Source organism: Labeo rohita, chromosome 9 (assembly GCF_022985175.1).
Source record: "Labeo rohita strain BAU-BD-2019 chromosome 9, IGBB_LRoh.1.0, whole genome shotgun sequence".
Taxonomy (NCBI): Eukaryota; Metazoa; Chordata; class Actinopteri; order Cypriniformes; family Cyprinidae; genus Labeo; species Labeo rohita.
Genome location: NC_066877.1, coordinates 36,850,379 through 36,902,637, shown reverse-complemented (window position 1 = coordinate 36,902,637; position 52,259 = coordinate 36,850,379). Strand labels below are relative to the sequence as shown.

The 52,259-nt window shown below is 35.0% G+C and overlaps 1 protein-coding gene across 2 annotated transcripts; it reads right to left on the bottom strand.

Moving 5' to 3' along the window:
- Positions 1 to 20,266: 20,266 nt before the first annotated feature.
- Positions 20,267 to 48,564, bottom strand: LOC127171335 (NACHT, LRR and PYD domains-containing protein 3). 2 transcript variants are annotated; one of them, XM_051119914.1, is made up of 14 exons: positions 44,581 to 44,852; positions 39,235 to 39,361; positions 39,029 to 39,142; positions 38,799 to 38,912; positions 38,604 to 38,696; positions 38,221 to 38,334; positions 37,991 to 38,104; positions 36,958 to 37,071; positions 35,061 to 36,869; positions 28,947 to 29,120; positions 26,168 to 26,338; positions 24,992 to 25,165; positions 21,942 to 22,120; positions 20,267 to 21,593 (listed from the first exon to the last, which is right to left on the bottom strand). In XM_051119914.1, exons 1-14 carry the CDS (start codon positions 44,642 to 44,644, stop codon positions 21,538 to 21,540), a joined length of 3,417 nt encoding a protein of 1,138 aa, XP_050975871.1. In that variant the 5' UTR covers positions 44,645 to 44,852; the 3' UTR covers positions 20,267 to 21,537. The 2 variants fall into 2 exon arrangements, with proteins under 2 accessions (XP_050975871.1, XP_050975872.1); XM_051119915.1 differs by lacking the exons at positions 38,604 to 38,696; positions 38,799 to 38,912; positions 39,029 to 39,142; positions 39,235 to 39,361; positions 44,581 to 44,852 and adding an exon at positions 48,466 to 48,564 and having other exon boundaries at positions 20,270 to 21,593.
- Between the last annotated feature and the right edge of the window lie 3,695 nt (positions 48,565 to 52,259).

Genomic DNA, 52,259 nt, shown 5'->3' with positions numbered 1-52,259 from the left:
TAAATGCTTGTATTTATCAGTGAAATGTTAGTCATATTTCTTATTTTTATTTATAAATGTTTATTTTATGTATTTTTTCCTAAATATTCCTTTATTTAACAATGAAATATTACAATTTCTTATTTTTATTTAGGAATGTTATTTTTAATTTTATGTATTTATTTCTAAATATTCTTTTATTTGTAATATGAAATATTACAATAGTCATTTTTGTCTTTTTTATTATGATTTTATAGCTTAAGTAATAATAAACAATTATTATTATTAGTAGTATTTTTCTTAAATGCTCTTATTTATCAGTGAAATGTTAGTAATATTTCCTTTTTATTTAGAAATGTTTATATTTTATGCATTTTTTTCTAAATATTCCTTATTTAACAATGAAATATTACAATAGCAATTTTTCTTTTTTATTATGATATATTATAGCTTAAGTAATAATAAAATCTTAAATGCTCATATTTATCAGTGGAATATTATAATAATAATATTTATTATTTTGTTTTTATTATTTTATTGTTCATATTTAATAATAATAAGGATAATCATTAAATATATTATTATTATTATTACTATTATTATTAATAATGTATTATATATTATATATATATATATATATTATCAATTTTTGTGTTTGTTTGTAGGGGTGCACAATTTGGCCACAATTTTGTGATTATTTACTAATATGGAGAAAGCCTTAATATGGATAATAGACTCGTATTTCAGTTTAAAAAATATTAATGATGGATTTGTTTCAGCTTTTGTCTTCTCAAGATGTGAACTGATGGACTGGAGTGCTGTGGATTACTTGTGGATTATTGTGATGTTTTTATCAGTTGTTTGGACTCTCATTCTGATGGCACCCATTCACATCCATTGATGAGACAGCGATGGAATGACAGATTACTCCAAATCTGATGAACAAACAAACTCATCCTAATCTTGGATGGTCTGAGGGTGAACACATTCACAGTAAATTTTCATTTTTAGCTTAACTAATCCTTTAATATTTGAAATTGTTTCAAAGTAAAGCCTACACCATTGTTTCTGAATATAAGGAGACCGTTGGGTTTGTGAATCTCTGAATACTGATAAAGTCCAACCTGGAAACCCAGAATCAAACAACCCATTTGCTCTTAATCTCATTTCTACTCTTTGACCAAGCAATTTAAGTGGTATTTGGGGCGCAGTCGTGTTTGAAGTGCTCCGGGCCATAATCATCAGTTTGAAGTTTATATTGCACTTCATTGTTTAACCAGATGATCAACGAACATGGAAAAAATCAGACAGTTAAACTGGAATGATGGCCTATTCTCTGGTGGATTTACGTTCTCTAACATGAAGAATATCCTAATCCGACCACAGACAGACATGTCTGCAGATTGCTGAAATATTCATGAATGCGTTCACAAACAAGTCAATCAGCTGTCTGCTGTTTTATAAAGAAGCACAAGATCGAGTCACGTCAGACGGCAGACGCTGTTCGACATGTCTGTGAGTGGAAATATGAAGACAATGGCGATAAAGAACCCCTGAACACTAAAAAAATATATATATTTAGGCCTGAAAAATGTTATGTATTTGATTTCTATATAACATTTCCATCCATTTAGATTACACAGTTTTAACATACACTAATAAAACTTAAAGTGATATTTGTCAGAATGAAATCAATCAGATATTTGCACACACACACACACACACACACACAAAACATTTTTTTATCAAATATTTGCATCTTTTTGATGTGATTTAAATAATCACATTTTCAAAATGCATTTATGATCACAAAATCAGCACAAATTAGTTTATTGTGGATGTTTCAGTTAAAAAGTATGAACATGGTTGAAACACGTCTAGCTGTGAAACAAGCAATTATCAGTAAGAAAATATATAAGATTTTAAACAGAAAAAAACCCTGTTTTATTAATGTGTGACTGACAAATTTGCATCACATTAAGTTTATTAGTTTATGTTAACACTACAATCTAAACGCATTTATATAGGCGCTTCAGGTCAGCGGTCTTACAGAGAAAGAGAGCGTGGTAAGATGGAAGCTGCGAATCATTTGTTTTAGGACAGAAATGTTAAATGACTGACAGCTTTTTCCAGTGATGCAAAATACTCAACTGTTTTTTTGTTTGTTTTGTTTTGTTTTTTTTAAATACGGTCATTTTGAAATATGGCCTGTTGCTGATAAATATAATTAAGAGATTGCACATTGGTTAACAAGAAAAATTTTAAATGGCACTTCATGCCTAAAAGGTTGCCGACCCCTGATGTAGAGACATATAAAGTCACAAGTATGAGATAGGCCTATACTCAAAATTATGAGATATATAGTCGTAATTGCAAGATATAAAGTAATAATTATGAGATATAGTCATAATTAAGAGATATTAAGTCAAAATTAAAATATATAGCCATAACTACAAGATATAAAGTTATAGTTATGAGATAATAGCCATAATTATAAGATATAAAGTCACAAGTAAGATATATAGTCAACATTTTGAGATATGAAGTCATAATTATGAGATATACTCAAAATTATGACATGTATAGTCATAATTGCAAGATATAAAGTCATAATTATGAGATACAAAGTCACAATTAAGAGATATAAAGTCAAAATTGTTGAGATATATATAGTCAGAATTGAGATTAAAAGTCATAATTATGAGATAATAGTCATAAGATATAAAGTCAGAATTTCAGGATATAAAGTCACAAGTAAGAAATATAGTCAACATTTCAAGATATGAAGTCAGAATTATGAGATATAGTAAAAATTACAAGATTTAAAAGTTGTAGTTATGAGATAACAGTCACAATTATAAGATATACAGTCAGAATTTGAAGATATAAAGTCACAAGTAAGAAATAGTCACAATTTCAAGATATGAAGTCAGACTTATGAGATATACTCAAAATTATGAGATGTATAGTCATTATTGCAAGATATAAAGTCATAATTATGAGATACAAAGTCACAATTAAGAGGTATAAAGTCAAAAGTCTTGAGATCTATAGTCAGAATTATGAGATATAAAGTTGTAGTTATGAGATAAGTCATAAGATATAAAGTCATAATTTCAAGATATAAAGTCATAATTATGAGATACAAAGTCACAATTAAGAGATATAAAGTCAAAATTATTGAGATATATCGTCAGAATTATGAGATATAAAGTCATGATTATGAGATATAAATTCATAATTATGAGATATAGTCATAATTACAAGATATAAAGTTGTAGTTATGAGATAATAGCCACAATTGTAAGATATAAAGTCACAAGTAAGAAATAGTCAAAATTTCAAGATATGAAGTCAGAATTATGAGATATAGTAAAAATTATGAGATATACAGTCATAATTCCAAAATACAAAGTCACAATTAAGAGGTATAAAGTCAAAATTGTTGAGATATATAGTCATAATCATGAGATATAGTCATAATTACAAGATTTAAAGTTGTAATTATGAGATAACAGTCACGATTATAAGATATTAAGTCAGAATTTCAAGATATAAAGTCAAAAGTAAGAAATAGTCATTATTGCAAGATATAAAGTCATAATTATGAGTTCACAATTAAGAGGTATAAAGTCAAAATTGTTGAGATGCATAGTCATAATTATGAGATATAAAGTCATAATTTCAAGATATTAAGTCAGAATTATGAGGAATAGTAAAAATACAGTCCTAACACAGTCATAATTCCAAGATATAAAGTCATAATTATGAGATATATATATATAGTAATAATTCTGAGATACAAAGTCACAACTAAGAGATATAAAGTCATAATGATATAGATATGACGTTAGAATCATCCCACGTTGTTGCTGTAAAACCAAGGGTGGTCGGCCTTTTCAGCTGCAGCTCCTAAACTTTGGAATTGTTTTTTTTTATTAAGGTTAGTTTAAGGGTTTGATGTTAAATTGCCGATCACATGATGCATGTTTTCCTTTTATGCTCTGATTTGTTGTACAGCACTTTGGCGCAACTCTTGCTTTTAAACGTGCTATAGAAATAAATTTTGAATTGACTAGAATTATGAGACAAAGTCAGAATTATAAACTCGTAATTGCATGAAAGTCAGAATTGGTAGATAAAAAGTTGCAATTACCTTTGTTAGAATTGCAGAAAACTCAGAATTCAGAGAAAAAGAGTCGGAGTTGTGAGATAAAGAGTAACAATTACCTTTTTTGTCCTGTGTTGGAAACGTGCTTTCATATATTTGTGAGATGAATGTGGCTTTAAACGGGTTCACTCTTGTCTTTTATGCATTAATTCTTGTCGCCTTGTTTCCGTTTATTAAAACAGGCCTTTATGCCGACAGAAACACGGTCATAAAAACACTCACAGCCATCATTTTCTTATTCTCCGTGCCTTCACCTCCTTTAAAATTCATTTGCTCTGTTCTTCAAATAAGTTCTAATGACTGGCTTGAAATATTCCACGCATGCATTAGTGTCAGAGATTGCTATTATTATAATCATGCAAATGAGAACATATTCAGATCCATTTCGGAGATGTCAGGCTGCTAGTTTCCTCACATTTAATTAGATTTCAGAGTTAACGTGAGCGGCCCGGAGAGGTTACGATAGCAGTCAATTAACAGCTCTGCTTTTCAGACGTTCGTTGAGAAAAGTTGCTAAAAATATTACCAGCTCACAACTGATAAGATGTGTTTGCTGAGCGACCGACAGATTGCAGAATGTTATACAGACAATACAGCCTGTACTTTTACACATTCACTCAACTCCTTCTTGTCAAACAGAGTAACACTATAGATTTACAGTCTGGTTTTTGTGGAAAACTTGAGAACTTGCTTGTCTGAATTTTGTTTATTGTTGAATTTTATTGTAGTTTAGTTGCACACCCCATAAAGCAGATAATACAGCATTTTTTGGCAAGCTTGAACATCAGCTATGCATGAAATGTGTAAAAACTAAACTGAGTCATTCATTTTTATCTTAGCTAACTTGAAAGGTCAAAAACATTTAAAGATGGAAAAAAGGGGGAAAAATTATTTAGTGAATTTACTAAATAAGTAAGTGGTTGCAAATTGCAATTTATTTTAGCTACATTTAAATAAACAAATTTAGTTGACTAACTTTTAACATTTTTTTAAATGCAGCTAAAATAAATTGTTTGCAACCACTTACCTTATTTATTTTAGTAAATTCAATGAATCACTTTTGAAATCTAATTTTTCTAATTAAAAAAAAAATATAATTTTGTAATGATAGCCTATATCAACAGGGAGGAAGTGTTATTATGGATTATAGGATTGTATTTTAGATGGAAGAAACATTTGAAAAAAATAAAATTAATAATAATAATAATAATTAATTATTATTATTAATAATAATAAAAAATAAAAACGACTTAGATTTTAATGTAATAACAATGATATTTTTTCTTAAATAATCTTTATTTAACAGTGAAATATAACTGTAGAATTACTTATTTTGCTTTTAATTGAGAAATGTTTGTATTTCATGCCATAATTAATAATAATAATAATAATAATAATGATTATTTGTTTCTTAAATATTACTAAATACTATATTATTATTATTATTATTATTATTATTATTATTATTATTATTATTATTATTATTATAAAATGCTATTAACAGTGAAATATAACAATAGTAATATTTCTTATTTTGTTTTCAGTTAGAATTAATAATAATAACAATAATGGCAATAATAATAATAATAATAATATAATAGTATTTAGCAATATTTAAGAAACAAATAATCATTAATATTATTCTTACTGCTAGTAGTAGTAGTAGTAGTAAATTATTATTATTATTATTATTATTAATATTATTATTATTATTATTAAACCAATCATATTATTATTACTGTTATTATATTGATTTAATTATATATTAATTTAATAATAATTATATTACTACTTCCAGCACTACTACTACTACTATTAATAATAATAATAATAATAATAATTAACATTATTATTATTTATTATTATTATTATTATTATTATTAAATTCTATTAACAGTGAAATATAACAATAGTAATATTTCTTATTTTGTTTTTAGTTATAATTAACAATAATGGCAATAATAATAATAATAATAATAATAATAATAATAAATAATAATATAAATATATGACTTATATTAATAATAATAATAATTATAATAATAATTATTATTAGTAGTATTATTATTAAACCAATATTATTATTGCTGTTATTATTATATTGATTCAATTACATAATAATATTATTAATTTAATAATAATAATAATAATAATAATAATAATAACAACAATAATAATAAACTATTAGTAGTAGTAGTAGTAGTAGTAGTAGTATTAATAAACATTGATTATATTAATTTATTACACATTGCTGTGTTTGTTTGTAGGGCTCCACAATTTGGTATATACAAATTTATTGTATATTAGTGGTATACTGATTATATACAGTATCAATATGGAGGAAGCGTTATTATAGATTATGGACTCATATTAAAAATGTCTTATTGATGGATTTGTTTCAGCTTTTGTCTTCTCAAGATGTGAACTGATGGACTGGAGTGGTGTGGATTACTTGTGGATTATTGTGACGTTTTTATCAGCAGTTTGGACTCTCATTCTGACGGCACCCATTCACATCCATTGGGGAGACAGTGATGCGATGACACATTTCTGATGAAGAAACAAACTCATCTGCATCTGGGATGGCCTGAGGGGGAGCACATTTTCAGTTTATTAACCATTCCTTTAAACTCACAAATTGCAAAATTGTCCTCATCAGTGCACATCAGTGAAACATATTCATGTTGTAAAGCTACAGAGTCCTAAACGTTCTTGAGAACAGGAAGGAGCGTCTCATCTGTCAGCACTCTCCGAGCGAAACTCTCAGGTCAGAATACTAAAGTTCAAATTGTTGGTTTATATCAAATCAATCTGAGTGCCAGACGTTTGATTAACACTCCAAACATGCTGCTTTATTTTTGTCTCAGATTGATTAGAGCTCTTTACGGGAGAGGAACAGACGCTTAAACCCACATCACTCAGTTTTCAGACTCGTATGATTGATTAAATGCAACGATAGCTCAGACTAGAGGAAGGTTGATAAATCTCTCCTGTACGTGAAAAATATGCTGAAAATGTACAAACGGTCATGAGCAATATTCAACACATCAATCACAGCTCACCTGCATACAGGTTTTTCATACGAAAAAAAGCTGATATCTCGTAAAGCACTTCATTATCCTGAATTTAAGAGGTTTATTTCTCCAAGAAGTTGTTAAAATTACAAAAAAAACCTATGCTATGTAGCTTTTATTACATAAAATACTACAATTTAAATAAGTCTGTCATTGCACTGTGTTTAAGAGTGAATTGCAGCACTGTGTTCAATAAATTTCTCTCATTTTTAGAGACATGTTTAGAGCGTTTCATTGGTACTCCTCCAAAATAAAAGCTTCTTACATAATTTACATTAGTATTGTAAATTATAGTGTAAAATAAAAATTAATATCATAATATATATATATTTTTTTTTACTAGTTTTTTTTTGCAGTACAATTGTAATTTACAACAATAAAATACACTACATTTATGTCTTCATTTTTTTTTTAATAATTTGTTCAAATAAGTAATTACTAATATTTTTTATTTATAATTTTTTTTGTTAATATTATTAGTAGTATTATTTCATTGAAATATTTTTTAAAGAGAGAGAGAGAGTACAGTGAATATCCAAATATGTCTTTAAATTATTGAAATATTAACTTCAAATATTTAACTTCAAATATCTCATGAGAACTTAAATATTTTATGTCAATGGTATTCGGCTGATGAAAAAGTTTGGAAATTTCCAACATTTTTGTGCACAGAGGTTTGCAGCATTCATTCATTCCACCAAAATAAAAGTTTAAGGATCTGAAATGTTTGAACAATTATGTGTTTTCATTATTATTTATTATTACTATTACTATTAGTAGTAGTAGTAGTTCAGACATAAAAAAAAAAAAAAAATTAAGTTTGGAAATTTGCATAATTTTTTTTGTTTCTTTGTTTATCTATTTATCTATCTATTTATTCATTCATTCATTCATTAATTTATTTAAAATACAAATAATTTAAAAACATTTGCATTTTTTTTTTTTATATATATTTTATCTGTTTACTTGCATGTCATATAACCATTAACCAGCATCAGAGGACCATGAATATGCGAATGTGTACTTAAAGTATTGAAATATTAACTTAAAATCTCATGGAAGTGTCAAGAAAATATTTTTTTACGTCAAAGGGGCTCACACATTAAATAATAATAATAATAATAATTTTTGTTTTTAAATCTGCATAATTTCCAACATGAATTTTACAGCATTTCACCAGTGTTCTGCCAAATGTTCAAAGATCTAAAGAGTTTAAAAGTCTGTATTATTATTATTAATTAGTATTATTTCATTTAAAAATTTTACATGAAAACAATAAAAAAACAAACAAACACCTGCTTAAAAAATATTATATATTTTATTTGTTTACTTGCATGTCATGTGACCATTAACCCATGTCAAAGAACCAAGAATATATAAATGTGTCATTAAATTATTGAAATATAAACTTAAAATCTCATGGAAGCTTCAAGAAAATATTTTACAGCAAACGAGTTCAGCTGACAAAAACGTTTGGAAATTTGAATAATTTTTAACATTCAGAATTTTACAGAATTTCACCAGTATTTCACCAAAATAAAAGCTTAAGAATTTGAAATGTTCAAAAGTTTGAGGCTTTGAATGTTTAAACGTGAAAAATTTAAGACTTAAATATTACTATTGTAACCTGTCATGTAAAATAAAATGATTAAAATTATCTTTTTTGTTTTTACCTTGCAATAAAAATTGGAAGAGCAATATACATCTGTCTTCATTTTTTTATAATTAGTTAAAACTAATTATTATTATTATTATTATTAAAGCTTTTTTTTTTATGTGAACAATTTCAAATTTTTATTGGGAATCCCTATGTAATGTTCACTCACAAAATGCACAAAGAAACACGTCAAGACAAATTGGTAAGTTTGGAATTGCAGGAAATGTTGATAAATTACACCTTTGAAAGGTTGCAGTAATGTTTTCAAGTCACAAAATTACAAAAATGTACAAATGAATGATGCAGCAGCCCTTCGTGTCTTTAAAGTGGAGCTGGACGTCAGACTCGGACACACGTTCGTCCCTGAGCTTTGAGCGAGTTCTCTAAGGAAAGTGTCAGCCGACTCAGCAAGAATCCAGAGAGAACGATTTATTGATTCCACAATTCCCAGCTGCCCTGCTTTCACGCTTTAACCACTGAATGGAGAAAAGGTAAAAGGCCCATCACATGTGGAGAGAACCGTTAAAGCGGCAGACACTCGTCAAATCAGCAATAAACTACATCTGCATTTCAACCTCAGCCACAAAAGAACACTAGTCACGTTTAAGCGAGTTTTAGTCCCTAGTTCTGTGTAATTAAATGCAGCACAGTTGCTTTACTATATTATGAAACTCAACAGTCGTGTTTTATGTCACTGCATTAAAGAATCAACATCTAATAATTGCAGTGTAAAGCCAGCTATATTTAAAGATTTAACAAAAGTAAACAAAGACTTTTTTTAAACTCTCTAGGACCAAGTAAAGAAAAGTTAAGGAATAAACTGAATGGAACCCAATATGTTGGTAACCACAGTTTCTGGTCACTATTGACTTCCATAAAATACAATGGAAGTCAATGGGGACCAACTGTTTGCTCAACCACATTCTTCAAAATATCTTCTTTTTGTGTTCAACAGAATAAAGAAATTCATAGGTTTGGAACAACTTGACAGAATGATGACAGAAATGTTCATTTTTGCGTGAACTATCCCCTTTAAAAACAAAAGTGGAGAAACATAATAAATATCATGCGATATAAAGCTGCCGCAAACACTGCAATGAGTAAAAATGGTCTGTTTGGTTGAATGTTTGCATCATCTGTGGCTTTCAGCAAATCAAGCCTGCCTGTAATAAATTCTGAGCATGTTTTACAGGACATCTTCTTGCACGAATTAGTAGAGATTCAGCATCCTCTGCTGGCCAAAGAAAAGCACTGAATGCTGAAATGATTCACTGTCAAACTCTTGTTAATGTCCCGGCAAAATTACCAGCATCACAGTGGAAGCACAAACGCGACTGAGGCTTGAAATATAAAAGCAAAAGGATCAAAAACATTCTGACAGTTTGATCTACTGTAGTCAATATTCTGCTGAGAACAAAGTCATTTTTTCTCACCAACTGTGATTCATTCTGAAGTTTGTCTAGAAAAGAATGAATTATACAATGAATGTCCATTAACTTGTGTTTTATAATCAACATAAAGACAGAAGGCTAAATTTATTTGATTAAAAACAGAGAAGCATTGTGAAATATTATTACAATTTAAAATAATGGTTTTCTATTTTAACATTATTTAAAATATAATTTATCCCTGTGATGAAAGCTGAATTTTTAGCATTATTACTCCAGTTTTCAGTGTCATTTGGTCCTTCAGAAATCATTCTAATATGTTTTTTTTTTTTGTTTCTGTCATTGTTGAAAACAGTTGTGCTGCTTAATTTTTTTTATTTATTTGGAACCTGTAAAACATTTTTTAGTATACTTTGATGAATAAAAAGTTACAGAGTTTAACGACTGATGAAAATTCAGCTTTAATCATAGGCATAAATTACATTTTAAATTACACTGCCGGTCAAAAGTTTGGGATCAGTAAGATTTTAATGTATTTTAAATAAGTTTCTAATGCTCATCAAGGCTGCGTTCATTTGATCAATAATAATAATAATAAATATAGAAAAAAAAAAGTCAAATATTATTATGATGGAAAACAATGTTCTTCTATTATTATATACATTAAAAATCAAATTTATTTCTGTAATCAAAGCTGAATTTTCAGCATCATTACTCCAGTCTTCAGTGTCACATGATCCTTCAGAAATCATTCTAATATGCTGATTTATTATCAGTGCTGGAAACAGCTGTGTTGCTCAATATTTTTTGGAACCTGTGATACTTTTTTTATTCTTTTAATGAATAAAAATGTAAAAATAACAGCATTTATTTAAAATAAAAATATTTTCTAACAATATACACTACTGTTTAAAAGTTTGGGGTCAGTACATTTTTATACTTTCTTTTTTTTTTAAATAAATATTTTTATTCACCAAGGATGTATTAAATTAATAAAAAGTCATAACATAGATTTACATTGTTAGAAAAGATTTATATTTTGAATAATTGCTGTTCTTTTTAACTTGTTATTCATCAAAAAATCCTGAAAAAAAAAGAATCACAGGTTCCAAAAAAATATTAAGTAGCACAACTGTTATAATTGATAATTCTAATAATAAATCAGCATATCAGAATGATTTCTGAAGGATCATGTGACACTTAAGACTGGAGTAACAGCTGATGAAAATTCAGCTTTGCATCACAGGAATAAATTATATTTTAAAGTATATTAATAAAAAAAAAACACTATTTATTATATTAAAACTTTGCAGTATTACTGTTTTTTTCCCGTATTTTTAATCAAATAAATGCAGTCTTGATGAGCATAAGAGACTTCTTTAAAAAACATCCCAAACCTTTGAGTGGTAGTGTGCATTAAAAAAGAAAACCATTATTTTAAATTGCAATAAATTCTCAATATTACGTTATTGTTGGCTTATTTATTTATTTTTTAATCAAATAAATGCAGCCTTGTTGAACATAAGAAACACTGAATTCAACATTTTTTTAAGGAAAAAGACAGAAATAGTATCTTCTTGTAAAACATGCTCCAATATTCAAATAATAAATAAACATTTAATGCACGCAGTATAACTTGTCACATGGCGTGACGAACTTTCCATGTATGTGAGATTATGATGATAATGATATAATGAAGACTACAGCCTACAGAATTTTAACAATTAAAAAGGTAAAATACAATAAAATAATTTTCACTGATGGCAGAACAGCAAACACCAGTAAAAGTCAAAGCAGAAAGTCTACACAGAAGTTGCGTTTTGCTTCTGAATGAATCAAAGTTTGAACAAATTGATTGAGTTATTGATTCAATGACTCATAAATGTGTTTTGGTCAAAATGAATCAATGTTTTTAGAACAAATGGGTTTAGTGAATGATTCAGTGAATCAAATATAAGGACAGTCACGTGTTTCCTTTCTAAATGATTTGTTTGAGAACGAATTGCTTTTAAAGACAGCTACCTATGCCACCTGCTGGTAGGATGATATAACTTACAGAAAGAGTCACTAAAATAACACTAATTTACTGTTTTATGCATATCATGCATTAATATAAATGTGCTAATATATATACTAATACTCTAATGACTAGTTAGACATGCAGTTGCAAAGTTACTAAAGTGGAATATCAAAATAAAGTGTTACCAAATAACGTTTTTTATTTTGAAATACTTAATATATAAATATAATTTATTCCTGTGATGCAAAGCTGAATTTTCATCAGCTGTTACTCCAGTCTTCAGTGTCACATGATCCTTCAGAAATCATTCTAATATGCTGATTTATTATTAGAATTATCAATGTTGGAATCAGTTGTGCTGACAAATATTTTGTTTGGAACCTGTGATTCTTTTTTTTCAGGATTCTTTGATGAATAACAAGTTAAAAAGAACAGCATTTATTCAAAATATAAATCTTTTCTAACAATGTAAATCTATGCTATCACTTTTTATTAATTTAACACATCCTTGGTGAATAAAATATTAATTTCTTTCAAAAAAATAAAAAGAAAAAAAGAAAGAATAAAAATGTACAGACCCTAAATTTCTGAACAGTAGCGTTTATTGTTGTTAGAAAACCTTTTTTATTTAAAACAAATGCTGTTGTTTTTAACCTTTTATTCAAAGAATCAAAGAATCCTGAAAAAATGAATCACAGGTTCCAAAAAAATATTAAGTAGCTCAAATGTTTCCAACATCGATAATTCTAATAATAAATCAGCATATTAGAATGATTTCTAAAGGATCATGTGACACTTAAGACTGGAGTAACAGCTGATGAAAATTCAGCTTTGCATCACAGGAATAAATTATATTTTACAGTATATTAAACTAAAAACCATTATTTTATATTGTAATAACATTTTGCAATATCACGTTTTTTTATGTATTTTTGATCAAATGAACACAGCCTTGATGAGCAGAAGAAACGTCAATAAATCAGCAAGACAATATAAAGAAGGATTTAGTGACCTATTAAAATAATAGTTCTGTTATTTAAAAGATAGTTTAAATAACAATAAGTAAACAATAGATCATTATTTACTCAACCAATGTAAATAAATCATAATAAATGTAGTAGCTCAGACATTCAGACTAACATCATTGTTTGTGTTTGATACAATGGAGTATTATAAGACAAAAGGGTGTGTAAATTATGACAAAAAGTTCATTTTGGAGTGAATTATTTCTTTAAAGCTCATGAACAGATGGCAAGAGATGGCAACGCCTCGGAGACCTTTGTGTTCAACCATCTTCTTTGATAAATACAGCACATCTGCGCCTGTTCTGTGTGCCATAATGCAGAAAAGTCTCTATTTGTGCCAGACGTGAACTTAAGAAGACTCTGACTTTGAAACTTCCTGTATGAAAATAGAAGAAACTGTCGTGTCAATCATGAAACCAATTCATTATGAACAGAAACCTTGTGAACAAACACAGTCTGCAGTATTTCTTCACCGTTTACTGTACATCATAATTATGACTCCCTGGTGTCAAGCGTGAACAAAACCAGCGACTCCTGCCTTCGTAAACATCACTAATAAGGCTCCACATTTCATTGGCTGCTGTTTAAAACACCCACTCTGCAGGAAATCGTCTACATACAACAGATTAAACTAATTCTGGCACAGAGTTCTTTCCATCTTGTGTATTATTTATTAAAATCATGAAAGGATAGACATGAGCTTTAACAAGACTATAAAAATGTCACACAGTGAACATTCATCACAGGTTTTCTTGGCGTTCTCCTTGTCCTAATGTTTCAGGGCACACGGCGGGGAAAACCGATTCATGGACTCGCTTCATTAAGCCAGCAACACTTTAGTATCAGAACTCCTTAAAACCTCAAACCATAAAATATCATGGTTTAAAAACACACAGGACTGGAGTAAATGAGGCCCAGTGTGATTTTTACATGTTCAGTCTCAGACCACCCAAGAATAACAAGTGACTCTCAAGGATTCAGAGACCAATAAAGAAACAAGAACGACCATTCCGGCGTCTCCTGAACTTAAAACTATGGATATTAATGTAATATTAGACCTGACAATCTTTGTAGGGAACAGCGGGGCAAGTTGTCACAATATTATCCTCATGTAAATATGTTTGCAAGCCAATTTCTGTACAGGTACAAACCATAATACTGCAAAAACTACATCAACATACCGAAACATTTCCACTGTTATTTAGCTGATAAAAAAGACAGCTCGTTTACACACTTTAACACTAACAGGGGCATGTTGTCACACTGGAGTCAACTAAAGCAGTGCAATATAAGCAGAAGGCCGAAGGGTAATGAATAAATGATACCAAATTACAAATTAAAAATTAAACAGAAATTAAGTTTGAAGGACAAAATGAAACAAATGGAACAAACCAAAACAGTTTACTCTACTGCTAAAGAAAACAAGCAAATAAATATGAATTTTTTTAAATTAAAAATATTTTTCTGTAAGACATACTCCAATCAACTTAGAAAATTTTAGAGTGTTGTGTAACTGGAATTACTCAAAATACTCAAAATACTCAAAATCCTATAGTTACCGAGATCATGTGACCACTCACCTGTGTGACAACTAGCCCCGGTCTGTTTTAAGCAGTGAAAGCATCACAGTACGAGTCTCGAATGTTTTAAAGTGCAATTGAGAAATAAAATCAGATTGGCCAGCTGTCAAGTGCCCAAATACTCTAAAATACTCTAAAATACTCTAAAACCATAAAACCACACTTAGGCTGGATTAAGCAGACAACAGCAGTGTATTTAACTCAATATTTAGGCCTACCTTCAAACAGTGAACGTGTTAAACGCTGCGAATGGACTTCTGGGAACACTTGGAGTGACTCGATCGAATCGGCGTATCGTTTTTATTGAATCGGTTCATTGTTGGTAGAGTTTCAATAAAATGAATCAGACTCAAGAAAGCTCTACAAAGCATTCTATGCGTCACTAACTCCTCTTGAACACTAGAGGTCAGTGTTTGCATGTCTAATACACCACAGCCACTAAAACACGAACACGAGTGATTCAGACTGAGGAATTTCATTTGTCTGCCAACACACTGAATAGCCTAAATATTTTAAAGTAGCCTAATTTGAATTTGCTACAAATACCACAGTTTGCAGAATGTATGGACTACAGTAGTAATAAACATTATATATATTTTTGTTTGTTTTGCATATGTTCAAGCTTACACAAATAAACGAGTTTAAGAAACACAGACACACACACAAAATGTTTATTTACTAATTACGTGAGAAACATTTGTGTCAATATTAATATAATGAGACTTTTGATTGCGTTTGCATATTGACAAAAATGAGCATATATGTGACCCTGGACCACAAAACCAGTCATAAGGGAAACATTTTTGAATTGACGTGTATGCATAATTTGAAAGCTTTCCACTGGTTTGTTAGAATATGACACTATTTGGCTGAGATACGACTATTTGAAAATCTGGAATCTGAGAAAATAAAATGTTGAGAAAATCATCTTTAAAGTTGTCCAAATGAAGTTCTTAGCAATGCATATTACTAATCAGAAGTTAAGTTTTGATATATTTACAGTAGGAAATTTACAAAATATATTCATGGAACATGATCTTTACTTAATATCCTTATGATTTTGGGCATAAAAGAAAAATCTATTTTTCTTAAACTTAAAAATCTAAGTTTGACCCATACAATGTGTTGGCGATTGCTACAAATATACCTTTGTGGGTGTTAAGTGTGTTTTTTTGTGGGTCACATATTGTTAATATTTCTTCTGAAACTATAGAGGAGACACACCTGAGATAATGAGGACTTTTCAGAAGAAAAATCCCAGAAACAAAAGATTTCAGCTTAAGTCTGATCTTCATGAAAAAAGAAAAAGCATTTGAGATATTGAAGTGATTTTTGTGTGAGCATCATGTTTTGTGTTCTGTAACCAGTATATCAAACAAATTAAGTGTTAATTACTCAAACATTGTAAGTTTCCCTAGTAAAAAAGGTATAGATTTAAAATACATTTATTTTATACTAAGTATAATTCAAGTCTATTATCATATTTACTGACATATCACTTAATGCTTGCTGATATAGAAATTGCAATTAAACATTATTTGGAGTACTACTTGTGCACAATGCACATTTCTTAATATTAATATGCTTGGGATCAATCACACATTGGATTGAGACCGCGCAACTTGACTGAACTGACCAATTGTATATGTTTATAATTACATATATTTTTAATGTCTGAATTAAAAGTCATTTGCATCTTTTATCTGTCCTGATATTATTTTAAGAGGTGTGATACTATATATAAATCCTTATGAAAAGAGATAGTTGACCCAAAAAGGACAATTCTGTCATTAAGCCTAAAATCTGTTTTAATGTCACTATTGATGAGGATTGTATGGTCTTTAAATATATTTATATTTATATAAGTATACTTGCAATAGTTCCACTTTAGCACAATCAGATATACTTAAGTATATCTTTAGTTGGACTTCAGCACTATTTGTGAACAATTAAAGTGCATTAAGTACAAAACTAGTTGTTCCAGTTTAGCAGACTTTAAGTATATCAGTTTAGTATACTAAAAGTACCATTGCAAAGCATTTTTATTAAGTACATAATATGTAAATGTATTTAGTATACTTTGCATGAAATAAATGTATTTTAAATGCATTTTAGTATATTTATTTTCACTAGGGTAATCATGCTAGTTTTGTATTTAAAATTGTATATGGTAGGATCAAGAGTCTTAAAATGCTGAAAAAATAATAATATCGGCTCCTGCACCAACTTGTTTTACATCAGGAAGCAGAATCCCTCTGAAGTTCCTCTAGACAAAATATAGTCTGGGTGGAGCTTATCAGATTTCTCTGGAGAGAGACTACTGGAATATTGCTATATTGAATTATCTGCAGGAGCCTGAGAAGGTGGTCAATAACACGGGCTACTTCTTGACCTTGTGAAGCAGTTAATGTCACACCACTGAAACGCTGAGATGTTTGTCCAGTGCTGAGGCTCAGCTGGTGATCCTGGAGTGACACCATCACGACTTTATCTAATTACAGCAACTATGAAAACTATGAGCTTCTTTTTTACCTGAGCTACAATGGCAGACATATTCAAGGGGTTTTGTCAAGAATTTAAGATGTGTCCGTGCAGAAACTGGCTATATTTGCAAACTACTCTTTTGACTTGTTAAATGCTGCCATTTTAAATAGAAAATAGCATAATTTACTTTACATGATTTACACAATTCATAAGTGAATGTAATGAGGCAAGAAACATTAATAAATCATGCTGTGCATACAGTGCCCTCCACTAATATTGGCACCCTTGGTAAATATGAGCAAAGACGGCTATGAAAATAATTCTGCTTTGTTTATCTTTATGATCTTACATTCAAAAAAATCACAAAATGCTAACCTTTCATTGAAGTAAAACAATTAAAAGTGGGGGGAAACTTACGTTATGAAATAAATGTTTTTCTCATATGCATGTTGGGCACAATTATTGGCACCCTTAGAAATCATAATGAGTAAAATATCTCTGAAGTATATTCCCATTCATATTTGCATTTATTTAGCACACTAGAATGACTAGGAGTATGATATTGTCCAGCAATAACTTCCCGTTCCACAGGATTATAAATATGAGGAGCACAAAGGCCAAATTTCCTTAATCATCCATCACAAGGAATAAAACCAAATAATATAGTTCTGATGTGCAGAACAAGATTGTTGAGCTTCACAAAATAGAAAATGGCTGTAAGAAAAGAGCTAAAGGACTGAAAATCCCAATTTCCATCATTAAGACAATAATTAAGAATTCAAATTAAACTAAAGATGTTACAAATCTGCCTGGAAAAGGACGTGTGTCTATATCGTCCTAATGCATGGTGAGGAGGAGAGTTTAAGTGTCCAAAGATTCTCCAAGGATCACAGTAGGAGAATTGCAGAGGTTAGTTGAGTCTTGGGGCCAAAAATTCAAACAGCCCCTACGTCACCACATGTTGTTCAGGAGGGTTTTAAGAAAAATCCTCCTTGCTCATCTACAAACAAACTCCAGCATATTCAGTTGTCAGACACAACTTGAATTTCAAATGGGAATGGCTCCTGTGGTCAGATGAAACTAAAAAAAAGAGCTTTCTGGCAGCAAACACTCAAGATAGGTTTGGTACAAAAAGTACCCCATGCCCACGGTTAAATATACTGCTGGATCTTTAATGTTGTGGTCTTATTTTTCTGCCAGAGGTCCTGGACATCTTGTTCAGATACATGGCATCATGGATTCTAGCAAATACCAACAGATAAAAAATGTAAACCTGAATGCATCTGTTAGAAGTTCTATAATGAGCTGTAGTTGGATCTTTCATCAGGACAGTGATCCAAACCAAACATCAAAATCAACACAAAAATGTGTCACTGAGCATAAAATGAAGCTTCTGCCATGGCCGTCATTGCCTGACCTGAACCCTATAGAAAATGCGTGAGGTGAACTGAAGAGAAGAAGCACCAGCATGGAGCTGGGAAACTAAAGGATCTGAAGAGTTTCTGTATGAAGGAATGGTCTCTGATCTCTTGTCAGGTGTTTTCCAAACTCTTCAGGCATTAAAGAAGAAAACACAGAGCTGTTATCTTGAATAAAGGACATTGCAATAATTGGGTGCCAATAATTGTGGTCAACATGAACTACAGAAAAACATTTATTTCATAAAGAGATTTTCCCCCTGCTTTCCATGGTTTTACTTAAATGATAGGTTAGAATATTGTGCATTTTTGAATGAAAGATTAAAAGGATAAACAATGCAGATTTATTCTTACAGTCACCTTTGCTCATATTTACCAAGGGTGCCAATATTAGTGGAGGGCACTGTATATATTTATACAAATATTAAAAAATTATAAAAATAATATATAAACAAAGTTTTGAACATAATTTTAAAATAAATTAAACATAAGTGTGAATTTGTGCATATATGAAAATAAAATTTGCAATAGTTTAATAATTTCAAATAAATGCACTGTGAACAAAAGTGTTTTTCATGGATTTTACAAGAAAACAATACAAAATGTCACACTTAATTCCAACTATTTTTTGCATTTCTTTGTAATTAATTGTGACATTTACTATTAGTTTTGGAGAGAAAATGCTTTCTACACTATCTTTTTTCAGTATGTGTTTTAAATAAATAAATAAATAAAAAAAATAATAATAATAATAATAATAAATATATATATATATATAATTCAAAGCGCTACATGTCGATTCTTTGTAATTAGCCCTGTTTGTAAATTTTAGCTTTTTGGGAGAAAATTGTTTCTACACCATTTTTTCAGTGTGCAATACAAGATGTTCTAACTCTTTTACTATTTTTCTTTATTCTCTTAAAACCCTTTTAAATCCTGGACCTTCAATTCACATTCACTTTGTCAAAGTTCACAACTTTCACTTATTGTCTGTAATTTACAGATGTTCATTTTTATTTGACTACACCACTAATGGTAAAACATTTTTATGTGTATATATATATATATATATAAACAATCACAAATTGATCAAAGTTGGCATTGCTTCATGACTGTGACGATTTCAATAAATAAACCTACCCTAAAAATCGTAAGTGGCCTTATCTGTATCAGTCTTCTCTAGAAGAGCTCTTGATTGTCACATCCAGTTATTTAAATTGCCTTCTAGAGTCCAGGATCTGGAATGGAACAATATCCTTTGGCTTCGCTTCTCTGGCTCCAGCACGACTCATTTATTTTAATGCGGAGCGGGACGGCGCGTTGGCACCTTTCCACCGTGAAGGCAGTCCAGAGGAGCCAGACTCCCGAAGCCGTACGATGAATCAGTCCATTACAGTTCAATAAAAGTGCACAAATGCTTCTTTCTGCTCCACTTGGCTGCGATAGCACTTGGAGGGCCGGTGACGGGGGGTAAGCGCTGAGCTTGAGACAATATAGTGAAATAATGAAAAGTCTTACTTCCAGTTACAGCATAAGAGCTTTATTATAAGAGCTTTCATCCTTTAAAAGTTCCAGAGGGAAACTGTAAATGTCCTGACTCCTTTAGTCACACTATAGTCCAGAAATCACAAACAGGGATCTGTGCAGATTTTCAGAGCATGTTGAGTCAATAAATGTTTTCAGAGTCATTCATAGCCTCAGAAATCTTACTTATCTTTATTTTTTCCCATTGTCACTAGTATTGCTTTCGTCAACGAAAATTATGACTAAATATCGTTGTCAACGAACCTTTATCACGTGACGAGACACAACGAAAATGTTGGTCGTGTGACAATGACTATAATTAAATGTATAATGTAATATTGTTGACGAATAAAAACGAGACTAAATGTGATTTACAGAATAAAAACTATGCTAAAATGTCTCTTCATTTTCGTTGACCAAAACGAGACGAAACGAAATGTTATGTTATTTCGTTTTGTTTAGTCGCATTATTATTATTATTCTGCAGTATTTCTAAAGTGGGCTGCATCAGGTCCCACTGTGCAGACGCAGGCGACGTCACTTCCGACTAAAACCAGACAAAAATAGTCATGGATAATTATGACTAAAATAAGACTAAAATGCTCAGACTTTTAGTTGACTAAAACTTGACTAGACTAAAAAGAATATGAACATGACTAAAACTAATAAAAACTAAAATGACAGCTTCATACAAAGACTAGACTGAAACTAAAATTAAAACAGTCTGCCAAAAACAACACTAATTGTCACATTTTATATGGTTATGTAGTGTACGCTTGTTATGTCTGCCTTTTGTTAACTGTCATTTTTTATTTGCTGTCTGTTTGTAAATATGTATGGTTTCAAGAGGCTAAACAAAAAAATAAGAACACCACATCAGTAATGATGTTGTACAAACTGTTTAAACATCAAACAAATAAGGTAAACTATCAGTAAAGTTGTGAAATACATCATCTTCATCTTTAAAACAAAGTTCAGGTGCTGCCTTAAATGTATATATAAAGTAGAATCAAACTGGTTGAGGTCATTTTGTGTCATTACTAATTTTCAAAATAATGTTATTATTTTATATTATTGAATAAATGATTCTGCACTCACTCAATTTGATGGGCGATTACCTATAAAACAAGACAACACACACGACAGTGTGATACTGTGTGTCTCTGTGTCTTCAGTCTCTGTTGATTGTGTGACTGTGACGTCTCTGTAGCGGCTCCTTATTCACCATCAGCTGATCCTGAGGAAACTGGACTGACGTCTGAATACTGAGAGTCTACAATAAAACACACAGACAGTCACATATGAGTATTAACATTACTGCTGTCACATCAGCAGATCCATTTCAGAATAAACACAGTATATTGATATTACAGCCAGAGATATGAATGAACAACTGATCATAGATTAATAACAGAAAATGATTAACAACTCTCTCAACAACTCTCTACACACAGAGACACTGGAAGAGATATATTTATAGATCATCACAGAATTAAACACAGTTTAAAGTACAGAGACTAAAGTGGAACTGAATTATTATCTTATATTCTCGATTACACACATATGAGGCCTGTTACTAAACTTTGGCCATTTTAAAAGTTTTAAATAATAATATACTCACAATAGCATAATCTCTCCAGTTTATAATATGGATCATTCCTCAGATCGGAGAGTAACTTTACTCCTGATTTTCCTAGTTTATTCCCAGACAGACTCAGTTCTGTCAGGTGTGAGGGGTTTGATCTCAGAGCTGAAGCCAGAGCAGCACAACCTTTATCTGTGACGCAGCAATAACTCAACCTGTAGAGAACAATGACACAGTCCAAATTGTATTTCGCTGTTCACTCTGGTCTCAGAGCAGGAAAGGAGATAAACTGTAATGACAAGCACTGCCACAAGCTGCTGACGACAGACTAAGATTTATGCATGTTAATGCTCAATGGTGCTGTTTGAAACTGTAATGTGCTTCAGGACTGAACAGACACACAGAGCTGAATGTGAGTGTCACAGCCATTAGCTGATGTGCCTTTGACAGCCACCAGACAGCACTCTTTTCGGATCTGGGCCCATATTCTTAAAGCTTCTAAGAATCCTCTCAGAAAGCTCTTAATTACTTACATAGGCGTCTTAGCTTAAGAGTGATCCAGGACGAATCTAAGAGCAACTATGAGTGAGGAAAAGACAAAAACCGCAGCAGCCATTAGAAGCACCAGTTCCCATAGAAACCTGAGGCTGGACCGGCCCATGCACATGCGCAGCCATAAGCGCGTTATGGCTGCGTATGCGCACTGACTGATCTAGCTTGAAAAATAAGCTATTTAAACACTATGTGAGGATAAGAAACAACATTCATGGGGCAGTTCATTTCAGGGCCTCTTTATTTGAATGTGGCAAAACAATATTGCACGCTACAACAGTTCTATGAATAGGCCCAAATCTCTGACAGAGACCCCTCCCCTATCAGCCAATCACTGTGTGCATAGTTAGTAATCATGCTAACATCATCCGTAGCAACAAGGTCAACTCCTCCCTTAGTCTTAACTAAAGACTTCTCTTTATTCCTTAGTAGAAGTTTGTCTCAGCAGCTTTGTGAATAGGTTTTAAGAGAGAACTCTTAGCTAAAAACTATTGCTATTTAGAAGAACTTTTAGTGGTAAGATAAAATGAATATGGGCCCTGATGAGACAAACTTCTTCTAAGGAGTAGAGAAAAGTCTTAAGCTAAGACTAAGGGCGGGGTTGCCATGGATGATGTCAGCATGCCTCCTAACGATGCACACATTGATTGGCTGATAGGGGAGGAGTCTCTGTCAGAGATTTGTTCACAGAAATATTGTAAAGCGTGGTATTATGCTGTCACATTTAAATAAAGATTTTAAAATGCAGGCTAAGTGTCTCTAATTAAACAAGCATATGTTCAGCTAATTGTCAGCCAGTACATGTGTGCTTCTCATAAACAATTAGCTGATATGCATACAGCCTTTTTACTAACAGAATAGAATAATCATTACTAGTTTTAGTTTTAGTGCTAAAACGCTTTGTGAAATGCTCTTAGAGCAAACATTTAGGACTGACACGCCCATTATTTTTAAGATTTTCTCCTAAATCAGCAAGTTATGAGCTACTTTTCGCCTTACGATTTTTTGTGAATACGGGCCCAGATTTTGTTTCTGATTTGAAATATATAATTTAGTCAGGACTTGGTCTTGTATGAGCTGCCTGGAGGCATTGCAAATATGGCTGCAGAGTGAACAGACTTTCCTTAAAAGAGACTTTGCTATGACACAGTCTTTTAAAGACTGTGATTGGTTGGTTGTCCAAAAAGGAAATAAAAGTCCTGTTTAACTGTACACACATACACACACACACACACACACAATATATATATATATATATATATATATATATAAATATATATAAATATATATAAATATATATATATATATAGTCAGAAATCTTGGTGTTTGACTCCTCTTTCTCTTTTCAGTCTCATATTAACATCACCCCTATTCTAACCGATCTGCATTGGCTACCAGTGGTCTACTGTATTAAGTTTAAAATTCTCCTGCTTACTTTTAAAGCTTTGCATGGTCTGGCTTCTTACTATCTACACAATCTGTGTTGTTGCCCCTAAATTATGGAACTCGCTTCCCAGATGACTCTGTCTTGCCAATAAGCTGTTTGAATTTAAATCACGGCTCAGAACTCTTAAGTTGACCTCTGTTTATTCTTCTTATGTTGTCTTATCTGCATATTACTCTTTGGATGTCTGATGTTCTCATTACTTATTGTTTGATGTTATTTATTATATATTATATATTATATATATTATATTCATGTTTTTATGTTTATTGTATAGTGTTTGTGAGCTCTGGAAAAGCGCTATATAAATAAAACTATTATATAAATAAAACTCAATTATTGTTATTGTTATTATGCTATTAATGTTGTACTTAATGTATTGTATTTGATAGGAAAAGAATAGTGGCACAATACTGTCCTGAAAGTGTTTGTAATAGTTTGTGTGATCACTTCGCTTATGTTATGTTAAATGTAGTTATTGTGGTGATATGATCTGGCACTATGGCATTTCTGTGCTATGTTGGAGATGTTAGCATGTCTCTATGATCAGTCACAAGCATGATCTCTGCACAGTTCTTCTCCCTCTTTATATTTTGTAATTTTTCTCCACTGCTAAAGAAACTCTTAAGCCTCTTCAAAGTCCTTGTCTGTACTCCTAACAATTTTGGACCTTAAGACCTCTTTTAAGGTTTAAGATTCTTTCTGAATTGCTTTTTCTCTTTACTAGGATCTTTTCTTTAATTTAAAGAAAGATTTCAGAAAGATTTAAAGAAAGATTTCAGAAAAAGTGGAAAATAAGGGGTCAATAAACTTTTACACAGAGATGGACAGGTGAAGGAGTATTAATCAAACTAGCAGAAGCAACTAAAGCTCCAGTGAATGTTTGGTTGGACAAAAACAGGAGCAGCAGCTCATATGAAGTGATGGAGATGAATGAAGTGAACATCATCTTCAGTCATCAGAGTTATTTGTGATGAGATTTAGTGTGTTTACTGAACATGTATTTTACAAGCTTAAGTTTTAGAATTGACATTAAAGGACACATCTTACAAAGGACAAAGACATAAGACTACCAGAGAGATGATCTTACCGCAGTTTCTCCAGTTTACAGTGAGGATCCTCCAGTACAGCACAGAGAAGCTTCACACTCAAGTCTCCTATTTTATTCAAAGACAGATTCAGTTGTCTCAAGTGTGAGGGGTTTGATTTCAGAGCTGAAGCCAGAGCAGCACAACTTTCATCACTGACGCCACAATCCCTCAACCTGTAGAGAACAATGACACACTCTTCACTCTCTCAGATCAGATCAGTTTAGTAATGAATCCATTAGTAAAGAGAAAGTACAAATCAATGTGTGATGATCATACATAGGTGATCAAAAACATAATCATAAATCATTTAACATCTCATTCAAGAAAGATGTTTATGTGTGTGTGTGTGTGTGTGTGTGTGTGTGTGTGTGTGTGTGTGTGCTTCTTCATCACCCAAGGATAGCAAAGTCTGAGAACACCTATGCAGTGAGATATCATTTATACTTAGTGTAAATTGTGGCAGATAGTACTTACACATCAATGTATCGCAGTGCTTTACAAAACAGTACATAATAACATATTCTTTGTATATGATTTTATTCATTATAAAGAGATGCTGCCTTATAGCGTCCTTCTTGTGTCTATTCCTAAAGCCACCCCTACACCTACTTCTAATCATACTGAAGCTAATTTTAATTATAGGCCTGTTAAATACCTGTTAGACACTTTATTTCAATGTCTATTTTCTTAATTTTTCTTTAATATTATGAAAACTGAGCTAAGATGCAATCGTAAAAAAATTAGAAGAAATGCACATTTGTACTCGGGTTGGTTATTTCAAAAGCCCACTGTCCTTACTCTCCCACTTATCTGACTGTTTTTTTAGTAATTTTGTCTGCTAACAGTCAAGCCTTTGCTAAGAAGACGGCTATTAGCACTTACTATAAACAGACAATCTATTTAAAGGTTTTGCTAATGCAAAAACAGGTTTAACATGAACACACAAGTCCACACATGTACAAGAAAAAGTCACACAATGTTTTACTTTCTGTATCTCTGTATCTTGATTGACAGTTGTCTCATAGAAGTAGTAAGTAGTAAGTATTCCATGCACTAACGATACCTAATTTTTACATTTTTGTCATGACAAAATGTTGACTTGTCACAACAAAATGTTTTCTGGTGATTTGATTACATTTCACAAATCCTTTACAATGTGTCATACATAATCTTACCACAGTATCTCCAGTTTACAGTGAGAATGTTGTAGTACATCAGAGAGCAGATACACTGAATTTCCTAGCTCATTCTCAGACAGATCCAAATGTCTCAGGTGTGAGGGGTTCAATCTCAGAGCTGAAGCCAAAGCAGCACAACCTTCATTTGTGATGGCACAATCACTCAACCTGTAGAGAACAATGACAGACTCTTCACTCTCTTAGATCAGATCTCAGAAAAGCTGTGAAAAGCTTCAAACCTTAGCGCTTTGACTTTTGCTGCTCATTTTGCAATATTCCTGTTGCAAAACACACTTGTGTGCTTGTATCCACAGATTTGTGAGAGCAGAACTGAGGGTGGGGCTGGGGTGGGAATATAGCCATTTTTTTGGGCGATGCCTGACCAGTAAAATTATATGGCTTCTTTGTGTGATGACGTTACACAACAGTTTGCCTTTTTGGTAGGAAAGCCAGCTTTGGGAAAGAAATGGTACAGCAAAAGACTGCAGAAGTTACCTGATCACCTAACAACACAGAAGACATGGGAAGCCGTGGTGGACAACAGACTCTCCTCATTCAGCGGACGATTCACTGTCCTCCCAGCTCCCACAGTGGACAACACAATCTGCTATGATGCAATGGTCAGTTTTATATAGTAATGATCTTTATCAACATTTCCTAGTTTTTATGGCAAAAATAAATAAATGAATAAATAGAAAACTAAAAGAAAATGCTGGTTTAAATGAATAACAAAATAAATAAGAAATAAATACACAACTGATTTAATAAGTTCTGCAGTGAACCAGCATGTATTTCTTAAATATTCCCAATTGCGTATTAAAGGAAAGGCAATGAAAGGAAAAAGGAAAGCTCTGCATTTAACCCATCCAAGTGCATGCACACACACACACACACACACACACAGTAGTGAGTAGTGAACAAACACACACATACAGTAGTGAGTAGTGAACAAACACACACACACACACACACACACACACACACACACACACACACACACACACACACACAGGAGCAGTTGGGGGTTTGGTGCCTTGCTCAAGGGTCTCACCTCAGTCATGGTATTGAGGATGGAGAGAGCACTGGTAACTCACTCCACCCACCAACAACCCCTGCTGGGCCTGAGACTTAAACCCACAACCTCTGCATTACAAGTCCAACTCTCTAACCATTAGGCCAAAGCTGCCCCAAAATGTGACTCTGCTTAATGTTTTTTTAAGAAAAGCTGTTTGTCTGGAAACTAAGTTACCAGTTGTGAGATGTCATCATTTAATGAATAAAGCATGCTTACACCACACAATATAAACTGCACGAATGTATCTCTGACTGTATCTCTCAACATGAAATGCAAAATATACTTTCATCTGAAAAGAGGACTTTGGACCACTGAGCAAAAGTCCAGTTAATTTTCTCCTTATCCCAGGTAAGATGCTTCTGACATTGTTTCTGTTTCAGAAGTGGCTTGGTAGCCCTTTTCCTGAAGACATCTGAGCGTGGCGACTCTTGATGCACTGACACTGGCTCCAGTCCACTCCTCGTGAAACTCTCTGAAGTGTTTGAATCAGCTTTGCTTGATAGTATTCTCAAGCTTGCGGTCATCCCTGTTGCTCCCTTTTCTTACCCAGTTTTTTCCTTCCAGTCAATTTTGAATTTAAATGCTTTCATACGGCGCTCTGTAAACAGCCACCCCTTCAGTAATAAAACCTTCTGAGATTTACCCTCATTGTGGAGGGTGTCAATGATTGTCTTCTGGACCACTGCCATGTCAGCAGTCTTTCCCATTATTGTGGTTTCAAAGAACAAGAGATACCCCGAATTTATACGGTAGGGATTTAATGAAACGCAAATGTAAATTTAATTAAATTTAATGTAAACTTTTGAAATGTTTTACTTTACATGTGATGAATGTAGAATATATGAAAGTTTCACTTTTTTAAAATAAGTTACCAAAAAAAAAAGAACTTTTTCAAGATATTCTAATTTTTTGAGTACACATTGAAGGATCTTTGAGTGTAACATTTAACTTTCAACAAATACAAACATTACTATGACAAGCTCTCAAACTCAAATCAACCAGCTCTCAATTTTTGCTACTCTTTTACCTTCATAATTTTATCAGTGAAACCAATAGTAAAAAGAAAGTAAAACTTAAAGCACAAATCAACAGATCATTGGACTGAGATCCAAAATGTCTCAGAGCACCAAACATGATTGTCAGGATTTGGACTTTGGACTTTTGTTTCCACGGTTTCCCTCCAGCCTTAGTTCCTGCTTTCCTTATTTGGTCATTTTCCAGTTCTTGTTTAGTTTGACTGTTAATCAGGCCCGCACCTGTTTCTGTTTCTACTGATTATGTTCCAATCTTTATAAGCCCTGGGTTTTCCTCTGTTCCTTTGTCTTGCGTTGATGTTGATGTTGATGTTGTCTCTTGTATTCCTTTGGATTTCTAATTAAAGATTTATTTTGGATTTCTCTATCGCTGTGCATTTCTTCCAGGTCTACATCTTGACAATGATCAGAAATCATCTTAATTTTCATTCAAAAATGTGATATTTTTGTGTGATTTTACACAAAGCATGTTTTAAAAACAGTCACTGTTTTAAGCTTGAGTCTGTTTAAAGTCAAGAGAATTAATTTATTGTGTGTGAACGTGTGTATTTCAGTGTGACTCTCAGTCCTCTCCCCCTCAGCTTAACTCACAGCAGCAGAAAGAGACTCAACACTTCAAATATATTTTACATTGTGTTCATTGTGTGAGAGTCGAATATGATCTTACCACATTTTCTTCAGTTTACAGTGAGGATCCTCCAGTCCAGCAGACAGCAGCGTGACTCCAGAATCTCCTAGTTTATTCCTAGACAGATCCAGTTGTCTCAGTTGTGAGGGGTTTGATTTCAGAGCTGAAGCCAGAGCAGCACAACCTTCATCAGTGACGCCACAATCAGTCAACCTGTAAAGAACAATTACATTCTTCACTTTCTCAGTTCAGATCGGTTATCAGTGAATCCATTAGTAAAGAGAAAGTACAAACTTAAAGCACAAATCAACATGTTTGATGGATCACTGGAATGAGATCTAAATATAACCAGCGGTGGAGTGGGACTCATTTTCAGCCCTGGAGTTTCATGCCTTAAACTGGCCCATTTTAAGTCACGATGGACTATATTAAAATAATGTAATTAAAAAAAAAAGGTCACTACCTTCTCTATTCCTTTTGTATTTTATCTGTTTTCTTTTTTATTTATTATTAGGGCTGTCAGTTTCATGCGTTAACTTAATTAGTTATGAAAAAAATAACGTGATTAAAATATTTTAACACAGTTAATATGCTGGCCCTGCTCCCAGACCTGCATGTCATCTTATATTTCATGTAGTTGACTGTTGACAAATATGATGCAGGGCAACAACTCCGCAAATGCAGTTATGCCCTAAAATTCAAGAAATTAGTGCAAAATATTGGTGTTTCGTCTCATATTTATATATATCATATATCACATATCACACAATATCACGAGGACAGCAAGAGCAATATGACACATGCGCTGATTTTGTCCACAAGATTAAATGTGATTTTATACAACAGTTCAGTAAATAAGAAGTTGAAATTGTTACATTTTAAACACAATATTATGTGTTTTTGTTTAATTTTGCAGAGAACATATTACCTTTGAAGCCACAGCAGAATTGTTGCACATCTCCGATAACACAGCAGTGTTTAGTTTCTGAATGAATCTGCGTTTTTTAACGAATCGTGTGGACCAATGATTCAAAAGCCCATTCATAAAGAGAGCTATTTACTTAATTCCTGAATGAATCAGCCATTTGAACGAATCAAATTGAATGAGTGAATGACTCATAAAGACATTTTCCACCACCTGCTGGCAGATTTAGTTTCTTATTTAGAGAGTATCATTTCATTTATTAATTATTTATTAATTTATTAATTCTGTCATCATTTACTTACTCTCATGTTGTTTCAAACCTTTCTTTTGTGGAACATGAAAGAAGGTATTTTGAAGACTGTTGGTAACAAAGCTGTTTTGGTTACCAATGACTTTCATTGTATAAACAAAAAAATACTGAGATGTTTATCAAATTATGTTCTTTTATGTTCCATAGTTTACATTAGGTTGTTGCAGTTTATGTGTAATAAATTCTATGTTGAATCAAATAAAATATTTCTTTCTAAAGCTACAATTTGTAATGTCTATTTGATGCTTTCTCATTTAACACACAAATAGCTTTAAATTATCTTTTGTGGCGTATTTTCAGAGTCAAATCTATTAGCAATTAATTAATTAATCAAAACATCATGTAATTAATTAGATCAAATTTAATCGACTGACAGCCCTATTTATTACACAATTAACAAAAAGCAAAACACTAGTTTGCTCTATTCTTTTTCTATTCTGTTTTTTTTATTTATTATATAATTTACTTGCTATGTGTACTGCATTAGGCTAACTGAGACTTGTCATAGCACTTACATATCATTGCTCTTTTTTAAAATTCTGATTGCTTCCATTGTCCTCATTTGTATGTGGCTTTGGATAAAAGCATCTGCTAAATGACTAAAGCCCAGCTCACACTGTGCAATTTTGGCCACGATTTGGCCATCTGAGACAAATTTTGAAAAACCTAAAAGATTCCTGTAATCCTAGGCTAAAATCTGTAGTCTTTGATCACTGGTTTGACATGTTCACCAACAGCCGATTAATGGCTGTTGTGAAATTTTACCTGATGAAATTCTGGTGGAAGTTTTTTGGCACGTCTTGAAGTACGACATCTCCTACAATGAACATCAAACTGTCTCCGTTTTCAAGACAAGCCATGATCAGAATTAACGCTAGAGATTTCTAACCACATAAACTGGATAAATTGGATAAACACCAATTGTGTTTTTTCCATTTGGGTGTGTAGTGCTGCTTACACCATTCTTCTTAAATATGACGCTATTGCCAACATTCGTACTTCTCATGATAGCCATCATTTCAGCCCACAGTGTCAGCCCACGGTTTTTCTGCTGAATTGGGGTACTTTAACATGTTTACTTTAACACTGTTGCCCTGGGTTGTTTTTAATGCCCATGGGTTGAAGCGACCCCAATAACGTCATATTTAGCCCCTGAAATACACATTTACCTGGAATGTGATTTCTAACGAAGGACCCCCTTGAAACGCAATTGAGCTAGCTTTGGACTAGGTTTGAGGAGCAACTGGGTGGGTTTTGTTGTGAGAAAACCTGGCAACCCTGTCAGCCCTGCATGTAGGCTAATGCAGCTCACAGTCACTGAACATGTATGAGTTGATAATGTAAAACTCCACACAGGTTTTCTTCCGCGCACCCGTTTTTAACGTGTCTTGACTGTCGTACAGTCTGACATTAATGACAACTGAGATCCCACAGTGTGACATGATCATAATGTTTGTACAGTCTGACAAGCAGCAATTATAAAGGACTATTAAAAACTGCACAGTGTGAGCCCGGCTTTTTTTTTTTTTTTGCCCGCATATTTCCGACAACTGACTTTTGACGGGGGACTCAAAAGATAATTATGTCATCATTAACCTGCAGGCTGCATTCTGCAAGTGGGGCTGCGAGAAAATAATAAGGCAGCGGCTATAAAGGTAGAGGCTATTTACACTAAGTATAGCAATGAATTCTATTTACACTAAGTGACCAATAGCTGTTCTCCTGTTTGCCGTGCTGCATTTGTAGCTCCCCAGGGCTTCGTTTTCTGTAGAAATTCTGTATCTTGCTATTACTCTCTGTTGTTTAAAGTGATAAAATGTATCTTTATTCCCACCAGATTTCTGACATTATCCATCAAACTAATCTGACTGATCTGATCGTTCGGTTCTATTCTATAACCGCGAGTACAATGCTGTGCTGTGTGTTAGCCGGTTAGCCTGCCATTTGCAACCTTTTCCTGCCATTTGCAACCTTTTTTGCCCTTCTCTATACAAGTTCATCAAACAACGGTGGTGAGTTAGAATCATTTTACAATCATGGTGAGTAATGGCTTCTTCCCCTGTTATTGCAATTCGCACCACCTGCTACATGTATAGCTTATCAATCTCTATTGGCAGTGAGGGATATACATGTGATAAATGCAGGGAAATATTTAGGCTGACAGAAGGTTTCAGAACTAGAGACACGCATCCAAACTTTAATTGAGGATAGTAAGAATGTGAGGGCCTTAGATACGGCTTTGGATGTGCCTAGCTCAGGGTGTCCTGCACATTGTTCGGTTTCGGTAACTTCACCTTTGCAGCAGGGCAACTGGGTGACTGTGAGACGTCATAGTTGTGGATCAAAACACAACTCTTCCGTTCTGATCAGAACATCAAACAGGTTCTCCCCACTCAGTGACACACCCACCGAGAAACCTGATGAAAATGCTCTAGTCATTGGCGATTCTATTGTACGGAACCTGAAAAGACACCAGCCCCCATAGTCCAATGTTTACCGGGAGCCAGAGCACCTGACATCTTGGCAAATTTAAAAGTGCTGGCTAATCCTAAATGTAAATTCATTGTTATTCACGTCGGCACTAATGATGTTCAACTTCGCCGGTCGGAGATCACTAAAAATAATGTTAAAGAGGTGTGTGAATTTGAAAGTACGATGTCAGACATTATAATTTGCTCTGGTCCCCTCCCTGCATATTGTGGTGATGAGATACATAGCAGACTGTTGTCACTAAAACAAGTGTTAATGATAAATCCCTACCAGGCTACCATATAGACTTTATTAAAGAATTTGCTGATTTTCTATCTGAGTTAGTGTTGGCTACAGATAAAGTCTTAATAGTGGGTGACTTTAACATCTATGTTGATAATGGATCAGCTTTTATAGACATTCTGAACTCTATTGGGGTTAGAAAACACTTATCTGGACCTACTCATTGTCAAAATCATACTCTAGATTTAATACTGTCACGCGGAATTGATGTTAATGTCATTGAAATTCTGCAGCAAAGCGATGATATCTCAGATCATTATTTAGTCTTGTGTATACTCCAGATATAAAACTGTACTAAAACTGTAAATTCAACTCCTTGTTACAAGTATGGTAGAACCATTACTTCTACCACAAAATACTGCTTTGTAAGTTATCTTCCTGACTTGTCTGAATTCCTCAGCATGACCAATAGCTCAGAAAAACTTGATGATGTAACAGAAACTATTGACTCTCTCTTTTTTAGCACTCTAGACACGGTCACTCCTTTGCACTTAAGGAAGATTAAGGTAAACAGTCCGACCCTGTGGTATAACGAGAACACTCGCGCCCTAAAGAGAGCAGCCCGGAAAATGGAGCGCAGCTGGAGGAAAACAAAACTTTTTCGTACCGCCTGGCATGAATGTACCCTATTCTATAGAAAAGCCTTAAAAACTGCAAGATCTGATTACTTTTCATCTCTTTTAGAAGAAAACAAACATAACCCTAGGTATTTATTCAATACAGTGGCTAAATTAACAAAAAATAAAGAACCAACAAGCATTGACTTTCCCCATCAGCATAGCAGTAATGACTTCATGAACTACTTTACTTCAAAGGTTGATACTATTAGAGATAAAAAAACAATCTACCTAACATTGTTCGGGAGGCAGACACACTCTGTCAGTTTAAATCTAGATTACAGACCCATCTCTTTAACTTGGCCTACAAATAACTCATTTCTATAATCCAAATCAGTTAAAGCAGGGGTGCCCAAACCTGTTCCTGGAGATCGACTTTCCTGCAGAGTTTAGTTCATTAATCAACTAATCAAACACACCTGTCTGTAATTAGCAAGGGCTCCTTGAGATCCTAATTAGCTGGTTCAGGTGTAGTTAGTCAGGGTTGGAGCTGAACTCTGCAGGAAAGTCGATCTCCAGGACCAGGGTTGAGCACCCCTGCATTAAAGGATTGTTAGAATGCATTAATTAGGTCAACCGGGAACACTTCCCATAATACCTGATGTACTCAGTGCATCGTAAGACAAATGGCATCTACGCTAATATTAATCTGTTTCTTTCTTATTCCGAGGTCACCGTAGCCACCAGATCCAGTCTGTATCCAGATCAGAGGGTCACTGCAGTCCCCTGGATCCAGTCCGTACCCAGCACAGATGGTGGATCAGCACCTAGAGATGACCTTTACATCCGTAAATGTCAGCGGGGACCATGTCAACTAGATGAGCCCCAGAGACGGACCATCAATGAGGAATTTATTACCTAGACGGCCGTCGGCGCAAGACCACGGGAACCAGATGAGTCCTTTGCCATATGACTTTGGTGCAACATGGAACTTCTGCATTATTGACACACTATTGTCCTATTTAATACTGTAAAGTAATACTGTTAAGTTGCTTTGACACAACCTGTTTTGTTAAAAAGCACTGTATAAATAAACGTGATTGATTGATTGAAATAGATTGAAATTGAGATATAGATTCTATTTACACTTTGTCAAAATAGCAGCATTTTCTGATATTTATACTACTTATTACAAATAGTGGTGATTATCTGCACCTGTATTGCAGTACATTATAAAACAGTATGCAATAATAATGTATTGAGTGTACATTTTCTTTTTAATTCAAATTATTAAATGGATGCCACCTTATTGGGACAATAAAGCCCTCCCTACACCTACCCTACCCTGTGATATGAGATTTGAAGAGAGAGAAAAAAAGACAGATATGAACGGGGGTCAAAGCTGTCGCTTCATAGTCATCTTTTGTAGTCTTGACTACCCCAATCACACATTGGTGGGCAGAGTTACTGTAAATAGCCACTGACCACTAAACTCTGAACAACATCTGCTGCACTAAAGATTTATGGGATTTTAACTGTAATTTTCTTAATGTTTTAACAGTGAAATGATTGTTCTCATTGATACTTACTGAACTGATTTTGATTCTTTAATCACAGGCAGCAACTTCTGAAAAACTTCCATGTTTTCATGCTTATTTATTCCTTCAACAAATTTATCAAGATGAAACTCATTCAGTTCCTCTTCTGATGTCAACAACACAAAAACTACAGCTGACCACTGAGATGAAGAGAGTTTGGTTTCCTTGATTCTTCCAGATTTCAGATACTGTTGTATTTCCTCCACTAGTGAATGATCACCCAGTTCATTCAGACAGTGGAACAGATTGATGGATTTCTCTGGAGAGTCAATGGTCCTGATCTTCATCTTGATGTACTCAACTGATTTTTTTCTCCTATCAGAGCTGCTTCTTTTCAGTTTCATTATTTGCCGTAGGAGAATCTGATGAGACTCCACTGACAAACCCAGAAGGAACCGCAGGAAAAGATCCAGATGTCCATTTTTACTCTGCAGAGCCTCATCCACAGCTCTCTGATGCAGCTCAGATAATGAAACATGTTTTGATGAATTGAGTTGAAACCAGTCCTTCACTTTAGACCGCAAACTATGTTTGGTGATTTGGTCAATCACATTTCTATTGTTGTTTGTATAGGAGAGGTGCACATATGAAGCTGCTAGATGTTCCTGAATGCTTAGATGAACAAAGCAGAAGACTTTCCCCTGATACAAGCCAAACTCCTCTCTGAAGATCTGAGTGCACAATCCTGAGTACACTGATGCTTCTGTCACATCAATGCCACACTCTCTCAGGTCTTCCTCATAGAAGATCACGTTGCCTTTCACGAGCTGCTGAAAAGCCACTTTCCCCAGTCTGAGAATCAGGTTCTTATCCTTCACTTTCTTCTCATAGTCCTTTTCATGTTTGATGTTGGTCTGAAGGATCAGGAATTGTGTGTACATTTGAGTGAGAGTCTTGGGAATCTCTCCAGTTTCTGCTCGACTCAACATCTTCTCTAGAACAGCGGCTGAGATCCAGCAGAACAATGGGATGTGGCACATGATGTAGAGGCTCCTTGATGACTTCAGGTGTGACATGATCCTGTTGGCCAGACTCTGATCACTGATTCTCTTCCTGAAGTATTCTTCCTTCTGTGGCTCACTAAAGCCTCGTACTTCTGTCACTCGATGGACACACTCAGAGGGGACGAGATCAGCTGCTGCTGGTCTGGAGGTGATCCAGATTAGAGCAGAGGGAAGCAGATTCCCCACAATGAGGTTCATCAGCAGCACGTCCACTGAGGCTGATTCACTCACATCATACAAGCCCACTGCTCTTTGAAAATCCAGAGACAGACGACACTCATCCAGACCATCAAAGATGAACAACACTTTATATTCATCACTGGATATTTCCATTTCTTTAGTTTTAGGGAAAAAAACATGAAGAAGATCTGAAAGACTGAGTGTTTTGCCCTTCATCAAGTTGATTTCTCTGAAAGGAAGTGGAAATATGAGCTGGACGTCCTGATTCTCTTTCCCTTCAGCCCAGTCCAGGATGAATTTCTGCACAGAGACTGTTTTTCCAATGCCAGCGACTCCCTTTGTCAGCACAGTTCTGATGGCTTTGTCTTGTCCAGGTAAAGGTCTAAAGATGTCATTGCACTTGATGGCTGTGTCCTCTGTTGCTGCTCTCCTGGATTGTGTCTCAATCTGTCTCACCTCATGCTCATTATTGATCTCTCCACTCTCACTCTCTGTGATGTAGAGCTCTGTGTAGATCTCATTCAGGAGTGTTGGGTTTCCCTGCGTCGCTGTTCCCTCATACAGACGCTCAAACTTCTTCATCAGATTTGATCTAAATGTGTTGAGGACTTCATGGCTGTAAAATTAAAATACTGCATTATTAATTAAGCTAAGCTAATGTATCCTGTATCATAATCAAATAATCTTTTACAGTAATACTAGACCTGAGATCAGTCTCTGTATCTTCACTCTTATAATCTAATGGCTGATTCATAGATGTGTCACTCCTCATAGACACACAGCTGGACTCTGCTTCTGATCTCTTCTGCTGAACTGAACTATAACAGAGAGAGATTAAAGTGACTCTTTTGAATTACCATATTTAACAAAGCACATATTCATATATTATTTACACAATCATTTTAAAGAACACTACAGGATCATTTAATTTACACAATTTTATTACAAAAGATGTTAAATAGAACTGAGTGCTTTTACAAATGCATCCCTCTGTGTGACTATGCATGTTAAAATATCAGATAAAGATATCTAAAGATAAAGATAACACTATTTTGGTCAACGCCAGTAGTCTTGTTCTTAGTGCGCCAACATACAGCGCACCTGTGCTCACAGCGACCAGAGTTCGATATCCATTTTGAGCAGTGTTGGGGGTAACATATTACAAGTAATGTAAGTTGCGTAATCAGATTACTTTTAAGTAATGCATTTCTTTTAAATTTGCAATTAAATATCTGAGTTACTTTTTTAAATAAGTAACACCAGTTACTTCTCATTTATTCATTGACATCTCTCCTGTCCCCATGTTGAGAGAAACTGGGATTGAGGTGCAGAGACAGAGCCACTACCTTCAGCCTGAGGCTTATTCATGTAAATTTTGGTGTGAAAGGGTCTTTACAATTGCCAGAAATATTTTTTTTTAAGTAATAAACAAATTAGCAAGCCAATCCCAGGTGACAAAAAGTAACGCAAAAGTAACATAATGCATTACTTTCCATAAAGAGTAATTAAGTAATGCAATTAGTTACTTTTTATGAAGTAACTCAATACTGTAATGCACTACTTTTAAAGGTAACTTTCTCTTGCTAGTCTCTCTTCATCCAGTGCTTTCCTCTCTGCTCTCTACTATCCTGTCTAAATAAAGGCATAAAAAGGCCCATAGGTATAACTTAAAAAAATAACACCATTTTGATAATGTATAAAAAAACATTCTATAATTATATTTATATAAAAATGTACCCGAGGTCAATCTCTGTGTTTCCACTCTTAAACTGTATTGAACGATCCATAGACCAATCACTCCTCATAGACACACAGCTGGACTCTGGTTCTGATCTCTTGTGCTGAACTGAACTGTAACAGAGAGAGATTAAAGTGAAATCTCTGAATTGCCTTATTTAACAAAGGACATCTTCATATGTTGATAATATAAAATGACATGCTATAATTATTTTTATATAAAAATGTACCTGAGATCAGTCCTCGTATCTCCACCCTTAAAATTAGCTGGACGACCCATAGACGCGTCACTCCTCATAGACACACAGCTGGACTCTGCTTCTGCTCTCTTCTGCTGAAATAAACTATAACAGAGAGAGATTAAGGTAAAACCTCTGAATTACCATATTTAACAAAGTACCTCTTGATATATTATTTAAACACTCACTTTAAAGTACATTCTTGATCATTTAATTTACACAAGATGTTAAATAAACAGAGTGCTTTCACAAATCATCTCTCTGTGTAACACTATGCATGTTAAAGTATCAGATAAAGATATTTAAAGATAAAGATAAGACTATTTTGGTTGGTGCCAATAGCCTTGTGATTAGTGAACCAACATACAGCGCACCTGTGCTCACAGCGACCCAAGTTCAATTTCTGCCTTGAGTTCCTTTGCTGGTCCAGCTCCCCTCTCATCATCCAATGCTCTCTACTATCCTGTCTAAATAAAGGCATAAAAAGGCCTATAAATATAACTTAAAAAAACACACTATGTTGATAATATAAAATTACATGCTATGATTATATTTATATAAAAATGTACCTGAGATCAGTCTTTGTACCTCCACTCTTAAAATCTATTGCATGATCCATAGACATGTCACTCCTCATAGACATACAGCTGGACTCTGGTTCTGATCTCTTCTGCTGAAATAAACTATAATAGAGAGAGATTAAAGTAAAACCTCTGAATTACCATATATAACAAAGAACATCTTCACATGTTGATAATATAAAATGACATGCTATAATTACTTTTATATAAAAACGTACCTGAGATCAGTCCACTTATCTCCACCCTTAAAATTTGTTGGATTATCCATAGACACATCACTCCTCATAGACACACAGCTGGACCCTGCTTCTGCTCTCTTCTGCTGAAATAAACTATAACAGAGAGAGAATAATGTAAAAATTTATGTTAAGATATCAGTTAAAGATATTTAAAGATAAAGATAACAATATTTTGGTCAGTGCACCTGTGTTCATGGCAACCCAAGTTCGATTTCTGTCTCAAGGTCCTTTGCTGGTCCTGTTCTCCTGTCTTTATCCAATGTATTCCTGTCTGCTCTCTACTATCCATACTACAGTATGATGACATTTCCTCTAAAAGCACATGAATGAAACTAGAAGTTATGTTCTCTCTCTTTCCCCTAACATTGGTTAAACTAGCAAACCTGTGTCAAGAATGGATTAACTGTCTGTCAACAGTGTTACATAAGAATTATTGCTGCAAATTTTAACAAGACAATTTAACTAAACCTATGTTTTGTTTATGCAAAATATATTTCTAAACATACTATATGCTCAGTAGTTCCAGGGTTCCATGTTGAGTATAGACCCAAAACACTACCCACTAAAGTTAACATGGTGGACAGTAGCAAACATAGATGGTATTTTATGCACATATTCCTACTGTCAGACCGTTGTGTGCCTGTTTGACTGTTTGTGGTTGTTTTCCCAGTGTATGCCCATATTTGGTCTTCCGGTTCCTGTTCTTGTTTGTCACGTCATTGTCTATCATTTGCAACTGTCGTGTTCTGATTGGCTTGTTTTGTGTATTTAAGTTTGGTTATCCCCTTGGTGTCTTGTCAGTGATTATATTGTCATTCCGTTCATGTTCGTCGTTGTTACTGGTTCCCTGCTGTTTTCCCTGCGTTTGTTTTCTTGTACATTTTGGATTATATTAATAAACTGCACATATTGGATTTCCGCTCTCCTCCTGCTCATTCCACGCACACGACGACAATACACCGTGACAGAATCACTGACCGAACACCTACAAGATGCACTGGGCTGAGGATTTTCTCTGGAATATCCAACAGGCGGGGAGGCCGTTGGAACAATACGTGGAGGAATTCCTGAGCGTTGTTCATTGGGTGAGTTGGAGCGACGCTATGATCAACGCGTGTTTCCACATAGGGCTAACTGATGCTAAGTTGTTCCATTACCCCTGACGATTGCCGCAGACCTGTAGCGGAATTTGTCAACTTTGTCCTTGCTCTATGTAGTTCCAATTACTATGTTGAAGTGGAAGATCCTAATCTTCCCCCTATGTGCAGACACGCGGCCGCTCCAGCTCACCACCAGCCAGCTTCCTCCACGTGCGGTTCCAACGAGCTCCTTTCCTCCTGTCCTCCCTCGTTCACCCCCGTTCTCTACAGTTCCTCCCTCATCCTCAGCCCAGAGCCCGCGGCCAGCTCCCGGCCTCCGCCGCGCTCGCAGCCAGCTCTCGGACGCCGCCGCCCGCGGCCAGCACTCGGACTCCAACAGCGCTCGCGGCCAGCACTCGGACGCCGCCCGCGGTCCGCACTCGGAATCCAGCCGCGGTCGCGACCAGCACTCGGACGCCGCCCGCGGTCAGCACTCGGACTCCAGTCACAGCCAGCACTCGGACGCCGCCCGCGGTCCTTCAAGGTCCCGGCCGATCATGATGGCCAGCGTGCTGGACCCACCATTAATGTCTGTGCGGGCAGTCAATATCCAAGTGGCAGCTGAGCTTCCTCAGTCAAGTCGAGTTGCAGCTGCACTTCTTGAGTCAAGTCAAGCTGCGTCTCCTGAATCAAGTCAAGTTGCAGCTGCGTCTACTGAGTCAAGGCAAGTGACAGCTGCATTTCCAGAGTCAATTCAAGTTGAAGCTGCGTTTCCTGAACCAAGTCAAGTTGTGTCTACTGAGTCAAGTCCAGCTGCAGCTGCGTTTCCTGAGTCACGTCAAGTTGCAGCTGCATCTACAGAGTCAAGTCATGCTGCAGCTGTGTCTACTGAGGCAAGTCGAGTTGCAGCTGCGTTTTCTGTGTCAGGTCAAGTTGCCGCTGCGGTCCCAGTATCAAGTCAAGCTGCTGCTGTTGTTCCAGTGTCAATTAAAGTGCCACCTGCTGTAACAGAGTCAAGTCAAGTTTCTGAGTCAAGTCAGGTTGCAGCTGCGGTTCCTGAGTTAAGTCAAGTTTCTGAATCCAGTCAAGTTTCTGAATCCAGTCAAGTTGCAGCTGCATCTTCTGAATTAGGTCAAGTTTCTGCTACATTTCCTGAGTCAAGTCGAACTGCAGCTGCGTCTGCGGAGTCAAGTCAAGCTGCAGCCGCATCTTCTGAGACAAGTCAAGTTGCAGCTGCGTGCACACCAGGGCCCGAGCTGTCTCCAGCGCGCCCCCCAGAGGCAGAGCTCTCTCCAGCGCGCCCCCCAGAGGCAGAGCTCTCGTCTTGTGTCAAGTCCACTCCAGAACCCTCTTTCGCCGGAGAAGCCGCGCCTATGCCTCCTGAGGTGTCAGCCCAGGCTGTAGAGCCTCATAGGGAGGCGGCGTTAACTTTAGAACTCTCTGCTTCTCCCCCTTTCCTCTCTATTTCTGCTATCCCTGTTCTCCCCAGGTCACAGTCCCTGACACAGTTGCCCACTCTGCCCTGGAAAGCTACAGCGGGTCCTCCAGAGCCAGAGCCGGAGCTCTGTCCAGCTCGCCCTCCAGAGCCAGAGCTCTGTCCAGCTCGCCCTCCTGCACGCCCTCCAGAGTCGGCTCCTCATTCAGCGCGCCCTCCAGAGTCGGCGCCTCCTTCAGCGCGCCCTCCAGAGTCGCCGCCTCCTTCAGCGCACCCTCCTGCGTGCCCTCCAGAGTCGGCGCCTCCTTCAGCGCGCCCTCCAGAGTCTGCGCCTCATCCAGCGCGCCCCCCAGTGCGCCCTCCTGAGCCGGCGCCTCATCCAGCGCTCGCCAGGGCTGGCAGAACCCTAAGTTATCCCAAGAAAATTTTGGGAGGGGGCTACTCCCCTGTTCAGCCATGGCCACCTGGACTGTTTACCTGGCCATGGCTTCCTGAACCCCCGGACCCGCCATGGCCACAAGGACTGTATGCTCGGCCATGGCTCCCTGAACCCCCAGACCCGCCATGGCCACAAAGACTGTGTGCTCGGCCATGGTTCCAAGAACCCCCTAAACCGCCATGGCTCCTAGAGCTCCCAGATCCGCCCTGGAGGCGTAACACTTATCCCTCCAGTGTCTGCCCTGCACTAGCCTCCAGGGCGCCCACTCCCCCACCCTCCCACCCCAGTGTATGTGTTACGGCGCGAGTCGCCCCTTATAAGGGGGGGGGGTAATGTCAGACCGTTGTGTGTATTTGGTCTTCCAGTTCCTGTTCTTGTTTGTCACGTCATTGTCTATCATTTGCACCTGTCGTGTTCTGATTGGCTTGTTTTGTGTATTTAAGTTTGGTTGTCCCCTTGGTGTCTTGTCAGTAACCAAACAATTACACGATGAATCTCAGACATATCCGGATGGGATTAGATGTTTCAGAGGACTTCTGAGTTAGCCGAGAAGCAGTAATAATCTAATTCCTGAACAAATGTAAAACAATTCGTTAGGGAACTGGACCGCGCTTGGTGTTTTTGACTCCAAACGAACCGGTTCATAAGAGTCATTTGTTAATGAAGTCTTATACACTGGGCGCGCTGCATACTACTATCGAGCACATTTTATCGAAAGATGTGTTTTTTGCCATTATTTTGGGTTACGCTGTCACCACGGCTTTTAGGCCTATATCTAGGCTATAGATTTTATTTTAGACAAGTCGTGATGATTTGAGAAAGCAAAATAAGCTGTTTTTGGGGGGCGCCGGAGCCTCTCATTTATCATGAGAGGCTCCGGCGCAATCGTTTAGATTTTTTTTTCTTATCGTAGCGGAAACAATTTACTATGTAATTTTTGGTTATGTAGATTAATTTAAAGGGTTTAGAGCGTGCAGATGAAACGCAGTGATGTTAGCTTATTTTCGGAGCCTGCTGTTTGGGAACGCAGATCTGGGAGATATTTATAATGAAGCACTTTAAGGAGACTTTGCTCAAGCATTTTGGAATGACAAAACTAGCATTTCAGATGCTGTGCAAAGAGATCGGTTAGTTGGTTAGTCCAGTTATGCTGTCCCATCGCAAAGTTACTTGTATTTTTTTTAATGCGCATTAAGGTGTTTCCATCGTTGTTTATGCGCAGGTTTTCTTACCGGATAATAATTTTAACCACTTAGTTGACCACATAATTTTTTTACGTGCATTTTTATAATTTATCCATTCATTAAACAAAATGTGCATAAAAATAGGTGGATTGAAATACTGTGTTATTAGCTTCTTAGTTAGATTTTTTGAGCTAAATGATTTGTTTGGCAAATCACCTCATTGTAATTTGTTTGCACATAGTATTATATAAGGACCATTAGAAGAAATTAGTGTCAAAATTAGTACAACGCTAGTTACATCTTGAATATATCTTTATAGAAAAATGTTAAAACTGAACATGTATTTGCATTATCATAGGTCATGTTTTGTCCTAAGGAAAATTACCATGGTATTATTGGGCCTTTTGGGGGACACGCAGATGCGCAAAGCTTGCATGAGGTGAAACGCATTGCCAGTCAAGACTAACCGATTCATGATTTATAAGAGTTTAATTATTGAATTTATACATTCTCCAGGCATCAAAAACAACAACAACAACAACATTTAAAAAAAATAATAATTTATTGAATGAAAATAAATAAACTGAAGGGCAGCGGGCCAAATTGACTGCCAGGCCACCGGGAATTCTTCCGGTGCTCCCCATGGCCAGTCCGCCCCAGCATTCCGCATAAAAGGCTGGTCTCAGGGCTGTACACTTACTTTTATTTTTAGGAGCACTTTTTCTCATAATTTTAAAAATTTAGGATTACAGTCAAAAATTTCAGGAGATCGTTCTGAGATCATTTTGAGGTTAAATACAGATTTAAAATAATAAGATATAGTTTAATAGATATGATACCATTTTTGAAATCAAATCCTTGCATATCTATGACTGGAAACACATCTAACAATGCCTAGAGAGGGGGAGTTAAGCAACTGGAAATAAGTTATCGAATAAGCGTGTGTCCAAGCCCGGATTAACCATACGGGCAACTGGGCAATTGCCCAGGGGCCCACGACATCTGAAGGGCCCTGGACAGCAAGGGCACGAGCAAAATACTGCATCTGTAATCTCCCGCTTTATATTTAACAAACTGTCCACCCGGGCTTTTGTGCTGCACAGAGATATGCTGCGCTGCCTATGACTTTGAGCGTGAGTTGAGAGCGGTTGAGAGTCAGTCTCATGCGGACTGACCAATGAAGAGAGGGCCTCAAGTTAAGACCCACTCCTCATTGGTCAGTCCGCATGAGGTGGGTCAAAGCTTACGCCGAGCCCGAGCGCGTTACGTGACGTCAGGCGTTGCTACAACAGAAAAAAAAAAATCAGACACAATGGAGAAGCTAAGTGGGAGCGTGAAGTGAAAATTAAAAAAGGAAAAGGACATCAGAAACGCTGAAAATTTTAAGTATATACCTAAAATAGGTAATTTCTGCACTCCTGTTAATGTTGCCGACAGATCTGTTAAGTCAGCTTCCATCAACGACGAGGATAACTCAGCTAGCCAGGACTTTTCTACACCGCCTGCGGCAGCTTACGTTTACAGCCCGGAGAGCGAAGAGCCAGCACCAACTTCAAGCAACAACCCAGAGGCCACGAGTCTGATCGTTGAGGGAAGCGGTGATGGCGGTGGCGGGTCTCCAGTCTCACTGCCGGCGCCACCTGAACCGCTTGTTGAGTCTGGAAGCAGCCCCGGTTTACCGAGGGCCTGCAGCTTTCCAGAACCGGGCCTCCAAGTATCCTGCATCGATAAGGGAGTCCGGACTTGGAAGTAGGACACGCTCTCTCACCAACGATCTGCTTCACTGCCGGCTCCCAAACAATGAAATTGTGCCAAGGGAATGGCTTCTTTACTCGCCATCAACCGGATCAGTTTATTGTTATGCCTGCAAACTTCTGTCATCCCAAAAGCATGCATTTATCAGCGGATTCTGAAACATCCAGAGAGGGTTAGTGATCACGAAAGAGTGCAGAGCATAGACAAAACATGCTGTCTTTATTGCACAGATCTAAATATGCATGCAGAGTGGACGCTTCTCTTGCCCGACAGTGTGAGTCAGAACAGCTGTACTGGAAAGAAGTCCTCAGACCGATAGCTCTATCAATTCCATACATTTCTATTGGGAATAAGTGTTGTTAAATAAACAATGGTTTGAAAGTGTTTGCTTATCTATTCATTTTTTGTGAAAATGGAGGATACTTTCCTCCCTCTCAATGTAGTGGATCTATTTTACCAGATTATACACAGATGCTGATGTGTTTTGTTTTCATAGCATCATATGTGAGTGAATGTCTTTGATAGGGGACATAGTAGTGCATTTGTAGTTCTATGAGCATTTAAATATTTGTAAATCAAAATATGATGACAGTTAGGATTTGAAGTATTGAGTATATTTACTGTATATTACAGTAATATATTCTATATATGACCATATTATGGTGATCCTGGGGTCGTGATGATGGGGCCCTTGAATATTGTTGCCCAGGGTACAACAAAGTGTTAATCTGGCCCTGCGTGGGTCCTATTCTGTTTCCTGAACTCCTGAAACATTGGTGTCTCATATTTTAGAGCCGTCAATACAATTTGGGAAAGAAATCAATCAAACCTGTTCGTGGAAATTGAGATGTAACTCTCTTTGTGACTGTTAACAGTTTGATAAATAACTGTATTTTAACTGTACATTGTTTGTAAGTAACTGTAATAGATTATTTACATTTATTTTGTAATTAAATTATACAGTTACATAATAGTTACTTAAGTTCAAGCTCCTACCACTGTCATCAAGGCATCAAAATGTGCAACAAACACTTGCAATACAAAACGCTGTTCATAACGCTGTTCTCTCTCTCTCTCTCTCTCACACACTCACACACACTCACACACACACAGATTGACATACATGCTCAGGGCAAGTTCTGCAGTCCTACTGTACAATTAATGTAAGCACATTAATTGAGATAGAATGGATCCTGAGAGAAACAGGATTGTGAGTCCCGGCATTCACTCAGATACACAATGTTAGCCGTGTGTTAACAAATGATAAAACAATCCACAGACAACACGAACTGTTTCACTGTAAAATCCAATAGTTTACCTTACTTAGATATAATTAGTTATCTTTACTTCGTTGCTATACTTACTAGGTTTTATTAAGTTACAGCTACTTTCAAGCGAGTAAAACAATTTACTTACTACTTTGAGTGACACTTACTTAAAATATTCAAGTAGCCACAAAGGAACCAATGACATTAATAAACCAGTAAAAGGCAGCAGTGCAGTAATATGTTGCTAATTTGCAAAATAACAACAGAAGAAGAAGAAAATATTTTTTTTGAGGTGGCAATTGTTAATCTGCAGTTATTTTTCACTAGTTACATTCACTCATTTCCCAAAGTCATCTTGAATGTTGTTTCAATACAGCTATATATTTGAGAGAACATCACATAAGCTGACTTCATAAATTGATGTTGATTTTCGTAAAATGTTGTTTGTGTGTCTTATTTTATTTATTTATTATTATTTTTTACTTACCATTATAGTGATTAATGTTCCGTTTGGTTGGGCACTTGGAACTTTGTTTTTCTTATTATAATTTTCTTCCTATTGATGCAGCAATGCAACATGAAGTCATAATGTTTGATTTCAAGGGAAGAAAGGTAATAAGTACATTGCTTTTAGAAGGTAACTTTCTAATTCTGATGTTTTGATTAGCTAAATCTTTTAATTCTTCAGATAATGTATTTTTTATATTTATTAATGATGTTTTACAATTTTATTGTTTTTCATAAATACCTTGAGAAACTTTACTGAGTTGAGACAGTCCTTTAATATTTGTGGTAATGTGCTCAAGTCACAGACTTCAACATTTAGCACGTCAATCACAACAATGGTAACAATTCAATTTTATTTATTTTTATTAATTGTGACAATAACCATTATATTATTTTATTTTCTCTTTTTGTTGTGCTACTACTGACACAAGTCAGTAAATAAAATTAGCAAATAAAAACAACAACAGTAAAACAAAGCAATTGCATAATTTATTCATGCCGCAATGCACTCTGGGAGTCAGTGAGTAGCTATACTAAGTCAAGTGTAAGCCTAAAGTAAATGATTAAGTACCCCCTACAGTTATTTTTAGTTACTAGAGTTCTCGTGTAAGTAAACTATACTAAGCATTTGTCAGTACAACATACTATTCCTTTCACTTTACTTAGTTTTTTTTTAAGGCAATCGGTTTGCATGCTTTTTTTAAGTAAGCCCAGCTAATTAGATTTTATAGTGTTGAAAAATAAAATATTAAAACAAGCTACAAAATATGTCCTTCACTTACCTTATTTACATACAGATTCGCAAAATCCACCGCCTTTCTAGTTATAAGTCGTGCCTTAGCTCAACTCTGAACATCTGCTTTCACTTAAAAGACACGTATACAACTGCGGTCAAGTCACCTCGGTTCAGAAAAACACAGTCAAGCCAGTAACGATTGAAATTCGAGTGCGCGCATATCTCTGTGATATCTCTATGATTACGGTACTTTCAGGAATAACACAGACAGAACGCCCTTTCACAGCGCTGTAGACGCCAAAAACTGAGATATCATTTTCATTGATCAAGTACCCCCTAGCGTTCTTTTTTAGTTACTAGAACTCTCGTGTAAGTAAACTATACTAACTAAACATTTGTCAGTACAACATACTATTCCTATTCCGGTTTTCATGCTTTTAAGGAAGCCCAACTAATTAGATATTACAGTGTGACATTTCTGGAGATTTTTTTATTTTGTTTTGTTTAATATCCGCGTTATTTATTCGTGTCTTTGACGGTTGTGTATTATATTATTATTTAAATATCACCTTTCAAATCAGCAGCATTCGTAGAAAACGATATATGGGATATTATTACACTTTAGAGGGTATAATGACCCCATTTCTAATAAGCAGAAAAAAAATCAACTGTCAGTACAGGACATCCCATACTATATGCACGCCTCATTTGAAACCATTTTGCTGCAGCGTTTTTGACATATGGGACATTACACTTTACCGGGCTATAAAGACCCCATTTCCAAATAAATAAATAAATAAATAAATAAATAAATAAATAAAAACCAATGGTAAGTTCTGATACAGGACATTAATTGAGATAAACAGATCCTGAGAGAAACAGGATCATGACGCCGCATTCACTCAGATACACAATGTTATTTGTGTGTTAACAAATGCTAAAAAACACAGACAACACGAACTGCTTGAAAAAGAAAATATTAAAACATAAGCTACAAAATGTCCTTCACTTACCTTATTTACATACAGATTCGCAAAATCCACCGCCTTTGTAGATACACGTGAAGTCGTGAGAACATCTGCTTTCACTTAAAAGACGCCTAAGCAACTGCGTCAAGCAGCGGTTCAGCAGAGGTTCAGAAAAACACGCTGAAGCCAGCAGCGATTGAAATTAGAGTGCGCGCAAATTACTATGAGTACAGTAGTTTCAGGAACAACACAGAAAAAACGCGCTTTCTCTGTAGACGCCAAAAACTGAGAGATAATATAACAACATGACATTTGTCGTTTTTTTTTTTTTTTTTTTTTTTTTTTTTTTGCAATTTTGCTTTAAAATTCGCGTTATTTATTCGTGTCTTTGACGGTTGTGTGTTACATTATTATTTAAAGATCACCTTTCAAATCAGCAGCATTCATAGAAAACGATACATGGGATATTATTACACTTTAGAGGGGTATAAAAACCCCATTTCTAATAAACAGGAAAAAAATAATCAACTTTCAATTCTCATACAGGACATCCCATACTATATACACGCCTCATATGAAACCATTTTACTGCAGCATTTTTGAGATACAAGACATTATTGCAATTTACAGGGGTATAAAGACCCCAATTCTAATAAGTAGAAAAAAACAATAGTCAGTTTTTTATACAGGACATCCCATACTATATACATGCCTCATATGAAACCATTTTGCTGTGGCATTTTTGAGATATAGGACATTAGTACAATTTATGGGGGTATAAAGACTCAATTTCTAATAAGTAGGAAAAAAACCCAAAACAAAACAATGGTCAGTTGTCATACAGGATGTCCATACTATATGGCAGTTTGAAGTTGCACAAAATTCTTAATGACAGTTCTCCAATTTTGAGACCTATAGAAATGTCCATTTAAATAAGTAGAGAAAAACAATGACCATTTCATGCAATTCATCTTCCACTCTATCAGCACAGCTAATATGAAGTCTGAGTACTTTGGCAGTTTGGTGTAGCATGCATCAGAATATGACAAAATGCTCAAAGATATTAGACCATGCTGCTCAAAACTGCCACAGAGCAAAGAATTCATGTTAGGTGTTCTGACAGTGTGTGAGGTACGGTGTGACAGTTCTGACAGTGTGTGTGTGTGTGTGTGTGTGTGCGTGAATTTTATATGAGCAGTGCTGATAGAGTAAGAGGTGTCTTGTGTGGAAAGGCTATTGTTTTTTTTTTTTTTGTTTTTTGTTTTTTTATGTATATAAATTGATGTTTCTAAGCCTCAAAATTGGAGAAATAATGCACTGTCTTTAAGAATTTTGTTGAATTTGCATGTATGCAACTTCAAACTGCCACAGTACACAGACTTCACATGAGGTGTACTGGAAAAATAGGAGGTATTTTAGAAGAAATAGCCATTATTTTTTCTACTTATTTAAAAATATATTTCTATAGTTCACAAAACTGAAGAAATTGTGCAAACTTTCAGAATTTTCTTGACTTTGAACTCCAAATTGATATGGTAAAATGTCTTTGTATAAAGGGTGCACATAGTATGGGAGGTGCCTTATAGAAGTCATTGTTATTTTTTTAATAATTAGAATGCATAAATGTAGAGATTTATAACTCTATAACTGAAATAATTGCATGTTCCTTCAAAAATGATACAGTAAACCGTGTTCCTTTGATTTTCTTGAGATTTACACACAGTCTGAAATCTGAATAAATAAGCTTTCCAGTGATGCATGGTTTGTTAGGATAGGTAAATATTTGGCCGAGATGCAACTATTTGAATATATGGAATCTGAGGGTGCAAAAAAAAAAAAAAATCTAAATATTGAGAAAATTGCCTTTAAAGTTGTCTGAAAAAGTTCTTAGCAATGCATATTACTAATCACAAATATATTATACACATATATTTACAGTAGGAATTTTACTAAATATCTTCATGGAATATGATCTTTAATTAATTTCCTAATGTTTTTTGGCATAAAAGAAAAATCTATAATTTTGACCCACACAATGGATTTTTGGCTACTGCTACAAATATACCCCAGCTACATAAGACTGGTTTTGTGGTCCAGGGTCACATACAGAAGATGGGAGATGACTTGTAAGAATCAACTTTTTTTCTACTTAGTAGATTACAACTCTCTATAAGCCTCTAAAGCCAAATAATGGTATACTTCTCTAAAATGCCTCAGTAAAACTACTAAAATTATTAGGCATGTTGATATTCTGGTCATATTTTTTTTCCAAACACATTTTACCAATTCCAAACCACATCAGTCTTAATAACTACTGTCAATTTTGTATTTAATCATTTAGATGTGATATATAATTGTCTGTGAAGGCTGGAAGTGAAAAACTCCTTATATTCAGGTGTGCATAATTATTAGGCATGTTTTCTTTTACAGATAAAATGAGCCAAAAAAGATATTTAACCCAGACTAAAAAATGTCCTACTTATTAAATGCCCATGAGAAGAATGCAATACTAATGCATTACAAAAATTTGCAAAGTTAAGGCTTGACCATTGGACAGCGAAATGCTTGTTGAGTCTGCATGGTCAGAAAAAACAGGTGGAGAGAGAAAAGATGCATGTTAACTGCAAAAGAATTAGGAATTAAGGTGAAGAATTAGGTGTGACACTATCAGGAACCGTTTAGTCTCCAGCACCACCATTTTCCAGAACTGCAACCTACAGAGTCTTCAGAAGTACAATGTGTCAGGTTCTCAGAGACTCTGCTTGGTAAAAAATCCTAAAAAATGCCCCTGACTTAATAAGTATAACAAGCTGACGTGTTGTGAAATACATGAAGACAGTTTTTTATTTATTTTTTTTTTTTAAATAGGCTTTATAGACAGATAAGTTGAGAGTGACTCTTGAAGGACAAGCATCACATCCTCTTGTACCTCTGATTCAAGAATTTATCTTCCAAAATCTGGCACTAAGTTTTGGTTCATGTTTAGTCTCCTATCCTGAAAAGTCTGACTTGCAGAGATGGACTAAAATGAATTAGTTATTAAGACTGATGTGGTTTGGAATTGGTAAAATGTGTTTGGAAAAAAAAAAAAAAATATGACCAGAATATCAACATGCCTAATAATTCTGCACAATGTGTGTATATATATATATATATATGTGACGGTGTAGGTGATGGTGAAATGATGGACACTGCAAATCAGGTTGGTGGTCACTCAAGGCTTCTTTTAATTTTCCTATCCAGACACTGAAACATACAGGACCAAAGGTTGGTTAATTGGCAGCTCAATGATGACGCATGTCAGTCAGCAGCGAAGCTTCGTGAAACTGCTGCTAATTACATTTTCTCTGAGCGAATGTGAACATACAGTGGACATAAATCTGAATAAAACATACATAAAAATAAAATACAAAACTGTACTCTTTTAGAATCACATCAATGCAGTGAAACCGTAAACTCAAGTGACCAATATTTTTGTATAACAAAAAGAAAGAACAGAAAACGCAACTCAAATGATGCAACAGTTCAGCACGTGCGAGTATGCAGCACGTGTGCTAATGCTAGCGGCTAACGATTTACACATAGAACATGACAAAAACCGAATAAAACACATACCTGAAACATACAGGACCAAAGGTTGGTTAATTGGCAGCTCAATGATGACGCATGTCAGTCTTAAAATGAAATATACGGAGGTTCAGAGTTTACAAGAAAGCTGATACACACATACACTTTCTTTTATCATCACAAATAACAACTAGGAGCGGAATAATCTTTTCTGAAGTATTAAAGTTGAGCTTTGTGCTCGAAAACAATCAAAACTCTGTTAATAAGACGGA

Coding starts and splice junctions, on each gene's coding strand:
- LOC127171335 (XM_051119914.1), bottom strand. CDS start 44,644: ATGGAAGCTGACTTAACAGATCTGTCGGCAACATTAACAGGAGTGCAG. Junction 39,362..44,580: donor GCAGAAATTACCTATTTTAG/GTATATACTTAA, acceptor ATGTGCTTTTAG/AGGAAATGTCATCATACTGT. Junction 38,335..38,603: donor TTGGGTCGCTGTGAGCACAG/GTGCGCTGTATG, acceptor TCTCTGTTATAG/TTTATTTCAGCAGAAGAGAG.